Here is a 60,948-nt window from a genome sequence, read left to right as displayed (position 1 = left end):
AAACTATTGGGTATGTTATCTGTGCTGAACAATACATGCTTGTATAAATAGGTCATTTGTTTTATACATGGTGGTTTGTACCTCTTAAACCTCTATCCCTATTTTGCCCCTTTTCTGCTCTGCCTCACTGTTAACCTAGAGTTTTTTCTCTAAATCTGCTTTTTTTTTTTTTTGTGCTATTTTCAGTAGTTTCTTTTATTTCTACATTCTACATTTAAGTGATATTATATAGTATTTGTCTTTCTCTGTTTTCTTTTTCTTGGGGGGAAGTTGTTTTACTTAGTTTTTCTTTGTTCATTCAATGAAAGAGTCTTTCAATTCTATAGTGCTTTACAATTTTCAAAAGTTTCACATATATGATTTCATATAACCCCACAATTGCCCTTTAAAAAATTCCCTTCTCTTATATTCCCCATCATGGATCACAGCCTTGTCATCACAAAGGGTTTTGTGTGACTCAAAAAATTATTAAAGAGATGGAAATACCAGGCTACCTTACTTGTCTCCTGAGAAATCTGAAAGCGGGTCAAGAAGCACAGTTAGAACCAGACATTGAAGAGCAGACTGGTTCCAAACTGGGAAAAGAGGACATCAAAACTGTTCACTGTCACCCTGCTTATTTAACTTATATGCGGAGCCCATCATACGAAATGCCAGGCTAAATAAATCACAAGCTGGAATCAAGATTCATGGGAGAAATGTCAACAACCTCAGCTATGCAGATGATACCACTCTAAAGGCAGAAAGTGAAGAGGAACTAAAGAGCCTCTTGATGAAGGTGAAAGAGGAGAGTGAAAAAGCTGGCTTGAAACTCAACATTCAAAAAGCTAAGATCTTGGCATTTGGTCCCTTCACTTCATGGAAAATAGGAGGGGGAAAAAGTGGAAGCAGTGATGAACTTTATTTTCTTGGGCTCCAAAATCATTGAGGATGATGACTGTAGCCATGAAATTCAAAGATGCTTGCTCTTTGGATAGATAATTACAGCAAACCTAGACAGCCTATTAAAAAACAGAGATGTAACTTTGTTGACAAAGGTCTATATAGTCAAAGCTATGGTTTTTCCAGTAGTCAGGTATGAATGTGAGAACTGTACCTTAAATAAGGCTGAGTGCCAAAGAATTGATGCTTTCAAGTTGTAGTGCTGGAAAAGACTCTTGAGAGTCCTTTGGATAGCAAGGAGATCAAAGCAATCAATCCTAAAGGAAATCAACACTGAATATTCATTGAAAGGACTGCTGAAGCTGAAGCTCCAAAACTTTGGCCACCTGATGCAAAGAGCTGACTCACTGGAAAAGACCCTGATTCTGGGAAAGATTGAAGGCAAAAGGAGAAGGGAGTGACAGAGGATGAGATGGTTAGATAGCCTCACTGACTCAAGAGACATGAATTTGAACAAACTACAGGAAATAATGGAGGCCAGAGAAGTCTGGCGTGCTGCAGTCCATGGGGTCACAAAGAGTTAGACATGACTCAGTGACTGAACAACAACAAAAGGGAGGCGATCACATTTGAATGATTTCTTGATTCTCACTGAAAACACTTGATGGAGTAGAACAATCAGATATGTCCTTAATGTTCCAGAAGTTTTGATACCTAGAATGCTGTATCCTATCAAATTATGATTCAAGTGAAAGAGCCAAAGAATGATGTTTTTCATATTTGCAAGCACCTAAAAAGTTTCTCTTCAGCTGGTGTTTTACAGTCTTTCATCATTGCATTGGTCATTTCATTTATTAATAGATTTCAATTCCATGAGCTATAAATATTTATTTATACGAATTCAGATGAATGTGTATAAAGAAGTGCAATTTCTCTCCCTCTGTGTCCCTCCCTACCCTTACACTTCCATTCTTATTCCAGTGACTATATAGATACATAACATATTATTTTGAAAACTAAAATGAATTCATACTTTCATACTCAGGTCTACCTAATATTTCTATTTAATGACATTTCAAGAAAATAACAGAGATCTGCTTGATATTTTCTGCCTGCTGCATACTGTTATATTTGATAATTAATCACAATTAGTTTCTCTGGTCCTTATTGATAGGATTTTATGTTTTTCCCAAATTTTTATCTTTTATAAAATTGATTGACTAAAATTGTCTGAAATAAATACATACTTATGATATTAATTATATACCTTCAAGTCAGATTCGAGTTGGAGTTTCTAGAATACAGTTTAAATCATGTATTTTAAACATGTAGGTTTAAGGATAGACAGAAGTAAGAAATGTTTCAATATCCATACTATGCAGTGGATAATTTTATGTTATCATTCATGATTCTCATTCTTTCTGGCCATTAGCATTTGGCAGTTGTGTGCTAAAAAGATAAGAAACTGGAAAGATATAAAGCCATAGAAATATAGTAAATCAGGAGAAAGATAAGAGAATAGTAAAAGTGAAAACTTAATGTGTAAGCCAAGAAAAAGTTTTGGAAGAGAAAATTAAGGTGTTATAAAAAATCCTGATATTGAGATAATTAAATAAAATATACTCTGTCTTCTCCTTTTCCTTTTCTCCATTCATTATCTCCTTTTTCAAACATTTTCAAAGACAATCAGCAGCTATAAATTAAGTAATTAGTTTTAGAATTTACTGAAACTTGAAGAATTTTGGAGGATAATTCTTTTTTTTTAATAACTGATAAAAGCAGATAAATTTTCATTTATTATATAATTTTTACATACAGTAGGAATGATAAAAGACAGAAATTAGTCCAGGAAATATCTGTGAGAAAGGGCTTATCTCAAAGCAGTATTTCTAAGATGCAATGTGATGAATATTCATAGAAAAGAGGAGAAATGGTGAGGGGGTGTATCATGATTTAAGCTGAGGCAGAGCCAATTGATGGGTTTTCATCAATGGATGTAACTGACCACAATTCCTATTCTCACATGGATTAAAAATGCTAACCTCCAAGAGCTTGCTTGTTCACCAAAACCCAGGAGAAACCAGATTCAAATGGGGAAGATTTCCTTGTGTGTTCATCAAGGGGGTGCCGCCTGGGGGTTCCTCCTGCCCAGCAGCTTCCTCAGACCCTGATTCAGGTCTTTGTTTCTTAGGCTGTAGATAAAAGGATTGAGCATGGAGGACAAGACTGTGTAGACAATTGTAGCCACATGGTCCCTGACGGTGTAGGTGGACACAGGCTGTAGATAGACATAGAAGATGCTTCCATAAAAGAGTGTTACCACAGTGAGGTGCGAACCACACGTGGAGAAGGCTTTGCGTTTCCCAGAAGTTGAGGGAATTTTGAGAACTGCAATGAGGATTCGTATATAAGAGAAAGTAATGAATAGGAAGGGGGTCACCAAAAGAACAGGTCCTTCTGTCATTATCACAATTTCATTGATTAATGTGGGGGAGCAGGACAATTTCATCAGAGGGCTGATGTCACAGAGAAAATGATGGATAACATTGGAGTCACAGAAGGTGAGCTGATTCAGCAGAAGTGTGTGTAGGAGCGAGTGGAAGTGAGGCAGTGAGCAGGAGAAGGCCACCATCAGGACACAGCGGCGGTGACTCATGGTGGTGACATAGTGGAAGGGGTCACAGATGGCCACATAGCGGTCAAAGGCCATAACTGCCAGAAGGCAGCTGTCAGTGTTGCCCAGAGCATATATAAAGTACATCTGGGTAAGGCACCCAGCATAGGAGATGGTCTTATGTGACAGGAAGTTCACCAGCATCCTGGGGACAATGGTTGTTGTGAAGCAAATGTCAGTGAAAGACAGGACACTCAAGAAGAAATACATGGGGGTGTGCAGATGGGGGTCAGAGTTGATGGCCAGGATGATGAGCAGGTTCCCTGTTACGGTGACCAGGTACATGGTGAGGAAGAGGATGAAGAGTGGCTTCTGGTCCTCAGGCCGGGAGGAGAGTCCCAGGAGGATGAACTCAGAAACACTGCTGGTTTGGTTGAGTCTTTCCATTGGCTTGGGTCTGGATAAATACAAGACAGTCTGTTATTTCACATGCTATCATTCCACAGTCCAAATCATGATAACCTAGCAAGTCTTTGTTACCAGCTAATTAGGCAAAGCTTGCCACTCTCATGGTTCTTGGTGTGGACCTCCCTTCCCAAACCCATGGGCATCATAAGTGCTTTATGTTGAAAGCTGGAGGGACAGAATAAGAGCTTTCCCTTGGAAGTCATCAGAGGTGGCTCTATCTAATTCAAGTTCCTTAGATCCCAATCTGGTGAAAGCACTGTTTCCCTATTGGGAACATAGCAATTCAACTGAGAAATCTTTGCCTTTTGTGCCATTCATATTGTAGTTTGGGTGACCGATCATCAACAAACAGAATATGTAATATAATATTATGAAAAACTCTACATCTGCAGAGTGTTTTAAAAAAGTGTTTTATGTCAACTTCTTAGAGTCAGCATATTCACCCCTGCCTTTTCTATAGACAAATTCCATAAGAATTTCAATCATTTTTAGATATTGGTTATTTATAGATGCTTGGTTACCATAAAAATCTCTACAGTGAACATACTGTATCAATAAAATATTTAAAATCATTTTTTTTAGAGGCACACACTCTTTCACACATTTTGAACATACATCGGTATACTGTGTGTGCTTGCTCAGTCACTTCAGTAGTGTCTGACTCTTTGAGACACTATAGACTATAGCCTGCAAGGCTCCTCCATCCACAGAGTTCTCCAGACAAGAATATTGGAGTGGGTTGCCATTTCCTTCTCTGTTGATATAGTACGTTGATGCATTAATATATTACTTCATTGAACAAATAGATACTTACACTTTAGTTGTAAGCTACTAAACAGTTTTTAAACCTCAGTTACTTCATATGTAATATTGGACACAAATATCTGCATTCTCATGAAGCTTTAGTGAGAGAAGGCAGTTAAAACACTTGGAAGAAAGACAAGCATATTGTAAACATCCACGAGAAGATGTTGATACTCATCAATCCCTGTGTCATCGTTCCTTATGTGCTATTTCCAGATGTTCTCATAATCAGTTAATTCACATGTATAAAATACCACATTCTTCATTGCTGAATTGGGGCTAATTTCAGGATTTTTCAAGATTTTATGGAAGATCACCTTGCTTATACCTTGAGCTTTGAGTGAATTAGTAGAATTAATAATAATATCCAATTATTTATTGAAAAGTTATTACGTGCCACATTTATGCTAAGCACCTCACTACATCCCCCAAAAAGAGCAATTGAGAGGGATGTGTTTTTATAAGGAGACTGAGGCTTATGGAGGTGAAGTGGTTTGCCCAAGGTCATGAAGGAAGTGAGTAGGAATCAGGATTTGAATCCTACTCTGATTTCAGACACACTCTAAGCTCATGCTCCCAAATGTTATGCTACCCTCCTCTAGTTTTGATATACTTACTATCTGTCACAATTTGGCACAGGCACTGTTTTCCTCATTTTGAAAATTTCCTACATGAATTATCCTTCTACCCTTTTAAACTGACAAATCTTTCTTCCTCCATGTTCTTATAATCGCAAGAGAGTTGACCCACCTTTCTGTGTTGAAGAGATGGTGAAATTTGAAAATTGGAATATCCTTGATTAAAGGGCCCAAACGAGGCAGAAATAATTAGCCATGCTTGACTGGGGTGTGCCTGGTGTGTGGATCTGTGACTGTGCCGTGGGCAGTACCCTGAAGACAAGAAATATGGATTTGATTTATCTTGCATCACCTGCTCACAAGCTGATTCCTGATGTTTTATGAATAGTCAGGGAATATCATGTGCATAAAGCAGTTTATCACACACAGATCAGTATTCAAAAATGAGTCACTTGTGAAAGGTCTGCCTGGGGAATGAGGAATATTAAAAATCAGTGGTGATCTGCTGAATTAATGAGATTGGAGCCTCCAGGTTGTACATGTGAGGAACACCCAGGCTGATGACTAGAAAAAGAGGAAGGTTTTGGATCTGAGAATCAGGAAGATTAGCTCTAAAAGGACAGGGTGTATGAATGACCCTGGGAATACAACTCTTTCTTTCCTCTTATTTCTATTGAAGGATTTTGCTTCCACCAAAACATATGGTATAGGTGCCTAGAAGTCCAACTGGATGGATTTAAAACCAAGTGACATATGGAAATCTTACTTGGATCTTATGCCTTCTCAATCCATGAAATATTTGAAAGTATCAGGGATAAAAGAGTAAGGTGCCAAGTTGGGTTGGAGCAGCCAAGTGAGTGGCTAGCTTCTGAAGCTCACCTCCTTGTGCAGATGCTTTTCTTTCCTTCCCAGCCACTCCAGAAGATGATGTGCACCACATCTGCTCCTCAGGTCAAATCTGCTTCTCAGCCAAAGTTTAGCTTCTGCATGTGTCTTCCACATACTTCTGGGCTGATTGACAAAAACAGAAGCAGGGATAGAGGAGGAGCTGACATACTACTCCAAAGAGATAACACATTTCCCTTTCCTGACTCAACCCCCATTTCTTCCCTAATGCCTGGTTCCTAGCATGGTGCTGCTCCTCCCAGTTCCAGATCTCGGAAGGCAGAGATGCTCTGGCTCAAATTGGAGGACTCTCCTGATTGTGGAAGCCCAGCCAGCTTCTCCTGAGTCTGAGATCTGCTCTGCTGGTCTCTGGGGCATTTATTAAGCTGAGGGAGTCATGATGTGAGGACCTCTCAGAGGAGTTTGTCCTTAAATCTCTGTAGGCAGAGAAAGCAAATGGGAATCACAGCCAGCACTGCTGACTCCAAGGGGACAGAGGACCCCTGAGGCTTCCTGATAAGATGTTGGCAATAATCTCAGAGCTTCTGAACCTCAGTACATCATCTCAAGACTATGCTTCAGTTTCCCCAACTATGGGCTTTCATGAGTGGATAAATATTTATGTGGGTGAGTACTTTTATTTCAGGGGATTCAGGTATGGACCAAAGTATAGTCTAGATCTGGCAGATCATAAGTCAATATGGGAACACTGTACTTTTCAGGGGATTCAGTTGAGGGAGATCAATTGTTGTGTATGTGCTTGCCAGAGTCTGGGGAGGCATATGGATTAGATTTTTTCTGTGTAGGATTAGGTTAATATTAATGTATTTTTAATGCACAGGGTCAGGCAAAATTTATTGTCATATTTAACAAAGGAGCTTCAGAAAAAATATATGTATTTCACAGTTCGTGTGGTATGCATACAAAATAGAATATTACTCAGCCAGGAAAAAGGAAATCTTGCCCCTGGCAACAACATGGATAGACCTAGAGCAGTGTTTTGAGGTTAAGTTCTTTATTTAATTTTTTTTAAAATTGAGGTACGGTTGATAAAAAATATTATGTAAATTTGGGTATCCAACATAGTGAGTCACAATTTTTAAAGGTCATACTGCATTTACAGTTATTATAAAATATTGAGTATATTTTCTGTGCTGAACAATATGTCCTTGTAGGTTATTTATTTTCTACATAGTGGTTTGTACCTCTTAGTTCTCTACCCCTTTCTTGTCTCTTCCCTCTCTCTTTGTCTACTGCTAATCTGTAGTTTGGTGTATGTATCTATGAGTCTGTCTTTTTAAACTTTTCAGTAGTTTGTCTTTTAATAGTCTCTATATAAGTGATATCATATAGTATTTGTCTCTGTTGTTTTTTAAGAGAAATTGTTTCATTTAGTGTTTTGTTTTTATTCAATGAAAGATTCTTTAAATTCTATAGTGCTTTACAACTTTTAAAAGTTTCACTTACACAATTTCATATAATCCCACACTAATCCTTTTTAACAAGTTCCCTACCCCTACGTATCCCCTCCCCTTCTCCTTCTTCCCACTGGTAACTACTAGTTCTTTCTGTATAGCTGTGAGTCTGTAACCATTTGTTCTATGCAAAGTTATTATAATAGTATTGACCTTATTTCTTAAGATGTACATTACATCTCCACAACTTATTTATTTATAACTAGAAATTTGTATCTTTCAGTGCCCTTCAACTATACCCTCTCCTCTCCAAAGTCCATCTCCTCTGACTACCACCCGTCTTTTCTCTGTATGTGCGAGACTTTTCATTTTGTTTTGCTTGTTTTGTTTTTGAGATTCTACATTAAAGTGAGATCTTATGATATTTTTCTTTCTCTGTGTGATTATTTCACTAGCATCATACCCTCTAAGTTCATCTGTGTTGTTGCAAATGGCAAGGTATCATTTTTTCTGGCTGAGTAATATTCTATTTTGTATGCATACCACAGTGTTTTTAAATCTATTTATCTACGGATGGATACTTAATTAGCTTTTATATTTCCTCTATGGTAAACGATGCTTCAGTGAACGTTAGGGTGCACTTTTTTTTTTCCAGTTAGTGTGTTTGCTTTCCTCAGAGTAAATGATCAGAAGTGAAATTGCTGGATCATGTGGCAGTCTCTTTTTAACTCCTTGAGTTCCTTCCAGCATAATTTTCCACCCAATTTAAATCTGTTGTAGTTAAAAAACCAATTAGATTCCAACATACAGGGTGGAAGACCGCAACACGTCTCTCCTGTACTCAGGTGCCTGCTTTAACCACGGCGTCATCCTGGTTACAGAAACATAACGCAGCAGTTGCTCGCTGACAGTCACAGTACGGCACTGATGCTCAAAGGCAGGTACCCTCTCTTGGTGCTACAGCAAATGTAACAGCAATATGTGACTAAAGTGATAATCCTAACTTACTATTGTCTAGGCAGGTCTTTAAGAAGCTCATTAATATCTTCTCTCTAAATTGTTTACAAAATGTCTCAGGAATTTATTACAGTTTGGCTTTGGCTCAATACTTCATCTCTTGGAAAAATGAACCCTGGAAACATCCTGTATTGACCCTGACTCATCAGTACACATGCGAGAGGCAGTTAAAAACACTACAATATTGTAAAGTAATTAGCCTCCAACTAATAAAAATAAATGGAGAAAAAACTTAAAAAGAAAACCACTACACTCTTGCTTTGATGTAGTTATGTAAGAAAGGTATATTGAATCCCTTTCCTGCCTTTATTTTTCATTAGGTGATCTCACTTCAGCTGCCTTAGTTCTTCCACTTTTTCCAATTACTACCTGTCCTAAAACTAAGATCATGGCATCCGGTCCCATCACTTCATGGCAAATAAATGGGGAAACAATGGAAACAGTGAGAGACTTTACTTTTTTGGGCTCCAAAATCACTGCAGATGGTGACTGCAGCTATGAAATTAAAAGACACTTGCTCCTTGAAAGAAAAACTGTGACCAACCTAGACAGCATATTAAAAAGCAGAGACATTACTTTGCCGACAAAGGTCCATTTAGTCAAAGCTATGGTTTTCCCAGTAGTCATGAATGGATGTGAGAGTTGGACTACAAAGAAACCTGAGCAGCAAAGAATAGATGATTTTGAACTGTGGTATTGGAGAAGACTCTTGAGAGTCCCTTGGACTGCAAGGAGTTCAAACCAGTCAATCCTAAAGGACTAGGCAGCATATTAAAAAGCAGAGACATTACTTTGCTAGCAAAGGTCCATTTAGTCAAAGTTATGGTTTTCCCAGTAGTCATGTATGGATGTGAGAGTTGGATTATAAAGAAAGCTGAGTGCCAAAGAATTGATGCTTTTGAACTCTGGTATTGGAGAAGACTCTTGAGAGTCCCTTGGACAGCGAGGAGATCCAATCAGTCCATCCTAAAGGAAATCAGTCCTGAATATACACTGGAAGGTCTGATGCTGAAGCTGAAACTGCAATCCTTTGGCCAACTGATGCGAAGAACTGACTTAATGGAAAAGACCCTGATACTGGGAAAGATTGAAGGCAGGAGGAGAAGGGGATAACAGAGGTTGAGATGGTTGGGTGGCATCACTTACTCAATGGGCATGTGTTTGAGCAAGCTCCAGGAGTTGGTGATGGACAGGGAAGCCTGGCTTGCTGCAGTCCATGGGGTTGCAAAAAGTTGGACACGACTGAGTGACTGAACAGAACTGAGCCTGTTCTAACTCAGACTGCACTTCTCTGGATAATCAGCTCTGGTTCAACTCTACTGCCTTCTGTAGGCATGCAGAAAGATGAGGCTCTCCAGAGCTTCTTCTTTTGTCTATTTGTAGAAAGAAGTGCAATACCAGTGGCTCAGATGGTAAAGAATCTTCCTGCAATGCAGGAAACCCAAGCTTGATTCCTGGGTTGAGGAGATCCCCTGGAGAAGGGAATGGCTACCCACTCCAATATTCTTGCCTGGAGAACCCCATGGACAGAAGAACCAGGCAGGCTACAGTCCATGGGATCCCAAAGACTTGGACTTGACTGAGTGATTTCAAACCAGAAGACCAGAAGGAAGTAGAAAGACAAAGAATGATGGGTTGATCTCTAAATAGAGGGACTGAGGCATTACCCATGATAGGTCTTAATTTGGCCCAGCTAGAGGAAGTCATGCTCCAGAACACTTTTCCTTTAGAAGTAGGCACAATCAAAATTTGTTGTTGTTGTTCAGTTGCTAAGTCATGTCTGACTCTTGGAGACCCCATGGACTGTAGCACACCATGCTCCTCTGTTCCTCATTATCTCCTGGAATTTGCTCAAATTCATGTCCATTGAGTCAGTGATGCTAACTAGCTCATCCTCTGCTGACCGCTTCTCCTCTTGCCCTCAATCTTTCCCAGCATCAGGGCCTTTTCCAATGAGTCAGCTCTTCACATTAAGTAGCCAAAGTATTGGAGCTTCAGCTTCAGCACCAGTCCTTCCAATGAATGTTCAGAGTTGATTTCTTTTAGGATCATCAGGTTTGATCTCCTTGCTTTCCAAGGGATTCTCAAGAATCTTCTCCAGCACCACAGTTCAAAAGCATCAATTCTTTGGTGTTCAGCCTTCTTTATGGTCCAACTGTCATGTCCATATGTGACTGCTGGAAAAACCATAACTTTGACTATACAGGCCTTGGCAGGCAAACTGGTTGGAATTTAAACAGAATTCTCAGCAGCACTGTCTCCTTTGGTATGGACATGTAAATCGTACCTCAACTTAAATCAATTGGATTCCCAAGACAAAGAGTAAACTGGTGAAAGTGTTCATTGCTCAGTTGTGTCCAACTCTTTGCGACCCCATGGAACTGTAACCCACCAGGCTCCTCTGTCCACGAAATTCTCCAAACAAGAATACTGGAGTGGGTTGCCATACCCTTCTCCAGGGATCTTCACAGGATCGAACCTGGGTCTCCTGCATTGCAGGTAGATTCTTTACCATCTGAGCCACCACATGAGACAAAGAGAAAGTTAGTGAGTTGAAGGTAAATTTTGTGAGGTGAAGGGTAACACTACCCTTGACCCTCTCATTCCCTTGTAGTCAGATGAAGCACAAATTTGACTGGTATTAATCTTTATTGTGCAACAGCGATGAATCATCCCCAAAGCCTTTGCTTATTATCTCCAGGTTCCTAGCTTTTTTTTTTAGTTGATGCATCATTTTTATTTAGTAAAATGACAAATCTTTTGTGTACAGCTTCTTACTGATGACCTGGTCATCTATTTCTTGTTGATGACCATTTAATTTGTGTTTAGTTTTTCCTAATATAACATACTATGAATATTTTTGAGTTTTTAATAAATATAAAGTACAAGAAATACAGAATTTCCATACTGCTTTCCAAAATGATTGTGTAATTTTATATTACCAATCACTGCCTCTAGGTCATGAGGTTATGGTTATTTTTAAATTTTTACTTCAAAATTTTTTGTATTATGTTTCTATACTAAAAAAAGTGTTGAAGTTTCTAGAAGAAATATTAAGCTACATATTTAAAAAATATAGTTGCAGGAAGAGATGGAGGAAAGAATGGTTTCAACATTCCTATTGTGGAATGGATAATTTCTTGGTTCCTGTTCTTTCTGGTCATTAGCAATTTTTAATTGTTTGGAAAAAATGAGAAAATTGAAAAGAAAGAAAGACATAGCAATATAATAAAGGAGGAATGAAAAAGCAAGAGAAGAGAAAAAGTGAAAAGTTAAGTTTTAAACAAGAAAAAAATTTGAAAGAGAAAAGTGAGGAATTATGAAAATCTTCAAATTGAAAATCAGTGAAAATGTACTTTGTCCTTCTCCTACTCCTCCCTCTCTCCTTTCTTCCTTTCCCTTTTCAAATGTTTACAAAGGCATCCAAGAACTACAAATTAGGAAATTATTTTTAGCGATATACTGAAATGTGATGGATATTGGTGGATAAGTCTTGAAAAGAGAGCAATTTGTTCAGGAAGTATCCATGGGAAAAGGATTAGTTTAAAGCATCTCATTTGGAAGATTCAGTGTGATGACTCTTCATAGGAAAGAGGAAAAATAGAGAGGGAAAGTATCTTGATTAGGTAGAGGCAGAGCCAACCGAAGGATCATCATCACTGGATGTAATTATTCATAATGCCTCTTCTCACATGGGTTAAATAAATCCATGGCTGATTCATGTCAATGTATGACAAAAACCACTACAATACTGTAAAGTAATTAGCCTCAAACTAATAAAAATAAATGGGAAAAAAAAGCTAACCTCCAAGAACTTGCTTGTTTACCAAGAATCATCAGAAACCAGATTCAAGTGGAGCAGAATCCACACGTGTGTTCCACACGTGGGTGCTGCCTATGGTTTCCTTCTAACCACCAGCTTCCTCAGGCCCTGTTTCAAGTCTGTGTTTCTCAGGCTGTAGATAAAGGGATTGAGGGTGGAAGTTAAAACTGTGTAGACAATTGTAGCCATGTGGTCCCTGACAGTGTAGGTGGATACAGGCTGTAAATAGACATAGAAGATGCTTCCGTAAAAGAGTGTTACCACAGTGAGGTGAGACCCACATGTGGAGAAGGCTTTGCGTTTCCCAGCAGCTGAGGGAATTTTGAGAACCGCAAGGAGGATTTGTATATAAGAAAAAGTAATGCATAGAAAAGGAGTCACCAAAAAAACAGATCCTTCTATTATCATGACGATTTCATTGATAAATGTGGAGGAGCAGGATAATTTCACCAGAGGGCTGAAGTCACAGAGGAAGTGGTGGATAATATTAGAGTCACAGAAAGTGACCTGATTCAGCAGAAGTGTATGTAGGAGTGAGTGGAGGTGAGGCAATGAACAGGAGAAGGTCACCAGCAGGACACAGCGGTGGTGGCTCATGATGGTGACGTAGTGGAAGGGGTCACAGATGGCCACATAGCGGTCAAAGGCCATGACTACTAGAAGCCAACTGTAAGTGTTGCCCAAGGCATATATAAAATACATCTGGGTAAGGCACCCAGCATAGGAGATGATTTTATGTGACAGGAAGTTCACCAGCATCCTGGGGACAATGGTTGTTGTGAAGCAAATGTCAATGAAAGATAGGAAACTCAAGAAGAAATACATAGGGGTTTGGAGCTGGGAGTCAGAGTGGATGGCCAGGATGATGAGCAGATTCCCTGTTATGGTGACCAGGTATATGATGAGGAAGAGGATGAAGAGTGGCTTCTGGTCCTCAGGCCGGGAGGAGAGTCCCAGGAGGATAAACTCAGAGACACTGCTGGTTTGGTTGAGTCTTTGCATTGACTTGTGTCTAGTTATACACAAGAAGGTTTGTTATTTGTCCTGTTGCAATTCCACAGCCCAAATCATGAGACCCCAGCAAGTCTTTGTTTCCTCTATTTGGTCACTATTAGCAGCTGTGCTGGGAAAGCTTGTCCAGCTTATGGTCATTTATGTGATCCTCCCTTCCCAAATCCATGGGCATCATAAGGGCCTTATATTGCAAGCTGGAGAAACAGAAGAGGAATTTTCTTTTAGAAATTGCCAGAGGTGGTCTTTTCTGATTCAAGTTCCTTAGTTCCTATTTTGGGAAAAGTCCCATTTCCTTACTGGGAACATAGCAATGAAACTGAGCAATCTTTGCCTTTGTGTAGTTTATGTTGTACTTGGGAGATAGATAATCAGCAAGCAAATACATAATATAATATCAGGTAGGGATAAATTTTGTTAACCAAATAGAGCAACATAAGAGAATAGAGCTGACTGTGGAGTGGAGGTGGAGGTATTTTAGATAGGGAAGTCAGAGGGCCCTCATTTTATATTAAAGCAAATTCTGTCACATAATTCTAAAGTTTTTCTTTGTACTGTTTTGGATAGAATAAGAACATTTGTGAAAATAACCAACAGGGCAAATCTAGGAGGAATGGTGAATGTAGTTCAATGGTATTTTTTCCTCCTCTTGGCAGATAATGAGAGGTTCATCCTTCTTAGCTCATGGGATGTTATCATCACCAGCCTGTGCAAGTTGTACATAATTGTTCCTTACTTTAAATTCCCTGTCCTAAATCTCATGCATACAGGATGGGCATCCTTTGTTGATTATTCATGTTTAAAAAGTTCCTCTTTCACATGTTTATTCAGAAAACATATGAGAAACATATTTATATACATTTTTTTTTCAATCATATCCAGTTGTCCAGCAGTGGATATTGAAAAAGTCTGTTTCTCGGTAATGTAAAAATCTAGGTAATGAGAGATCTTACACCAGCAAAGTGCTTTAAATAAACTTTTTTAGAGTCAGAATGTCCACTCATGCCTTGTGAATAGACATATTCCATTGGGATTTTCAAGCATTTTGAGACATTGCTTGTATATTTTTGGTTACTGTAAAAATCTCTACAATACATACTTACATTATCCCTCACTGTCAAAGTGTCAGGCTAATTTCAGATTTTTACAAGATTTTATGAAAGAAATGTTTGTTTAGGCATTTCGCTTTGAGTGAATCAGTATTTATTACTTAAAGCTCAATGCATAACAAATATTTCTTTCATAAAATCATGTAAAAGCCTGAACTCGTCCTGATGGTTCAGTGGGTAATGAATCCTCTTGCAATGCAGGAGACATAGGAGATGCAAGTTCGATCTGTAGTTTGGAAGATCCCCTGGAGAAGTAAATGGCAATGCACTCCAGCATTCTTGCCTGAAAAGTCCCATGGGCAGAGCAACTTGGGGGGTTACAGTTCAAAGTTTGCAGAGTCAACACGACTACTGAGCGACTAAGTGAGCGAATGGAGTGAATATTGTTATTAACCAATATGGAAAGTTTTTTAGATGTTGTGCTTATGCCAAACATCTCACTAAACCCCACAATAAAGAATTGGGAGACGTGTGTTGTTATCAGGTGTCTGAGTTTTATGGAGATGAAGCAATTTGCCCAAGGTCACTAAGGAAGTGAATAGCCATCAGGATTTGAACCCTACTCTGATTTCAGATTCACTTTAAGTGTATGCTCTCAAGCATTGTACTAAATCTCTTCTAGTTTTGGTATATTAATTTTCTATTGCAACCAGGCAAGGTTCTGTTTTCTCATTTTGATAATTTCCTACATGAATGACCCTCTATTACGCTTAACTGACAATGTTTCTTCTCCCATACTCACTTGCAAGAGAGGTGAGTTATCATTCTGTGTTGTAGAGATGGTGGAACTTGAAAATATGAATATCCATGATTAACTGGCCATAATCAGGCAGAAATAATTGACCATGCATGACTGGGATGTGTCTGTATGTGGAGCTGTGGCCCTATGGTGGATACTGCCCTAGGTTGAAGACAAAAATTAAGGGTTTGTTTTGTCCTGCATCACCTGCTCACAAGTTGGTTCCTGATGTTTTGTGAATAACAAGGGAGACACCTTGTTTTTGTCTGTAAAGCAGTTTATCACACACAAATCAATGTTTTAAAAAATGAGTCATTTGTGAAAGGGCTGCTTGGGGAATGTTCAATGCAACAGTTAGTGGAGATTGTGTGAATGAATGGAGTTGAGTGTCCAGGTTGTAGATCTGAGGAACACTCAGGCTGATGACTAGAAAAAAGGAGGAAGGTTTTGGGTCTGAGAATCAGGAAGAACATTCTAAAAGCACAGGGTGAGTGAATGAGGCTGGGGATACAATAGTTTTTGTCTTTATTCTACTTATGGGCTCTGTTTCCATTGAAACATGTGGTATAGGGGGACTTCTCTGGTGGTCCGGTGACTAAGATTCCATGATGCCAAATGCAGGGGGCTTGGGTTCAATCATTGGTCTGGGAACTAGACCCCACATGACACAATTAAGAATTCATATGCTACAACTAGGAGTCCGCATGCTGCAGCTAAGACCTGGTGCAGCCAACATTTTAAAAAAATGTGGTATAGATAGCTTAGAAGTCCAACTGGATGGATTTAAAACCAAATGGCATATGGAAATTTTACTTGGACCTTATGACTTCTCAATCCATGAGATATTTGATAGGATCTTGGAGGAAAGAGTAAGGTACTAAACTGAATTGGAGTAGCCAAGTGGGTGGCCAGTTTCCTGAAGCTCACCTCCATGTCCAGATGCTTTCCTTTCTTTCCCAGTCTCTCCAGAAGCTGATCTGCACAACTTCTGTGCATCAGGTCAAGTCTGCTTCTCACATGAAGCTCAGTTTCTTCATGAACTTCTGGGCTGATTGACAAAGAGAGAAGCAGGGATGGAGAAGGAGCTGATATACTACTCCAAAGGGGTAACACTCTTCCTTTCCTTGACCTAAACCACCTTTTATTCCCTAACACTTGGTCCCTAGCTCACTGCTGCTTCTCCCAGCTCCAGATCACAGAAGGCAGAGATGCTCTGACTCAAGTGGGAGGACCCTCCTGGTTGTGGAAGCCCAGCCAACTTCTCATGAGCCTGAGGTCTGCTCTAACGGCCTCTGGGGCACTTGTTAGGCTGAGGGAGTTGAGGTGTGATGACCTCTCCAGGGAGTTTGTCCCCAGAGAGGGAATAGAGAGTAGGCAGAGAAAGCAGAATGGGACTCACAGTCAGCTCTGCTGACTCTAAGGGGACAGGGGGACTCCTGAGGCTTCCTGTTTAGATGTTAGGACTAATCTCAGAGCTTTCAAACCTCACTGTGACATCTCAAGGGCATGCTTCAGTTTCCTCTACTATGGATTATCAAGAGTGGACAAATATTTATGTGGGTGAATACTTTTATTTTTGGAGACTCAGATGTGGCCCAAGGTGTATTCTAGGTGTTGGGAAGTCATAAGTCAATGTTAAAGGCTACAGTTTTCAGGAGATTCTGTAGGGGTAGATCAATGGTGTGTGCATGCTTTCCACTGTCTGTCTGCATGTGGATTAAATATTTCACTAGATGGGATTCCTGCTGCTGCTGCTAAGTCGCTTTAGTCATGTTCGACTCTGTGCGACCCCATAGACGGCAGCCCACCAGGCTCCCCCGTCCCTGGGATTCTCCAGGCAAGAATACTGGAGTGGGGTGCCATTGCCTTCTCCATAGGTGGGATTAGGTTAATATTAACATATATTTAAAGGGCAGGCTCCAGCAAAAGTTACTGTCACATTTAGCAAAGGAGCTTTGGAAAAAATGTGTGTATTTCATAGTTTAGACTAAGCAGTATTTTGAGGTTAAGTGTTGGGGAAAGGAGATATTTACTGGAATATTGGCTTTGTCACTTAGTAGTTGCTTTTAACAAGCTTCTTCACTTCTATGAGCTAATCTGAAAAATTAGTGTAACAATTCTGGCACCAAAACAAGAAATGAAACTTTCTTTTGAGTTCTATACTGAGAATATTGTATATTACGGTGAATAATACCTACAACAATATTATAGGAAATAAAACACATTCTGCTACCACCCTCAGAGTACCACTGCCTCACACAGAAAATGTAGTTTTTGAAGAATGATCGCTACAGTAATGTTAGTTAACACATTCATATGCTTACATGGTTACAACTTATTGATTTGTTTTGGTGAGAACTTTTATATCTGCTCACTCAGAAATTAAAAATTTTTTTTTCAAATTGAGGTATAGTTAGTATATAATATTATATAAGTTTGGGTATCCAACACAGTGATTCATAATTTTTAAAGTCATATTCCATTTATAGTTACTATAAAATATTGTGTATATTCCATGTGCCGAACAATATGTCCTTGTAAGTTACTTATTTTCTGCATAGTGGTTGGTAACTCTTAATTCTTTACCGCTATCTTGCCTCTTCCCTCCCCTCTTCCCTACTGCTAACCTATAGTTTGTTCCATGTATCCATGAATCGGTGCCTTTTTTTCAATAGTTTGTTTTTTCAGTAGTCTACATATAAGTATTACCAGACAGTATTTGTCTTTCTCTGTTTTATTTTTTTAAGGGGAAATTTTTTTTTTTCATTTATTTTTATTAGTTGGAGGCTAATTACTTTACAATATTGTAGTGGTTTTTGCCATACATTTACATGAGTCAGCCATGGCTTTACATGTGTTCCCCATCCTGAACCCCCCTCCCACCTCCCTCCCCATCCCATCCCTCTGGGTCTTCCCAGTGCACCAGCCCTGAGCACTTGTCTCATGCATCCAACCTGGGCTGGTGATCTGTTTCACCTTTGACAGTATACTTGTTTCAATGCTATTCTCTCAGAACATCCCACCCTCGCCTCCTGCCACAGAGTCCCAAAGTCTGTTCTGTACATCTGTGTCTCTTTTTCTGTTTTGCATATAGGATTATCATTACCATCTTTTAAAATTCCATATAAATTGTTTTATTTAGATCCTTGTTTTTATTCAATGAAAGATTTTTTAAATTATATAGTGCTTTACAATTTTGAGGTTTCACTTACATGATTTCACGTAATTCCATAATAACCTTAAAAAAATCCCTAACCCTATATTGCCCCTCCCCTCTTCCCTCTCACCAGTGATAGCAACTAGTTTGTTCTCTATATCTGTGAATCAGTAATCCTCTGTCCTCATACAGATTTATTACCTTATTATTGATCATACTTCTTATGATGTATATTGCATCTCTGCAGCTTATTTATGTATAACTGGGAGCTTGTATCTCTTAATCCCCTTCTACTTTCCCCCTCCCCTCCAAATCCCCTCTGGCTATCACCCATTTGTTCTCTGTATTTATGAGTCTGTTTTCATTTTGCTTTGTTTTTTAGATTCCATATTAAAGTGATACTGTATGATATTTTTCTTTCTCTGTGTGACTTATTTCACTTAGCATAATATCCTCAAGCTCATTCATCTTGTTGCAAATGGCAAGATTTCATTTTTTATGGCTAATATTCCATTTTATATGCATGTTACTGAAAGATATGTGGGGTTTGACTGCTCACCTCTGTCAACAGACAGACCAGGTTGGTGGAGAGAAAAGTTTGCTTTATTTCAGGTGCCGGCAACAGCGTGGGAGGGTGACCGACATCTGTCCAAGGCCGACTTCCATCCCGACCCCAACAAGCAGGGTATGAGAGATTTTACAGACAGAGTGGCAGGGGGGTGGGAGGGTGGGAGTGAGGTAGGGTGGGAGTAGGGGTGAGCTACATATAGAAACAGCATAGTCATTTTCAAATTGGTCATCAGTGGTCTGACCAGCATCATCTTCGTTGTTTTAGGTACAGTTAATCTTCAGTTTCAAGGTTCATATGTGCCCTTTTTTTTTTTTCAGCCGGTTCTCAGAATTGTGGCCCCTCATGTCCTGGGTGCAGTCTGATCATCAAGTAGTTAACTTCTCCCCGTGGTACTCTAGTATCTGTAAGACAGCTCACAGGATATGGCTCAGAATATTATCTACAGCCCTTAAGAAAGAGCTAAAGGTCCTTGACTTTAGTTCATGCTTAATGACCACATTATTACTATTTGGTCTCCTTTGACTGTTTTCTTTTGTTTCTGTGTTTCTTCTCTGATTAAACTTATTCTTTGATTAAACTTTTCCATAGACAAAAGGCAGGCAGAGGACATGGTGCTGGTGGGAGTTGGCACCACCCAACAATAGCATCCTGCTCTGTTTCGTGCATAACACATCTTTTAAAAAATCTATTTATCTGCTGATGAGCACTGAGTTAGCTTTCATACCTTCGTTATTGTAAATAATGCCTCAGTGAACATCAGGGTGCATTTTTTTTGGATTAGTGTTTTTGTTTTATTCAGGTAAATACCCAGAAGTGAAATTGCTGGATCATGTAGCAGTTCCATTTTTAACTTTTTAAATTCCTTCCAGTATAGTTTTCCATTCACATTCAAATCTGGTGTAGTTAAAAGACCAAATTTGATTCCAATGTGTCAGGCAGAGGACAGTAATGTGTCTCTCTCATAATCAAGTACTTGCTTTAACCAGGGTGCTATTCTGGTTACAGAAATATAAAGCAGCAGTTACTACCTGACAGTCACAGTGTGTCACAGAGGTTCAAAGGCAGGCATCCTCCTAGCGTGATAGCAAACATAATAATGTGTGACTAAAGTGATAATCCCAAATTACTATAGTTTAGGCAGGTCTTTAAGGAACTCATTGACATCGTCTCTCTAAATTGTACATAAATTTTATATAAAAGGTCTCAATGGGCATGAATTTGAGCAAACTCCAGGAAATAGTGAAGAACAGAGAAGCCTGGCATGCTGCAGACCATGGGGTCTCAAAGAGTCACACACAATTTAGCGACTGAACAACAAAATAAAAGGTCTCAGAAAATTGTTTTAGTGCAAGTTTGGTCCAATTCTTCCTCTGATGGAAAAATGAATCCTGGAACATCTCTTCTATTGGCCATGACTCAGCACTACACATGAGATAAACAGTTAAGAACACTACACTCTTGCTTTGAGGTAGTTTTTAAGAAAGGAATATTGAATCCCTTTCCTGCCCATATTTTTCATTAGGTGATCTCTCTCAACTGCCTAGGTTCTTCCACTTTTTCAGATTACTACCTGTCCTAACCCAAACTGGGCTTCTCTGGATAATCAGCTCTGGTTCAGCTCTACTGCCCTCTAAGTCATGCAGCAAGATGAGGCTCACCAGAGTGCTTCTTTTGTCCATTTCTGCTGAAGAATTGATGCTTTCCAACTGTGATGCTGGAGAAGACTCTTGAGAGTCCCTTGGATAGCAAGGAGATCAAACCAGTCAATCCTAAAGGAAGTCAAACCTGAACATTCATTGGAAAGACTGATACTGATACTGAAGCTGAAGCTCCAATATTTTGGCCAGCTGCTGTAAAGACCTGAATCACTGGAAAAAACTGATGTTGGGAAAGATGGAGGGCAGGAGGAGAATGGGGCAACAGAGGAAGAAAAGGTTGGGTGGCATCACCTACTCAATGGACATGAGTGTGAGCAAACACCAGGAGACAGTGAAGGACAGGGAAGCCTGACATGCTGCAGGTCATGGGGTGGCAGAGTTGAACATGAACAACAACAATTACCAAATAAGTCACTATCTATTTACTACTTGGGGCTTACACTGTTTTTATTATGATGGGTTGGAAAAGTTGTCGGCTTTGAAGATCAGACCTCTGGCTTTTTATGGATGCACATTAGTATTTGAACCACAGATGTCACCCATTCTCCCTTCTATTACAGCCCTTACATATTAAAACAATAATGCAATTAATCATAATTGATTTATTTCCTATTGATAAGATTTTATGTTTTGGCCTATTTCTACATTAAAAACAGACTCACGCAGATAAAATCTCTATACTCAACACACAGTTATGGTAATATTTCTGTAAGTGAGATTCTAAAGACTTGAAATTTCTAGAATAAATATTAAATTATATGTTTTAAAACATACTTTAGTGATAGATAGAGGGAGGAGAGATTTCAACATTCCCCCTGTGGAATGGATAATTTCTTGGCTTTTATGCTTTCTGGTCATTAGCAATTTTTAGTTGTTTGGTTACAAAATGATGAAATTGAAAAGAAATAGAGTCATAGCAATATAATGAGGGAGGAATAGAAAAACTAAGAGAAGAGAAAAAGTGAAAACTTAAGTTTTAAACACGAAAACATTTTTGAATGAGAAAAATGAGGAATTATAAAAATATTCAAAGTGAAAGTTAGCTAAAATGTGCTCTTTCTCCTCCTCATTTCCTTCCATCACCTCTTTCAAATGTTTTCAAAGGCATCTAACAGCTACAAATTAAGTAATTATTTTTAGCAGTATACTGAAATGTGAAGGATTTTTGAGGATAAGTCTTGAAAAGAGAAATTTGTTCAGGAAATATCTGTGGGAAAAAGATTGGTTTAAAGCATCTTATCTGGAAGATGCAATGTGATGAATCTTCATAGGAAAGAGGAGAAACAGTGAAGAACATCGTGATTTAAGCAGAAGCAAAGTCAAATAATGAGTCTTCATCAATGGATGTAATTGACCACAATGCCTATTCTCACATGGGTTAAAAATGTTAACCTCCAAGAGCTTGCTTGTTCACCAAGGGTCAGTAGAAACCAGATTCAAATGGGGAAGATTCCCTTGTGTGTACATCAAGAGGGTGTTGTCTGGAGTTTCCTTCTGCCCACCAGCTTCCTCAGACCTTGATTCAGGTCTTTGTTTCTTAGGCTGTAGATAAAAGGATTGAGCATGGAGGACAGAACTGTGTAGACAATTGTAGCCACGTGGTCCCTGACGGTGTAGGTGGACACAGGCTGTAGATAGACATAGAAGATGCTTCCATAAAAGAGTGTTACCACAGTGAGGTGTGAGCCGCATGTGGAGAAGGCTTTGCGTTTCCCAGAAGTTGAGGGAATTTTGAGAACCGTGATGAGGATCCGTATGTAAGAAAAAGCAATGCATAGAAAAGGAGTCACCAAAAAGGCAGATGCTTCTGTCATTAACACAATTTCATTGACAAATGTGGGGGAGCAGGATAATTTCATCAGGGGACTGAGGTCACAGAGAAAATGATGAATAATATTGGAGTCACAGAAGGTGAGCTGATTCAGTAGAAGTGTATGTAGGAGTGAGTGGAGGTGAGGCAATGAACAGGAGAAGGTCACCAGCAGGACACAGCGGCAGTGACTCATGGTGGTGACATAGTGGAAGGGGTCACAGATGGCCACATAGCGGTCAAAGGCCATGACTACTAGAAGCCAACTGTCAGTGTTGCCCAAGGCATATATAAAATACATCTGGGTAAGGCACCCAGCATAGGAGATGGTCTTATGTGACAGAAAGTTCACCAGCATCCTGGGGACAATGGTTGTTGTGAAGCAAATGTCAGTGAAAGACAGGAAACTCAAGAAGAAATACATGGGGGTGTGCAGTTGGGGGTCAGAGTGGATGGCCAGGATGATGAGCAGGTTCCCTGTTATGGTGACCAGGTATATGATGAGGAAGAGGATGAAGAGTGGCTTCTGGTCCTCAGGCCGGGAGGAGAGTCCCAGGAGGATGAACTCAGAGACACTGCTGGTTTGGTTGAGTCTTTCCATTGACTTGGGTCTAAGTTATATGCAAGCTGTTTTGTTATTTCACATGCTCCAATTCCATTGTTCAAATCAGGAGAGTCCAACAAGCCTTTATTTCCTCTTTTTGGTACAATTAGCAACTGTACTTTCCCAAAGAATCTGTCTGCAATGCAGGGGACCTGGGTTCAATCCCTGGGTTGGGATGAGTCCCTGGAGAAGGGAATGGCTACCCACTCCAGTATTCTTGCCTGATGAATTTCATGGACAGAGGAGCCTGTTAGGCTACAGTCCATGGTTCCACTATCACTTTCACTTTCACAGCAGGTGTGCAGGGAAAGCTTGTCATACTCATGGTCCATGATGTGGTCTTAGCTTCCCAAATCCATGGGCATCATAAGGACTTTATATTGCAAGCTGTAGGTACAGAAGGAGAGTTTTCCTGTAGAATCCATTAGAGTGGTCTTCTTTGATTCAAGTTGCTTAGTTCCTACTCTGGGTAAAACACTGTTTTCCTATTGGGAACATAGCAAAAAAAATAATATTTGCTTTGTGTAGTATTTTGGGAGATAGATAATCGACAAACCGAATATATAATATTATACCAGGTAAGGAGAAGTTTTGTTAACAAAATAGGGTATTATAAAGACAATGGAGATGGCTGGGGGGTGTGGATGGTGAAACACAGAAGTCACAGAACCATCATTCCTTTTAAAGCACATTCAGTTGTTATCCTATTGGATTTAACTTTGCATGTCTGGGAAACTGATAAGGGTTTGTTGAAACAACCAACAGGGCAAGTCTAAGAAGAATGGTGGAGCTACGTCAACATTGTTTTATTTTCCTTGTTTGGGCACAGAATGGGAAACTAATCCTCTTTACCTCATGGCATGATATCATTTTGCAAGATTTTATGGAAGGAATATTTGTTCATGCATCTAGTGATTTGAGTGTATCAGTAGTTAAAGCAAAAAGTAACAACCAGGGTTTACAAATACAAATACATATTCCCTATGAAACTGATGCTAAGCATTTGACTAAATCCCATGATAAGGAATTGTGAAGCATGCATTGTTTAGGAAACTAAGGTTTGCAGAGGTGAAGCAGTTTGTTCATGGTTACTAAGGAGTTGAATAGCAATCAGGTATCGAACGCCAAGCTTATGCTCTGAAGCGTCATGGTACCTCTCCTCTAGTTTTGGTATATTTACTGTCTATCACAGTCAGGCACAGACACTATTTTCCTCATTTTGACAGTTTCCTATGTGAATTACCCTTCCATCTCCCTTAACTGGCAATGTTTCTTCTTCCATGATCAGAATCAGTCCTTGGAGTTTCAAAAGAGGTAGCCTATCTTTCTGTGAAGTAGAGATGGAGGAAGTTGAAATTTTGAATCTCCATGATAAACTGGCCAAAATCAGATGGAAAAATTTGACTATGTGTGACCGCTGTGTGTCTAGTGAGTGGAGTTGGGGTCCTGCAGTGGACAGTGCCCTGGACTGAAATTGAACTGTGGGAGTTTGATTTATCCTCCATCACCTGTTCACAAACACATTCTTGATGTTTAATGACTAGCAACTGAGATACTATGTCTGGAAAGCAGTGTATCACACACTGATCAATATTCAAAGGTGAAGTATTTATGAAAGGACTGACTGGGGAATGTGGAATACAAAAATTAGTGGAGAGTTAGTGAATTAATGGGATTGGGTGCTGCAGGTCACAGATGTGAAGAATATACAGGTTGATGACTAGAAAAAAAGGAGGAAGGTTTTGGATCTGAAAATCAGGAAGAATAGTTCTAAAAACACAGGGTGAGTGGATCAGGCTGTGAATATGATGGGTTTTCTTTTCCTTCCCTTCTACTGGTGGGGTTTTACTTCTAATAAAACAAATGGTATAAATGGGTTGGAGATCAAACCAGTTGAACTAAAGACCAAAAGCCACATGGAAGTTCTGCTTGACTTATGCTGTCTCAATCTGTGAGATATTTGAAAGTATCTGGGAGAAAAAAAGTAAGGTACCAAACTGGGTTGGAGTAGCCAAGTGGGTGGCCAGCTTCTGAAGCTCACCTCTATGCCCAGATGCTTTTCTTTCTTCCTCAGCCTCTCCAGAAGCTGATGTGCACCATGTCCGTTCATCAAGTCGTGTCTGCTTCTCAGTCAAAGCTCAGCTTCCTCATGTGTCTCCCATGAAATTCAGGGCTGATTGATAAGGAGACAAGCAGGGATGGAGGAGGAGCTGATATACTACTCCAAAGGGTAACATGTTTTCCTTCCCTGACCTCAACTCCCGCCCTTCTTTCTTAATGCCTTGTCCCTAGCTCACTGCTGCTCTCCCAGCTCCAGATCTCAGAAGGCAGAGATGCTCTGACTCAAGTGGGAGGACTCTCTTGATTGTGGCAGTACAGCCAGCTTCTCACGAGTCTGAGGTCTGTTCTGTGACCTCTCAGATGCTTTTTAGGCTAAGGATGTTGTGGTGTAATGACCTCTCTAGGGGGTTTGTCTCCAAGGGGACAGAGGACCCCTGAGGGTTCCTGTTTAGATGTTGGGACTGATCTTTGAGTTTCTTAACCTCTCTGTGACATCTCAAGGGCATGCTTCTGTTTTCCCAACTAAGAGTTATGAGGGATGGACAGATATTTATGTAGGTGAATACTTTAATTTGGGGGGATTCGGATGTCGACCAACATGTATTCTAGATCTGGGGAAGACAAGTCAAAATGAGAAGGTTGCAATTTTTAGGATATTCAGTGAGGGGTAGTTCAATGGTGTGAATATGCATTCTAGTGTCTGGGGAGGCACATGGATTAGACATTTTTGTATGTGGGATTAGGCTAATATAAGTTCATATATGTTTAAATCACAGGGTCAGGCAATCATTGTCATATAGCAAAGGGATTTTGGATCAAGTAATGCATGTTTTTCAGAGTTTAGTCTCAGAGCTTTGGGGTTTAGCGATGAGGAAAAGAGATACTTATTAGAATGCTGGTCTTGCCTCTTAGTAGTTGCTTTTGAGAAGTTACTTAGCCTCTATGAACCTCAGGTCCTTCCTCTGCTAAATGAAGATACAACTCTTCTTGGCACTGAAATCAGAGAGCAAATTTCCTTTTGGATTTTTTACAGAGAATACTTGTGTATTTTGGTGAATATCATTCACAGCAAGGATATAGGGGAAAATGTACATTCTGCTACTGCCCTCAGGATAAGCCAGTGCCTCATACAACACACATGTATCTTTTTCCTTACATGTGAGTTTAATTTAAAAATTTTATCTACATATTAAGAATAAATACTATAGAGGCAGAAAGTCCTGGGTTTGGGTCCTGCATCTTCTAATTACTCTTCAGGTGGCTGTCTTTCTTTCTATTCATTTAATCTCTTGACAAATACTACCTATTTCCAGTTTATTGAGAAATAATGGACATAGAACATTGTTTAATGTGTACAACACAGTGATTTGACAAATGTATTTATTGCAAAATGATGACCACAATAATGTTAGTTAACATATCCATAGTTTTGATTTCTGTGTGACAACTATTAAAATCTACTGTCATAACAATTTTCAAATTTACGGCACAGTCTTGTTAAACCTAGTCACCTTGTTATATCTTTAGTTGAACTATACAGATGATAGCAAATTGTTTCCCAAGTGACTGTACCAATTTATATTGCTACTAACAGCATAATTTTATATTGCTTCATATTTTCTTAAACTTTTCATATTTATCCTCAGAATTCTAATTTTTGTTATCTGTTGGTGTGCAATGGCTTCCCATTGTGATTTAATTTGAATTTGTCTGATTATTAACATAACACATCATATTTTCATAAGATTATTGGTCATTTTGATTTTATTCTCTTTTGTGAAATGTTTATTTAATTTTTTTCCTAGTCCCTCATCTCCCTCAGCCCCCAGCTTTGCCTGTTTTTCTTACTGATTTCTAGGGATCTTTATGTACTCTTAATCTGGATGTTTTAATTGGTTTTATGAATTTCAAATACCTTTTACTATTTTGTTATTTGTCTTTTTCTGCTATGATGTCTTGGATATTAACAGAGTCTAATTTGCAATTTTCTTTTATGATTAGTGCTTACTTTCTGTTTCTCATTAAAGAAATGGTTTTCTATCTTAAGGAGAAAAAGATATTCTCCTATATTACTTTCTAAAGATTTTTAGTTTTTGGTTTTCATATGTAAGTTTGTAATTCATCAGGAGTAAATTTTTGCATATGGTATGTGGTAAGAATCCAGTTTCATTTTTCCATGTGATTTGCCAGCTGTCTTAAGCTGCACTCAAGAAAAGATGCGCCTCATTCATGTCAAGTGTATACCAACAGGGGATGGGGTGTGTGTGTTTCTGGGCTCTCTATTTTATACCAGCTGTCGTGTATGTCTAGTCTTTCACCAACATCCACATAGCCTTCACTACAATAGGTCTGTAGTGGATCTTGATATCTAGTAGACTAGTGATTCTCAAAGTATTTTTCTTAATCAGTAGGTGGCATAACCTGAGGACTTGTTAGAAATGAAAATTCTTGGACTTCACTCAGATTGACTCAAGGGACATGGCCACTGCTTCATGGCCATGCCCAGTCTTGCAGAAAAGTGTGAAGATCAGGATTTTCTCTTCCAAACCCAAAGTGTTGATAGCAAAAACCCTATGTTGTGTAGAAGTGCGATTGTTTCATGCATGGAGTGTTTCCTCCTTATCTAGTTCATCGAAAGGACAATCAGGACATTCAATGGAGGGTCCCATTGGTGATCTGACCTCTTTTATATCAGCTCTTTCCTATCATGACGTGATATTATTGCTACTTAAACAAAACTCAATGATGATGAAAAATAGAGCAATAGATTTTACACTACTCTTAAAAACTGGTGTTTATTTATAAAAAAAAAAATATGTTCCCGTCTAAAAGTTCTGATGTGAGTGAAGTAAGCCAGAAAGATAAAGAACATTACAGTATACTAACACATATATACGGAATTTAGATAGATGGTGGCGATAACCCTATATGCAAAACAGAAAAAGTGACACAGAAGTACAGAACAGACTTTTGAACTCTGGGGGAGAACGTGAGGGTGGGATGTTTTGAAAGAACAGCATGTATATTATCTATGGTGAAACGGACCACCAGCCCAGGTGGGATACATGAGTCAGGTGCTCGGGCCTGGTGCACTGGGAGGACCCTGAGGAGTCGGGTGGAGAGGGAGGTGGGAGGGGGGATCGGGATGGGGAATACGTGTAACTGTATGGCTGATTCATGTCAATGTATGACAAAACCCACTGAAATGTTGTAAAGTGATTGGCCTCCAACTAATAAAATAATATTTAAAAAAAAAAAATAAAAAATAAATAAATAAATTAAAAAAAAAAATAATAAAAGTTCTGATGTTAAAAATATGTGCAGACTTGAAAGTACACATTATTTCCTTCTAGTCTTTTGTATAGTGGTGTGTGTGTATATATATATATACACACGTGTGTGTGTGTTTGTGTGTAAGGGTGTATGTTCTCTTACTGGGTATATAATCTCAGCAGATACACAAAAATATAACCCCCCCACACACATATATACTTTTTTTTTTTTCACCCTAACAGGTTTACTCATAGACATTTTGGTATATATTGATAATGGCTTTTCAGGTCAGTTCTAGAAATATACCTCCTTATATATACCTATTACAGATTATTTCTCTCTATGGAAAAATTGAACCACTATTTATCTATTTCTCTATTGACGGGCATTTAGATTATTTTTAATTTTTCTAATTTTTTCTATTATGAAAAATGTTGCAATCATTGAGTGTCTGTATACATGTAGATTATACGCTTGATATAGCATTACTGAAGGCATGAGTCCAGAAATACAAATAATGGGACATAGGGAGTGGTAGGGAATTTTCAATCATGCAACTTCCCACATAAAGACTAGGTTAGTCTTTTCAATGGGGTGCTCCTTAAAATGCAGATTCACAGGCCCACATGAGACCTATTGAATAATAGCTCCAGGAAGAACATAGCAGAATAATAAATGATAAAATATTTAGATATAAAATAAAGTATAAAATCACCGAGTAATAATAGAGAATAAAGGAAAAAACAGAAGTGAACAGAATAAAGTCCTTGCCTAGATGACTCTACTTCCCAGAGCACTCAGTATGTCTCTGAATGGTTTTGGAAGTTCCTAGTTATATCTGCCTTTAATGTTCACATGTGGGTTTTAATACTCTCCTTAGAATCATTAATTCTAAGTACATAGAATTAATGTATGTATTTTCTCTGGGAAGCAGACAGATCTGGATGGTTATGATGGTGGCTATGGGTAGGGGAAGCTCTAAGGGGAACTAAAGCTGAGAGAGGGAACAAAACCAGTGCCCTGAGGCATATTTGAGGCACCAGATGACCAGGGTAGAGACCCAGAGGCAACACAGCCTCATGCACACTGACCTGATAATCAGGGCAGTTGTGTGCTGAACTACTAGGTCACCTAGCTAAGAGGGGCTAAGAGTTGGGCTTTTGTTCACTACAGAGCCCAGAACATTGTGTTGTCAAAAATATGGAAGACGGAAGAGGCACAATCCCTGGATAGCTGTTGCACTAGATACAGTTCTTGTTTGGTGGAAGTTTCCATTTCTTAAGAGTCTCAATCCTGTCACTCTCTCTCTGCTTCTCCTTTTCTGAATCACTGCAACGACTTTCAAAAAGCTAGTTTATTACAGAAATTACATCGAGAGCCAAATTTGATTAAGGGAATCAAAAGTTACTGAACAGATATATGTTAAGTTCTAGGAAATTTTGTGGGAAACAAGGGTTTCAACAGCATTTGGAGCAATGAAAAAGATGTGGTTTCCTGGTGCAGAGGAAGACAGGAAGAGAGATGCCGATATATGAAAACTGGAAGTCAAGATTTTGGTAGACCTGGAGCCTATTACTGAATCATCATAAAGTCTCCATGGTTACTGGTTGTATGTGTAAAGAAGTGGACACAACCCAACATCCGTGACACATGTGAGTCGTACCTGCTGACCTACAGGAGTTTATTATGTATATCGAGAACCAGCAGAAACAGGATCTAGAGCCTCAGAGAAACCCATGAATATAGCCCCAAAAGGCTAGGATTTCCTCCTTCTGGCTAGGATTTCCTCCTGCCCATCAGCTTCCTCAGGCCCCTCTTCATGTCTTTGTTTCTCAGACTGTAAATGAAAGGGTTGAGCATGGAGGACAGAACCGTGTAGACAAGTGTCGCCACTCGGTCCCGAACAGTGTAGCTGGACAAGGGCTGTAAATAGACATAGAAGATGCTTCCATAAAACAGGATCACCACAGTAAAGTGGGAGCCACAGGTGGAGAAGGCTTTGCGTTTCCCTGCAGCTGAGGGGATCCTGAGAACTGCTATGAGGATTCGCACATATGAGAAAACAATGCATAGGAAGGGGGTCACCCAAAACACCAGTCCTTCTGTCTTTATTGTGAGATCATTGACAAATATGGAGGAGCAGGACAATTTCAGCAGAGGGTTGATGTCACAGAGGAAGTGGTGGACAACATTGGAGTTGCAGAAGGTGAGCTGATTCAGCAAAAGTATGTGTAGGAGTGAGTGAAAGTGAGGCAATGAACAGGACATGGCCACCAGCAGGACACAGGTGCGGCGGCTCATGATGGTGACATAGTGGAAGGGATCACAGATGGCCACATAGCGATCATAGGCCATGGCTGCCAGAAGACAATTATCAGTGTTGCCCAAAGCACAGAAAAAATACATCTGGGTCAGACATCCAGCATAGGAGATGGTCTTCTTCTCCGACAAGAAGTTCACCAGCATCTTGGGGACAATGGTTGTTGTATACCAAATGTCAATGAAAGACAGGACACTCAAGAAGACATACATGGGGGTGTGCAGTTGGGGGTCAGAGCGGATGGCCAGGATGATGAGCACATTCCCTGTTATAGTAATCAGGTACATGATGAAGAAGAGGATGAAGAGTGGCTTCTGGTCCTCCGGCCGGGAGGAGAGTCCCAGGAGGATGAACTCAGAGACACTGCTGGTTTGGTTGAGTCTTTCCATTGACTTGGGTCTAGTTAGATACAAGAAGGTTTGTTATTTATCATGCTCCAATTCCACAGCCCAAATCACAAGAACCCAGCGAGTCTTTGTTTCCTCTGTCTGGTCACTATTTGCAGCTGTACTGGGAATGCTTGTAACCCTCGTGGTCTTTGATGTGGTCCTCCGTTCCCAAATCCATGTTATCATAAGGGTCCTCTGTTGAAACCAGGAGGTACAGATGGAGAGTTTTCCTTTAGAAACCTCTAATTCAAGTTCCTTAGTTCCTAGTCTGGGAAATCTAGGAAATCTCTATTGCTGGGAATACAGAAATAAAACAGAAATCTTTGCCTTTGTGTAATTCATGTAGCTTGGCTGATTATAGGTCAGATTATTACAAACAGTATATGTAATATAATATCAAATAGCAATACATGTGTTAAAAAAATAGGATATTAATAGTGTAAGAGGATAGAGATCATTGGGGGTGGGAAGTATTTTAGATACTGAAGTCACAGGACTCCCATTCTTTATCAAAGCAAATTCAATCATTATAAAATTAAACTTTATCTTTGCATGTCTTCAATAGAAATAAGCATTTGCCAAAATAATCAACAGGGACTATCCAAGAGGAACGTTGAATCCGGTTCAACAGTGTTTCTTTCCTTGTCTGGACACAGAATGAGAGGTTCACCCTCCTCAGCTCACGGCATGCTAACAGCAGTCTATGCAAGTCTCCCCTCTTTCATAAACCATTTTTCCTTTCACTAATCCCCTGTCCTAAACCATATTTGTACAGAAGAGCACCCATTGTTAACTGTTCAATTCATGTTTTAAAATTTCTTCTCTCATGTATTTATTCAAAGACATCTATGAGAAACATGTAAGCATGTGTTTTCCAGTCATACCCAGTCACCTAATAATGGACATCAAAATTGCCTCTCTTTCTTGCTACTACAAAATACTCTATAATGATAGATCTTACATCAGCAAACATTCTTTAAAGAAATTTTTAGAGCCAGCATATTCATCCATACTTTGTGAATTACACATTACATCGGAAATTTCAAACATTTTGAGACATTGGTTATTTATATATTCTTGCTTACCATAAAAATCCCTACAATGAATACACTTATATCATTAAAGTGTTTAAACTAATTTTCAGAGGCAGTGTATTCTTTAATACATTTTAAATGGACATATTGCACTGGAACTTTAAGGCATTTTAAAGCCTTGTTTGTGTGTGTGTGTGTGTGTGTGTGTGTGTGTGCTCAGTCACTCAGTCGTGTTCAATTCATTGAGGCCCCATGGACTATAGCCTGTCAGGATCTTTGCCCATGGAATTTTCCAGGCAAGAATACTGGAGTGCGGTGCCATTCCCTTCTCTGGGAGAACTTCCCAGGGATTGAATCCATGTCTCTTACATCTCTTGCACTGGCAGGCAGATCCTTTACCACTAGCAAAACCTGGGAAGCCCTTAAAGTCTTATATTATATATTAATTTATTTATTGATATATTAATTTATTTAACATTGTTAAATTAATATGTTGCTTCATTTACAATTAAATGCTCATATTCTAAGTTATCAAATATCTTTAAACTTCAAATACTTCATGTGTAATGTTGGACACAAATATTCACATTCTTATGAAAATTTAGTGAAATAATGCATGAAAACACTTAGAAGAGAGACAGCATATTGTCAGCATGCAGGAGAAGTTGTTGATCCTCATCAGTCCCTGTGTCACCTTCCTTTATCTCTTTCTTGATGTTCTCAAAATCAATTAATTTATGTACGTAACATATCACATCCCTCATTGCCAAATTGTCTGGCTAATTTCAGGATTTTGCAAGTTTTTATGGAAGGAATATTTGTTTATGCATTGAATAATTGGATGAATTGGTAATTAAAGTTAATAATAATGACCAATATTTGTGAGTAAGTATTATCTATCAAGTTTATACTAAGCATCCTACTAAATCCTAAGGAATTATGAAGCATTTCAAGAGACTAAGGCTTACAGAGTTGAAGTGGTTTGTTGAAGTTCACTAAGGACATTAAGCCTTCCCTGATAGCTCAGTTGGTAAAGAATCCACCTGCAATGTGGGAGACCTGGGTTCAATCTCTGGGTTGGGAAGATCCCCTGGAGAAGGGAAAGGCTACCCACTCCAGTATTCTGGCCTGGAGAATTCTGTGGACTGTATAGTCCATGGTGTTGCAAAGAGTTGGACACGACTGAGCAACTTTCATTTTCCCTTTCAAGGATGTGAAGAGCAATCAGAATTTGAACTCCAAGCTGGCTCACTGTAAGTTTATGCTCTCTAGTATTATGCTACTGCTCCTCTAGGTTTGGTATGCTAATTGTCTATCACAATCAACATAGGCACTATTTTAATTGTTTTGATAATTTCCTACACAGTTTGCCCTTCTATCCTCCTTATCTGACATGCTTTCTTCTTCCATATTCAGAATTTATCCTTGTATTTGCTAGAGAGGTGGCCTATCTTTCTGTGTTGTAGAGATGGTGGAATTTGAAAATCTGAATATCTATGATTACCTGATCAAATTGGGTGGAAAAATTGGCCATGTATGACCAGGACATGTCTGGTGTTGGTGTTGGAGTCGTGCAGGGGACAGTACCCTGGGCTGAAGACAAACAGTGAGGGATTTGATCTCCCTCATTGATTTATCTTGCATCACCTGCTCACAAGCTGGTTCCTGATGTTTTCTGAATAACAAGGGAGACATTATGTCTGTAAAGCAGTACATCACACATAGAACAATATTTAAATGTGAGTCATTGTGAAAGAGCTGCCTGTGGAATGTGCAATACAAAAATTAGTGGAGATTTGGTGAATTAATGGGATTGATTGCTCTAGGTCAGAGAAAGGAGGAATACCCAGGTTGAAGACTAGAAAAGAGGAGGAAGGTTTTTGACTAGAGAATCAGAAAGAATATTCTAAAAGCAGAGGGTGAGTGGATCAGGTGAAGATTGCAATCTTTTTTTTTTTTTTCCCTCTCTCTCTCTTTTCTTTCTATTGTTGGGCTTTTGTCTCCAAAAAAAACAAATGGTATATATGGCCTAGAAGTCCAACTGGATGGACTTAAAACCAAATTCCAAAAGGAAGTTTTACCACGATGGACCTATGACTTCTCAATCCATGAAATATTTGAAAGTATCAGGGAGAAAAGAGTAAGGTACCAAACTGGGCTGGAGTAGCCAAGTGAGTGGCCAGCTTCTGAAGCTCACCTCCACTCCAGATGCTTTTCTTTCCTTCCCAACCACTCCAGAAGATGATGTGCACCAGTTCTGTTTATCAGGTAAAGTCTGCTTCTCAGCCAAAGTTCAGCTTCCTCATATGTCTCCTATGTACTTCCGGGCTGATTGACAGAGACAAGCAGGGATGGAGGAGGAGCTGATACACTACTTCAAAGGGATAACACGTTTCCCTTCCCTGACCTCAACCCCCACCTCTTTCCTAACACCTGGTCCCTAGTTCTCTACTGCTTCTGCCAGCTCCAGATCGCAGAAGGCAGAGATGCTCTGACTCAAGTGGGAGGACTCTCCTGATTGAGGAAGCTCAGCCAACTTCTCATGAGTCTGAAGTCTGCTCTGCTGGCCTTTGGGGTGCTTATTAGGCTGAGGGAGTTGAGGTGTGATGACCTCTCTAGAGAGGTTGTCCTGGGATCTCTGTAGACAGAGAAAGCAGAATGGAAATCACAGCTAGCATAACTGACTCCAGGGGGACAGGGGACCCTTGAGATTTCCTGTTTAGATGTTGGGACTAATCTCAGAGTTTCTGAACCTCAGTGCACTATCTTATGGGCATGTTTCAGTTTCCCCAATTGATATGTTTTATCAAGAATGGACAAATACTCATTGGGGTGAATATTTTTATTTTAGGACATTCAAATGTGTATTCTATATCCTGGCAGGTCATAGGTTAACATATTGGAAGGTTAAAGCTTTCAGGGAATGCAGTGGTAGATCTATGTGCTCTCAGTGTCTATGCTTTCCAGTATCTGGGTTGGCATGTGGACTAGGCATTTTTCCATGTGGTATGCAGCTAATGTTTATGTATGTTTAATGCCCAGAGCCATGCAAAGGATATTGTCATATGTAGCAAATAGATGTTGGATAAAAATGCATGTTTTTTCAGGATTTATTCTCAGAGCAGTGTTTGAAGTTTAGTGTTGAGGAAAAGAGATATTTATTAGAATACTGCCCTTTTCTGTTAGTAATTATGTTTAAGAAGTTTCTTAGCCTTTAGAAGCCCCAGGTTCTTCCTTTACTAAATGAGGATAAAACTGATTCTTGGCATGAAAATTGGAGAGGAAATTTCCTTTTGAATTTTATACAGAAAATATTGTGTATTTTGGTGAACAGTATCCATAGTAAAGTTCTAGGAAAGAAAGTACAATCGACTATTGCCCTCAGAATAAACCACTGCCTCATGCAATACCCATGAGTCCTTTTCCTTTGTGGTGATTTTATGTATTAAACTTTCATCTACATATCAAGAATAAATAATGTAGAGACAGAAAGTCTTGGCTTTGGGTTTTGTCTCCTCCACTTACTATTCATGTGTCTGTCTTTCTATTCATTCTCTTGACATCCTCTTGACAAGTATTATTTATTTATTTCAGCTTTATTGAGATATAATGGACACATAACACTGTTTAAAGTGTTCAACACAGTGATTTGATAGATGCTTTTATTACAGAATGATTACCACAATAATGATAGTTAATATACATAGTTATGATGTCTGTAGTGACAACTTTTAAAATCTATTGTCATAACAACTTCAAATATATAACACAGTCTTGTTACACTGAGTCACCATGCTATATCTTTACCTGTACTTTATAGATGATAACAAATTGTTTCCCAACATGACTCTATCAATTTATAGTTCTACTTCCCTGGTGAATCAGATGGTAAAGAATCTGCCTGCAGTGCAGGAGACCAAAGTTCAATCCATTGGTCAGGAAGATCCCCTGGAGAAGGGAATGGCTACCCACTCCAGTATTCTTGCCTGGAGAATTCCATGGACAGAGGAGCTACAATCTACAGGATCGTGAAGAGTTGGACACAACCGAGTGACTAACACACACATATTCCACACTTATTTCTCTAGAGCACAATTCTATATTTGTAAATTTTTTTTAAACCCTTAATAGTTATCCTCAGAATTCTAATTTTTGTTATCTATTGGTGTGCAATGACTTCCCATTGTGATTCAATTTGAATTTCTCTTGATTATTAATGAAATGCAGCATCTTTTCATGATTATTGGTCATTTAGATTTCCTTCTCTTTTGTGAAATGTTTATTCAATTCTTTTTTCATGGATACCCATCCCCCTCAACTCCTGGCTCTGCATGCTTTTCTTACTGATTTCTTGGGATATTTACGTACTCTTAATCTGAGTGTTTTGTTGGTTTTGTGAATTTCAAATATCATCTACCATTCTGTCATTTGTCTTTTTCTTCTATAATGTCCTTTGATTTGAACATAGTCCAGTTTACTCGTTTCTTTTATGGTTAGTGCTTTCTGTTTCTTATTGAAGAAATGTATTTCTATCTTAAGAAGACAAAGATAATCTCCTATATTATTTTCTCAAAACTAATAGCAATCAAAACCACAATGAGGTACCATTACATGCCAGTCAGAATGGCTGCTATCCAAAAGTCTACAAGCAATAAATGCTGGAGAGGGTGTGGAGAAAAGGGAACCCTCTTACACTGTTGGTGGGAATGCAAACTAATACATCCAGTATGGAGAACAGTATGGAGATTCCTTAAAAAACTTGAAATAGAACTGCTATATGACCCAGCAATCCCACTCCTTGGCATACACACTGAGGAAACTAGAACTGAAAGAGACATGTGTACCCCAATGTTCATCACAGCACTGTTTATAATAGCCAGGACATGGAAGCAACCTAGATGCCCATCAGCAGATAAATGGATAAGAAAGCTATGGTACGTATACACAATGGAGTATTACTCAGCCATTAAAAAGAATACATTTGAATCAGTTCTAATGAAATGGATGAAACTGGAGCCCATTATACAGAGTGAAGTAAGCCAGAAAGATAAAGACCAATACAGTATACTAACACATATATATGGAATTTAGAAATATGGTAATGATAACCCTATACGCAAGACAGAAAAAGAGACACAGATGTATAGAACAGACTTTTGGACTCTATGGGAGAAAGCGAGGGTGGGATCATCTGAGAGGATAAAATTGAAACATGTATATTATCAAGTGTGAAACAGATCGCCAATCCAGGTTGGATGCATGAGACAAGTGCTGGGGGCTGGTGCACTGGGAAGACCCAGAGGGATGGGATGGAGAGGGAGGTGGGAGAGGGGTTCAGGATGGCGAACACATGTAAATCCATGGCTGATTCATGTCAATGTATGGCAAAACCCACTATAATACTGTAAAGTAATTAGCCTCCAACTAATAAAAATAAAGGAAAAAAACCTAATAGCTTTTGGTTTTCATATGTAAGTTTGTAATTCATCAGGAGCTCAGTCTGGCACACAGTGTGTGGTAGAAATCCAGTTTTATTTTTCCATGTGAATGTCCAACACTCTTAGCTCCATTCATGAAAAGATGCTCTTCAGTGCCTCCTTCATAAGTCAAGTGTATACCAACGTGTGGGTGTATTTCTGGGTTCTTGATCATATGCTAGCTGTCTTGTCTTGCCCTTCACCAGTATCCACAGAGCCTTAATGACCATAGGTATATAGCGAGCCTTGATGTCTGGCAGACTAGTGATTCTCATAGTATTGTTTCTTAGTACGTCGCATCACCTGAGTACTTGTTAGAAATGAAATTTCTTGGACCTCACTCAAACTGACTCAAGGGAGATAGTCAAAGGTCCATGGTCATGCTTAGTCTTGGAGGAAACTGTTAAGATCAATATTTTCTCTTTCAAATCCAAAGTGTTGATGTTGATAACTCTACGTTGTGTAGAGCTGTGATTGTTGCACGCATTGAGTGTTTCATCTTTATTTAGTTCCTCCCAGTATGAGAATCAGGACACTGAATGGAGGGTCCCTTTACTGATCTGATCTCCTTAATATATTCTCTTTCCTGTGCTGGCATGACATTATTGCTGTTTAAACAAAATAAAAGTGATGTAAATCCATGGCTGATTCATGTCAATGTATGGCAAAAATCACTACAATATTGTAAAGTAATTAGCCTCCAACTAATAAAAATAAATGGAAAAAAAATGATGAAGATGAACAACAGAGTGTCAGATTTTATTACACTTGTCTTAGTGATTAATGTTTTAATTAGACAAAAAAATCTATGTCCCCTCAATAAATTTCAATGTTAAAAATATGCATGAACTAAAAAGCAAACATTATTTCCTCCTTCCTTTGTCCATTGTTCTGTCATTGGATTAAATATTTTATTAAAAAATTTAATACAGGCTACTAATTTACTTTTTATCCACATATAGGGAAACAATATATTCAAACATTAAGTCCAACAACATACTATGTATATAATTTTATGGGCCTGAATTAATTATTTTTAATGGGAGGATTTTCCCCTGGACATATATTAATAGTCTCACCAGTAACACAAACATATCTACTTAAATATACTCATCAAGTATATATACACATTCACATACACACACACACACACACACACATATATATGTATATATATATATATTTATCTTAGCAGGTTTTCTCTTAAACATTTTGCTTTGTATTCATAAGAGTTTTTCAGGTCAGTGATAGATATGCATCTCATTATTTGTAACTATTACATATTCTTTCTTTCTATGGAAAAAAGGCACCATTATTTATCTAATTCCCTATTGATGGACATCTGGTTGTTTCTAATTCTTCTAATGTTTTACTTTCATAAACAATGCTGGAAGCAGCGAGTGTCTCTTTACATGTAGCTTTATACAGTTCATAGAGTATTACTAGAGGCATGGGTTTAAGAAATTCAAACAATGGGACATAAGGAGTGATCAGAAATTTTCAGTCATGTTTATGTGAGAAAGTTTTCTCACATAAAAACCAGTTTAGGGTTTTCCTTGGTGGTTCTACTGGTTAAAAATCCATCTGCCAAGGCAGGGAACAGAAGTTTGAGTCCTGGTCTGAGAAGATTCCACATGCTGCGGAGCAACTGAGACCGTGCTCTATGATTACTGAACCCATGTGCTCTAGAGCCTGTGTTCTGCAACAAGAGAAGCCACTGCAATGAGAAGCCTGTGCACAGAGGAAGAGTAGTCCTATTCACAGCAACTGGAGAAAGCCCATGCAGCAACGAAGACCCAGCACAACCAAAAATAAACAAATAAAATAAACACATATTTTTTTAAAGTCCTGGTTAGTTTTCTCTAGGAATTGCTTATTAAAGTACAGATTCACAAGCCCCACATGTGACCTACTGAATAGTAACCCTGGGAAGAATGTAGGAGAATAGTATTAATAAATGATAAAATATTGTTATAAAATAAAGCCTAAAATCACATACTAAATAATGGAAAATAAAGGATGAAACAAAAATGAACAGAATAAAGTCCTTGTCTAGATGACTCTCTACTTCCCAGAGCAGCTTAATATATCTCTGCATGGTACCGGGAGATCTTAGTTATATCTGCTTTCAGTGCTCACATATCAGTTATAAGACTCTGCTCAAAAGCTACTGAGAATAATTCTAAGTACATACAACTCTTTCCCTGGGAAGCAGACAGATCTGGATGGTTATGATGGTGGCAATAAGGGAATCTTTAAGGGAACTGAAGCTAAAAGAGGGGGCAAGAGAGCCAGTGTGCCTTGAGACACAAATATCAGATGACCAGGGTAGAGACCCAGAGGCAACTCAGCCTCATGCACCCTGGCCTGATTATCAGGGCAGTTGTGTGCTGATTTAATAGGTCAATTGACTAAGCAGGGCTAAGAGTTGAACTCTTGTTCACTACAGAGCCCAGAACTTCCTGTGGTCAAAAACATAGGAGAAGGAAGAGGCACAATCCCTGTATAACTGTTGGACCAGACATATTCCTCACTTGGTAGAAGTTCAGTTTTGTAAGTGTCTCAATCTTTTCACTCTCTGTCTAGCTGCTTCTCTTTTCTAAATCGCTGCAACGATTTTCAAAAAACTAGTTCATGATAGACATTTCTCTAGAAGCAGAAGGATATTAAGGGAATCAAAAGTCACTGAACTGATGTAAATCAGTTACAGGAAATTTGGGGGGAAGACATAGGTTTCAACAGCACTTAAAACAAATGAATAAAGATGCAGTTTCCTGGAGAAGAGGAAGGCAGGAAGAGAGATGTAGATATATGAAAACTGGAAATCAGGATTTTGGTAGACCTGGATCCTATTAATCATCATAAAGTCTCCGTGGTTGATAGCTGCATGTGTAAAGAAGTGGACACAATCCAACATCTATGACATATGTGAGTCATACTTGCTGACTTACAAGAGTTTATGTGTATCAGAAACGAGCAGCAAAACCTATGAACATGTCCAGAAAGCTTCTGGCTAGGATTTCCTACTTCCCATCAGCTTCCCCAGGTTCCCTCCTCATGTATTTGTTTCTCAGAATGTAAATGAAAGGGTTGAGCATGGAGGACAGAACCGTGTAGACAATTGTAGCCACTCAGTCCCTAACAGTGTAGCTGGACAAGGGCTGTAAATAGACATAGAAGATGCTTCCATAAAACAGGACCACCAAGGTAAAGTGGGAGTCTCAGGTTTAGAAGGCTTTGTGTTTCCCAGCAGCTGAGGGGATCCTGAGAACTGCAAGAAGGATTCACACAGAAGAGAAAACATGCATAGGAAGGGGGTCACCAAAACAACTAGTCCTTCTGTCTTTATTGTAAGATCATTGACAAATATGGAGAAGCAGGACAATTTCAGCAGAGGGTTGATGTCACAGAGGAAGTGATGGTTAACATCGGAGTCACAGAAGGTGAGCTGATTCAGCAAAAGTATGTGTAGGAGCGAGTGGAGGTGAGGCAATGAGCAGGAGAAGGCCACTAGCAGGACACAGTGGTGGCGACTCATGATGGTGTCAAGTGGAAGGGATCACAAATGGCCACATACCGGTCAAAGGCCATGCCTGCCAGAAGGCAGTTGTCAGTGTTACCAGAGGCATGTATAAAATACATCTGGGTCAGACATCCAGCATAGGAGATGGTCTTCTTCTCTGACAGGAAGTCAACTAGGGGGACAATGGTTGTTGTGAAGCAAATGTCAGTGAAAAACAGGACACTCAAGAAAAAATACATGGGGGTGTGAAGTTGGGGATCACTTCACAGTGATGGCCAGGAGATGAACCATCGCTGTTGGCCAGGATGGCCAGGATGATGAGCACATTCCCTGTTATGGTGACCAGGTATATGATGAGGAAGAGGATGAAGAGTGGCTTCTGGTCCTCAGGCCGGGAGGAGAGTCCCAGGAGGATGAACTCAGAGACACTGCTGGTTTGGTTGAGTCTTTCCATGATCATGGAGCCAACTAAAACAGAGAAGATTGCTACAGTGTAACACACATCTCTATGACTAAAACCACAAACAAGCCAATAAGTCTGTGCTTCTTCCCGCCTTCACTTCACTTCTTCCTGCCTCCACATATAGGGTTGTGACTAGATGCCACACAGGCGACTTGTCACCTTTGTGGTCCTTGAACTTGCCCTTCCTTCGGATTCTAAGATATCACATGCTTCTTGTGTTGATAGCAAGAGCTTTTGAGGAAGAGCAGCGTTGAACCTTCACTAGTTTACTTCTAAATCTAGAAACAATTGTTTACTGAGAACCTATTCTGCAAAAAATATTCTGAGTGTGGGGAAACAATTGTGAGCAAGGCACAGTTAGGCCTGTTTGTGGGTCTGGCATTCTAATGGAGGATCTATCTATCTGTATATTCATTTATTTATCTATCTATGGATCTATCTATCTATCATCAGCTAGTTTTGCATTTTATAAAGAGACATAAAGCCATATAAAGGTATAGAGATCAACAGAAATAAGGTGGGGGGGGTTACTTATTTCAGATATGGTAGTTTGATTTTTCTCTATATATAAAAAAAAAACTTTCAGTACTGGCATGTTAAACTTTATCTTTGAATTTCCTTTCCAAAAAGGGGGCTTGATAAAATAATCAGCAGGGAAAATAAGGAATAAGAGACCTAAGCCAACAATATTTTACTGTTGTGCTTGTTTTACCTTCAAAGACACTTATTTAGAAGTTAATACTTCTTCAGTTAGTTCAGCCTCAGTTGTGTCCGACTCTTAATTATACTACCAGTCCATACACATCTTTATTTTTAAATTTACTTTGCTACTTAATTTTCCCTCTAGCTTCTTAAAGTTAATCATGTCCCCACATCTTGGGCTCCCAACTGTTAAGGAAGCATGTCCCTCAATGTCAACATCCATTTGTTTACTGAACTCTGTGGCAAGCCACTCCAGTATTCTTGCCTGGAGAATTCCATGGACAGAGGAGCTTGATGGTCTAAGTTTATGGGACCACAAAGATTGGACATGACTGAGTGACTAACACTATATCCTTGAAAGGGCTTCCCTAGTGGCTCAGATGTTAGAGAATCTGCCTGCAATGCTGGAGATGCGGAGGCTTGGATTCAATCCCTGGGTTGGAGAGAGCCCCTGGTAGAAGAAATAACAACCCATTCTAGAACTCTTGTCTGGGAAATCCTACAGACAGAGGAGCCAGGCGGGCTACAGTCCATGGGGTTGCAAAGAATCATACACAACTGAAGTAACTGAACACACACAGAGGCATCTCCTTGTAAAACATACACTATTGCTTTATGTGTGTGCTTTCATTCCATTTACTTTAATAATGCTGTGGCATGTACCTCATTCTGTTTTTCTCTCTTTAAACACATTTTTTTTGTGTGTGTGTGTGGGGGGAGAACTATCTTTGTTCTGGTTCCTTACTTAAGACTCTTTCCATTGTAGGTACACAGCACACTTGATTTAATGTTTCCCTAGATGTCCTGTAGGTCTTTGCCACCATGAACAACATTGATTCAAATACCCTCATGCTCACAAAGTGTTTTAAATTTTTCATCCAGAAAGTGAGAAAGGGCTCGTTGGATAGGTATTTTTTAATAGTAGTTCCAGGAATCATCCATCCATGCATTCATTCAGGCAACAATTAAACACTTACTTTCCAGATGGTTATTATCAGGCAAGTTATTAAATATCTTGAAACATCAGTGTTCTCATCTGAAATAGAGCATACTAATATTTACCCTGTGGATCTCAGGCGGCGTTAGTAAAGAAACTGCCTGACAATCCAGGAAGTGCAGGATACGTGGTTTTGATCCCTGTGTTGGGAAGATTATCTGGAGAAGGAAATGGCAATCCACTCAAGTGTTTTTGCCAGGAGAATCCCATGAACAGAGGAGCCTGGAAGGCTACAGCCCATGGGGTTGCAAAGAGTTGGATATGACTGAGCATCCGAGGACACAGAACAATAGATACTCTATAAGATTTTTATGAGGTTTTCACAATAGCTTGTGCTTAAAGCACTTAGAATAGTGTCAGGGACACACTAAACATTTGATACCACTGTCTTCTCCCCATTAACATCATTGCCAGTGACTTTGTCCCCAACTAAATATTTGTACTAGTTCTCAAAATTAATGAATCTGATAATTAAATGACCCTAGCTCTCACACTCTAATGCTCGAATGGTCAAATGAACTTGGTTATGAGTTTACGACACCTTTTTAGATGGTACTTTTGTTCATGCTTTGAATAATCTGAGAGTGAACTGTAATTAAGCACTTCCCTCATATCAGATGTACTTAATTCTCATGACAACCTTGTCAGGCTAAATCATTTTTCTTCTCATTTTTTTTTTCCCAGTGAGGAAACAGATATGGAGGCAAAGTAATAGGCCATATATCAAGTATCTAGAAGACATAGGAATCAAACTCTCAATTAATTCTAAATCTCAAAATTTAAGAACTATGCCCTTTTTTTCATATTTTCATAAAACTATTTTGACATGGCCTACATGGGGGCTCATTGTTAATATGCCTTATTATGTTGACCTCAGAAACAAAGAATAAAATCACAGTGATCCTTGAGACTGACCAAATTACCCAAATGACATGCTGTTTTCCCTCTGGTGCCTCCCTTCTCAAGGCTACGAGGAGAAAACCAGATTTCAGACCTCTGGCTACATGACTGCAGGACTCAGCTAAGGCTAAAAATTAACCATCTCTTCAGAGAATTTTTCATTGGTGGAGTATAAGAAAGACCTCATCAGAAAGGAAGGACGCTGGTTCTCCTTAAGGGCCAGTCACTCTCTTGTTGCCCTCTAATCAATTTCCCTTCTCTTGCCTGACTTCCCGGCTTGCTCTCTGTTTCTCCACACTCAGCTTACATACACAAGTATACATATGAAACTACCATGCTGAAGATCTATTTTTTTCCCAGTTCAGTTATTTTCTATTTTGTAAGTGTAAGTGTTAGTTGCTCAGTCATGCCCGACTCTTTGCAACCCCATGGACTGCAGCCCACCAGACTCCATCTGTCCATTAGATTTTCCAGGCAAGAATACTGGAGTGGGTGGCCATTTCCTTCTCAAGAGGATCTTCCCAACCCAGGGATTGAACCTGGGTCTCCTGCACTACAGGCAGATTCCTTACTGACTGAGCTGCAAGGGAAGCCCCTTTCTATTTTGACATATGCACAAATATTTTGTTTTGTTTTAATGTTTTTCACCCCACATTAAGAACATATTTGTGCTGTTACAATGGGAAATCTATGTTTTCTGTGCTGAACAGATTTTAGAATTTTAAAATTCTAATAGGCAGGATTCATACATAAGCAAAAATAAGGGACAATTTGGTCTTTGATGGCTGGAACATTAAATGTGTATGTGATTGAGGGTTTGGTAGAAAGTGCACTGAACTTAGAAGCAGAAGGTGGGAGTTTGTCCCTGAATTTTGTTACTTGCTCACTGATCATTCTTAGGTATTCTAAAAAGATAATAAAATAGCATGTGTAAGTGCAGTTTATAAAACATACTGTTGTTTATAAATGTTGTTTGCAAAGGGAATGCCTCAAAAAATGTTGTTTGTGAAGGGAATGCCTGGGGAGTGTGAGATGAAGATTCAAAATGGTGAAGTAATGTTGGATTTCCTGTGCTCATCTATGCTGAGTACTTTAAAAAATGGAAGGAATTTTTGAAAGTGAGAAGGTGAGGAAATTATTCTAAAAGCCTGGGATGTGTCTGTCAGGGGAAGTGTTTTTCTTTTCTACTGCGTTCCCCCTATCCACTTTTTGGGGGACCTGCTTCCTCAAGAACCATGGGATAATAGCATACACTGGCCCAGTGGTCAAAATAAGATGGTCATAACACAAAAAGTGAGTTTTATGTGTTAGGCTGACCTCTGTTATATACAGTGTTCATGTGATTTTTTTGGAGCTGGATCAAATTCAAAAACTGAATCTTGAGACTGAAATAAGTACCGGATTGAGGTGGATGGTTAGGTGGATAGTCAATCCACTAATGCTCACTGTCCATATCCAGATATCTTCTCATCTTTCACAGTTTTTTTTTTTAATCTTTCTTCTTTCTGTACCAAATTGGGTTAAGTTCACTTATCAAAAAGATGATCTTTTTGATCTTCTAGCCAGCGATAAGCAAGAAAAGTTGAGAGAATGGACAAAGAGCAGATTGCTCTAAGTTCTAAAGGAGTCAAGCATTTTCTTGATACTGCCTCACATCCCTGCCTCTTTCTTAACCTCTGTCTCAGCGGATGTCTATTTTTTCTCTGTTTCTCATCGAAGAAGGCAGAACAGCCCAGACTCACTGTGGCAGGAATTCTCTTGGTTGGGAAACCTGCCTGCTAGCTTCTCAGGGATTTGAGCTCAGCTCTCCTGGCCTTCTCTGGGTCCCTGTTGGTGAGGGAGCTGTGATGTGCTTATTACCACATGCCCCCTTAGAAGAGTTTGCTCTGTGACTTCTCTAGGTACAGAAATCACAGGGGGCAAAAAAATGAGTGCAACTGGCCTAAAGGAGTCATGGGACTCCTGAGGAGTCCTTCTGAAGAGAGGCTATTTTCAGAGCCTTTTAAGCTTAGCATGAAATCTCCAGGACATATTTTAAGTGAAGTGATTCTACCATCTGATTCTTTACTCTCTGAGCCTCCAGGGAAGCCCATATTTTCCTCAATTGTGGGTAACTAGAGGTCATATAATATTGTGTGTGTGTGTGTGTCTTTGATAAATAGGAAATAGGTTATATAGGAAACAGACTCTGAGATGGAGATTAGCATTAAGAATGTTTATTAGGGAGTGCTCTTGGGTAGGGCTTTCCAGGAAGCACAGTAGTAAAGAATCCAACTGCCAATGCAGGAGATGTGAGTTCAATTCCTGTGTTGGGAAGATCCCTTGGAGTAGGAAATGGCAACCCACTCCAGTACTCTTGCCTGAAAAAAATCTAATGGACAGAGAAGCTGGTGGGTTACAGACCTTGGAATGGCAAAGCATTGGACACAACTGAGCGACTGGGCAGGCACTCTTGCATTAGCTTTTTTATCTTTTCTTTTGGCCACACACCACAAGGCATGCAGAATCCTAGTTTCCTGACCAGTGATGGAATTGGCATCCCTGCAATGGAAGCATAGAATCATCCGCTGGACTGCCAGGGAAGTCCTTTGTGCTCTTGGGATCGACATCTGTGGTTGGCTAGAGGTTGAAGTTGTGTTGTGATGAAGTCCCACTGAAGATCCCAGCTGACCCTACTGGGAACTCTGGAGCTCGGATGTCAAGGAGTATGGTTCTTTAGCTGACAGGATGTAGACTGTCCTGGACGGAAGCATTTCCTTTGGTGAAGCAATTTCTTTCAGCCAAGATCATCTCTAGAGAAAATTTAAAGCTGAGGACTTTCTTACAAAGCAACCATTGATGAGCTACAGTGTAGTCATTGTTCATTTTTGACCTGCCCTTACAAGGCGAGCTGACCCACTTGCAAACCATATCCAGGCTTTCTCCTCCTCTGTCAGCTGGTTATAGGGAATACTCTCTGCAGCCATAGATTTCTGATTCCTCTCTTAAATCACGGGCCCTCAAAATGACATTGGTGTGAAGGGTTCCCCTTATTTTTGTAGTGTTTTTCTCCAACCATCAGGATTGTATGTCTTGGTAAAGCTCCCACTTGTTAGGAACTTTGCGGTTTTTGTGGGCCAATTACCATGGTGTCACTGATGTAGTGGAGCAGTGTTATGTTCTGCATAATATCCAGATTGTCTATGTCTTTTCAAACTAGATAGTTGTCAGGGAATGTTGATGGGAGGATTCCTACGTGCTGTCTCTCATGAGTCCTTTGTCCCTCTTCAAACAGAACAGCACGCTGCTCCCAGGGACTGAGGTCATTGTGTGAGGCAGACTTGGGTCTCCTTTGGTAAACATTCTCTTTATGACACACCTGCTTAGTCTTGCTCCCCTTTCTTGAGATATGGATTGTCTCCTAACCTTGTGACTAACATTACTCCTTGTTCCCTTGGTAATGGTTGCTGTACCTTTGGTTTTCTGATCTCTATCATTTCCGAAAGAAGTTTCTTGTACCACAGCCTATATATACTCATAGGAAAATCATTAAAGCACCTTTGCTCCATCAGCGCTTAGGTCCTCGTGTCTCTCTCTCTCTTTCTCTTTCTGGCTGATTCTCTGGAGCATGGAGACCCGTCGTGCTCACTTTCCTTCCTGGGCTTCTAAGACCCTCTCAAGAAGGCACTTTTTGCCTTCACCCCCTCGAGGGGGCACCTGGTGCCTTCGTGAGCGATGCAAGTCCTGTGTCAAGGGCTTTATTGGTCCTCTGCGTAAACCAGGGAATATCAGCCTCTTTCTCCCTTTTACTTTCTTATTGTCGACTCCTTACTACCAGGTTCCAGTCCATTAAAGGACCCCAACATATAATATATATAATATATGTGTTGTTGTTGTTCAGTCACTAAGTCATGTGTGACTCTTTGCAACCCCATGGACTGCAACATGCCAGGCCTCCCTGTTCTTCACCATCTCCCAGAATTGCTCTAATTCATGTCCACTGAGTTGATGATCTGGCCATCTCATCCTCTGTCACCCACTTTTCTTCCTGCCCTCAATCTTTCTAAACATCAGGGTCTTTTCCAAAGAATCAACTCTTCACGTCAGATGGCCAAAGTGTTGGAGTTCAGCTTCAGCACAACTCCTTCCAATGAATATTCAGGGTCAACCCTTTAGGATTGACTGGTTTGATCTCCTTGCTGTCCAAAGGACTCTCAAGAGTCTTCTCCAAACCACAGTTCAAAGGCACAAGTTCTTTGGCCCTCAGCCTTCTTACCAACTCTCACGTACATATATGACTACTGGAAAAACCATAGTGTTGACTATTTGGGCTTATGTAGGCAAAGTGATATCTCTGCTTTTTAATATACTCTCTAAGTTTGTCACAGCTTCTCTTCCAAGGAGCAAGCGTCTGTTAATTTCGTGGCTGCACTCACCATCCTTATTGATTTTGGAGCCCAAGAAAATGAAATCTGACACTATTTCCACATTTTCCTCATCTGTTTGCCATGAAGTAATGGGACTGGTTGCCATGATCTTTGTTTTTTGAAAGTTGAGTTTTAAGTCAGCTTTTTCACTCTCCTCTTACACCTTCATCAAGAGGCTCTTTTTCTTTACTTTCTGCATTAAAGTGGTATCATCTGCATATCTTAAGTTGTTGATATTTCTCCAGGCAATCTTGATTCCAGCTTGTGATTCATCCAGCCCGGCACTTCACAGGATATACTCTGCATATAAGTTAAATGAGTAAGTTGACAATATACAGCCCTTATTACTCCTTTCCCAAATTTGAACCAGTTCGTTGTTCCATGTCCACTTCCAACTGTTGCATCTTGTCCTGCATACAGCTTCCTCAGTAGACAGGTAAGGTGATCTCGTATTCCCATCTTCTGAAGAATTTTCCATAGTTTTTTTTGTGATCCACACAGTCAAAGGCTTTAGCATAGTCAATGAAGCAGAAGTAGGTTTTGTTTTGAATTCCCTTGGTTTTTCTATGATCCAGCTTATGTTGACAATTTGATTTCTGATTCCTCTGCATTTTCTATTCCAGGTTGTACACCTGGAAGTTCTTGCTTCATGTACTGCTGAAGACTAGCTTGAAGGATTTTGAGCATAATCTTGCTGGCATGTGAAATGAGTGCAGTTGTACAGTTTTTTTTTGACATTTTTTGTCTTGCCTTTCTGTGAGATTGAAATGTAAAATGATCTTTTCCAGTCATGCAGCCACTGCTGACTTTTCCAAAATTGCTGGCATAATGAGTGCAGCATTTTAACATCATTATCTTTTGGGATTTGAAATAGCTCAGCTGGAATCCCATCACTTCCACTAGCTTTGTTCATTAGAATGTTTCCTAAGGCCCACTTGACTTCACAGTCCAGAAAGCTTGGTTTTAAGTGAGTGACCACACCATCGTGGTTATCTTGGTCATTAAGAGCTTTTTTGTACATTTCTTCTATATTCTTGCCACCTTTTCTTAATCTCTTCTGCTTCTGTTAGGCCCGTGATATTTTTCCCTTTTAGTGTGCCTGTCTTTGCATGAAATGCTCCCTCAGTATCTCCAATTTTCTTGAAGATATCTCTAGTATTTCCCATTCTACTGTTTCCTCTATTTGTGTTGTTCTTTTAAGGCTTTCTTTTTTTAGAAATTTTTTATTTTTTTAAAAAAATTATTTTATTTGGAGGCTAATTACTTTGCAAATTTGTGGTGGTTTTTGCCATATATTCACAAGAATCAGCCATGGGTGTACATGTGTCCCCCATCCTGACCCTCCCTCCCACCTCCCTCCCCATCCCATCCCTCAGGGTCATCCCAGTGCATCAGCCTTCAGCACCCCATCTCATGAATCGAACTTGGACTGGCGACCTATTTCACATATGGTAATATACATGTTTCAGTGCTATTCTCTCAAGTCACCCCATCCTTGCCTTCTCCCACAGAGTCCAAAAGTCTGTTCCTTACATCTGTGTCTCTTTTGCTGTCTTGCTAAGGGTCATTGCTATCATCTTTCTAAATTCCATATATATGCGTTAATATACTGTATTGGTATTTTTCTTTCTGACTTACTTCACTCTGTATAACTCTTAACCAGTTTAATTCACCTCATTAGAACTGATTCAAATGCATTCTTTTTAATAGCTGAGTAATATTCCATTGTGCATATGTACCACAGCTTTCTTATCCATTCGTCTGCTGATGGACGTCTAGGTGGCTTCCATGTCCTGGCTTGTAAACAGTGCTGTGATGAACATTGGGATACACGTGTCTCTTTCAATTCTGGTTTCCTCGGGGTGTATGCCCAGCAATGGAATTGCTGGGTTGTATGGCATTTCTATTTCTAGTTTTTCAAGGAATCCCCACACGGTCCTCCATAGTGGCTGTACTAATTTGCATTCCCACCAACAGTGTAAGAGGGTTCCTTTTTCTCTGCACCGTCTCCAGCACTTATTGTTTGTAGACTTTTTGATAGCAGCCATTCTGACCAGCATGAGATGGTACCTCATTGCGGTTTTGATTTGCATTTCTCTGATAATGAATGATATTGACCATCTTTTAATGTGTTTGTTAGCCATCTGTATGTCTTCTTCGGAGAAGTGTCTGTTTAGTTCTTTGGCCCAATTTTTGATCGGGTCATTTATTTTTCTGGAATTGAGCTGCAGGTGTTGCTTGTATATTTTTGAGATTAATTCTTTGTCAATTGCTTCATTTGCTATTATTTTCTCCCAATCTGAGGGCTGTCTTTTCACCTTGCTTATAGTTTCCTTTGTTGTGCAAAAGCTTTTAAGTTTCATTAGGTGCCATTTGTTTATTTTTGCTTTTATTTCCAATATTCCGGGAAGTGGGTCATAGAGGATCCTGCTGTGATTTATGTTAGAGAGTGTTTTACCTATTTCTCCTCTAGGAGTTTTATAGTTTCTGGTCTTACATTTAGATCTTTAATCCATTTTGAGTTTATTTTTGTGTATGGTGTTAGAACGTGTTCTAGTTTCATTCTTTTACAAGTGGTTGACCAGTTTTCCCAGCACCACTTGTTAAAGAGGTTGTCTTTTATCCATTTTATATTCTTGCCTCCTTTGTCAAAGATAAGGTGTCCATAGGTGTGTGGATTTATTTCTGGGTTTTCTATTTTGTTCCATTGATCTATGTTTTTGTCTTTGTGCCAGTACCATACTGTTGCTTTGTAGTATAGCCTGAAATCTGGCAGGTTGATTCCTCCAGTTCCATTATTTTTTCTCAAGATTGTTTTGGCTATTCAGGTTTTTTTTTTTGTATTTCCATATAAATTGTGAAATTATTTGTTCTAGTTCTGTGAAAACTACCGTTGGTAGTTTGATAGGGATGGCATTGAATCTATAGATTGCTTTGGGTAGTATACTCATTTTCACCATATTGATTCTTCCAATCTTTGAACATGGTATATTTCTCTATCTATTTGTGTCCTCTTTGATTTCTTTCACCAGTATTTTATAGTTTTCTATATACAGGTCTTTTGTTTCTTTAGGTAGATTTATTCCTAAGTATTTTATTCTTTTTGTGGCAATGGTGAATGGAATTGTTTCCTTAATTTTTCTTTCTGTTTTCTCATTGATAGTGTATAGGAATGCAAGGGATTTCTGTGTGTCAATTTTATATCCTGCAACTGTACTGTATTCATTGATTAACTCCTGTAATTTACTGTTGGAGTCTTTAGGGTTTTCTATGTAGAGCATCATGTCATCTGCAAACAGTGAGAGTTTTACTTCTTTTCCAATCTGGTTTCCTTTTATTTCTTTTTTTGCTCTGATTGCTGTGGCTAAAAATTCCAAAACTATGTTCAATAGGAGTGGTGAGAGTGGGCATCTTTGTCTTGTTCCTGACTTTAGGGGAAATGCTTTCAATTTTTCACCATTGAAGATAATGTTTGCTGTGGGTTTATCATACATGGCTTTTATTATGTTGAGCTATGTTCCTTCTATGCCTACTTTCTGGAGAGGTTTTTTTTTTTTTTATCGTAAATGGATGTTGAATTTTGTCAAAGGCTTTCTCTTCATCTATTGAAATAATCATATGGCTTTTATCTTTCAATTTGTTAATATGGTGTATTACATTGATTGATTTGCAAATACTGAAGAATCCTTGCATCTCTGGGATAAAACCCACTTGGTCATGATGTATGATCTTTTTAATATGTTATTGGATTCTGTTTGCTAGAATTTTGTTAAGGATTTTTGCATCTGTATTCATCAGTGATATTGGCTTGTAGTTTTCTTTTTTGTGTTATATCTTTGTCTGGTTTTGGTATTGGGGCAATGGTGGTCTCATAGAATGAATTTGGAAGTTAACCTTCCTCAGCAATTTTCTGGAAGAGTTTGAGTAGGATAGGTGTTAGCTCTTCTCTAAATTTTTGGTAGAATTCAGCTGTCAAGCCATCTGGTTCTGGGCTTTTGTTTGTTGGAAGGTTTATGATTACAGTTTCGATTTCTGTGCTTGTGATGGGTCTGTTAAGATTTTCTATTTCTTCCTGGTTCAGTTTTGGAAAGTTATACTTTTCTAAGAATTTGTTCATTTCTTCCAAGTTGTCCATTTTTTTTGTCATACAGTTGCTGATAGTAGTCTCTCATGATCCTTTGTATTTCTGTGTTGTCTGTTGTGATTCTCCATTTTCATTTCTAATTTTGTTAATTTGATTCTTCTCCCTTTTTTCCTATCTCTCCATGCTATTCTCCAGAACTCTGCAGTCAGCTGGGTGTATCTTTCCCTTAGTCCTTTGCCTTTCACTTCCCTTCATTCTAAGATATTTTTAATGCCTCCTCAGACAACCAGTTTGCCTTCTTGCATTTCTTTTTTATGGGGGGATGTTTTTGGCCTCAACCTCCTGTACAATGTTACCAACCTCCATCCATAGTTCTTCAGGCACTCTGTGTATCAGATCTAGGGCCTTGAATCTATACATCATCTGCTGTATAATCATAAGGGATTTGATTTAGGTCTTACCTGAATGGCCTAGTGGTTTCCCCTACTTCCTTCAATTTGAACCTGAATTTTCCAATAAGGAGTTGATGATCAGAGTCACAGTCAGCTCCAGGTCTTGTTTTTGCTGACTGTATAGAGCTTCTCCACCTTTGGGTGTAGAATGTAATCAATCTAATTTCGGTATTGACCATCTCTTGATGGCCGCGTGTAGAGTTGTCTCTTGTGTTGTTGAAAGAGTGTGTTTGCTATGACCAGTGTGTCTTCTTGGCAAAACTCTGTTAGCCTTTGTGGTGCTTTGTTGCATATTATATGGTGATAGCAAATTGTTTCCCAAATTGACTGTCCCAATTTATATTTCTACTAGCAGTATAATTTTATAATGTTTCATATTTTTTAAACCCCTAATATTTAACCCCAGGACTCTAGTTTTTGTTATCTATTGGTGTGTGGAGGGCTCCCATTGTGATTTAATTTGAGTTTCTCTGATTATTAACATAACACAGCATATTTTCATATGATTATTGGTCATTTAGATTTCTTTCCCTTTTGTGAAATGTTTATTCAATTTTTTTTCATAGACCCTCATCTCCTTCAACTGCCAGCTTTACCTGTTTCTCTTACTGATTTCTAGGGATCTTTATGTACTCTTAATCTGAGTATTTTGTTGGTTTTATGAATTTCAAATATCTTTTATTATTCTGTTATTTGTCTTTTTCTTCTATGATGTCTTTTGATAGTAACATAGTCTAACTTACAATTTTCTTTTATAATGCTTTCTTTCTGTTTTTTATTAAAGAACTACCTTTCTATCTTAAGGAGAAAAAGATATTCTTCTATATTACTTCATAAAAACTATTAGTTTTTTATTTTCATATGTAAGTTTGTAATTTAGCAGGGGTAAATTTTTGCATATGATGTGTGTTAAGAATCCAGTTTCATTTTTCCATGTGAATTTCCAACTGTCTTAGTTGTATTCAAGAAAATATATGCTTCATTCATAAGTGTAGTGTATAACAATGGGGGTGGTGTGTGTATGCTTCTGGACTCTCTATTTTATGTCAGCTGTCTTGTTTGTCTAGTCTCTCACCAATATCCACATAGCCTTCATTACAATAGATCTATAGTGGGTTTTGATATCTAGTAGACTAGTGATTATGAAAATATTGTTTCTTAATCAGTATGTGGCATCCCCGAGGACTTGTTAGAAATGAAAATTCTTGGGCCTCACTCAGATTGACTGAAGGGACATGGACACAGCTCCATGACCATGCCCAGTCTTAGAGAAAAGTGTAAAAACCAGGATTTTCTCTTCCAAACCCAAAGTGTTACTGGCAAAAACCCTAAGTCATGTAGAAATGGTGTTGCTTCATGCACAGACTGTTTCCTCTATACCTAGTTCTTCTCTGAAATCAGAATCAAGGCATTCAGTGGAGGGTCTCACTGGTGATCTGATCTCCTTTGTATCCCCTGTTTCCTATCATAACATGATATTATTGCTGCTTAAACAAAAGAAAACTCAATGTTGATCAGCAGAGCAAAATATTTTACACTTTTCTTAGCGATTGGCATTTTATTTATATAAAAACAAACAAACAAACAAACAAAAGACCATGTCCCCGTTTAACAAATTCTGATGTTACAAATATGCACAAACTTCTAGTCTGTTGTATGAGTATATATGTGTGTGTGTGTGTGTGTGTGTGTGTGTCGGAGGGTATGTTTTCTTTCTGCATATATAATCTCACCAGAAGCGCAAAAATACACACACACTCTCTCTCTCTCTCACACACACTTTATTTTTTTACCTTAACAGGTTTACTTATAAATATTTTGGTCTATATTCATAAAGGTTTTTAGGTAAGTGCTAGAGATTTGTCTATTACAGTTTTTTTCTCTCTATGGAATAATTAAACCCTATTTATCTATTTCTCTATTGATAGGCTTTTAGATTATTTTTAATTTTTCTAATTTTTTCTATTATGAAAAATACTGCAATCAGTGAGTGTCTGTATACATGTAAATTATATACTCGATATAGCATTACTGAAGGCATGAGTCTAGAATACAAACAATGGGACATAGGAAGTGGTCAGAAATTTTCAATCATGAAGTTTCCCACATAAATACCTGATTAGTTATTCTAGGAGGTTCTCCTTAAAATGCAGATTCACAGGCCCACATGAGCCCTATGGAATCATAGCTCCATGAAGAATGTAGAAGAATAATAATGCTAAATTATTCAAATATAAAATGAAGCTTAAAATCACTTTATTTTTAAATTTAAAAATTTTAAATTTTAAATTATTTTTAAAATCCTTATTTTAAATTACTTGATTATTAGAGTAATAATAGAGAATATATCAAGAAACAAAAGTGAACAGAATAAAGTCCTTGCCTAGATGATTCTACTTCCCAGAGCACACCAGTATGTCTCTGTCTGCTTCTAGAAGCTCCTAATTTTATCTGCATTTAATATCCACATGTAGGTTTTAATACTCTCATTAGAATAGTTAATTATAAGTACATATAACAACTCATTCCCTGGGAAGCAGACAGATATGGTTGGTTATGATGGTGGCAATAGGGGATTCTCTAAGGAGAGCTGAAGATAAGAGGGGACAAGACCAGTACCTTGAGGCACAAATACCAGATGACCAGGGTTGAGAGCCAGAGGCAACACAGCTTCATGTACCCTGGCCTGATTATCAGGGCAGGTGTGTGCTGAACTACTAGGTACTTGGCTAAGCAGGGCTAAGAGTTGGCTTTTTGTTCACTACAGAGCACAGAACATTCTGCTGTCAAAATATGGAAGAAGGAAGAGGCACAATCTCTGTATAACTGTTGCACTAGACACACTCCTTGCTTGGTGGAGTTTCAGTTTTTTAAGAGTCTCTGTCTTGTCACTGTCTCTGTCTAGCTGCTTCTTTTATCTAATTTACTGCAACGAACATCAAAAAGCTAGTTTATTACAGAAAGTACATTTAAACCCAAATTGCATTAAGAGAATCAAAAGTTATTGAACAGATGTATGTTCTAGGAAATTCTGTGGGAAACAAAGTTTTCAACAGCATTTGGAGCAATGAAAAAGATGTGGCTTCCTGGAGAAGAGGAAGACAGGAAGAGAGTTGCAGATATATGAAAACTGGAAGCCAAGATTTTGGTAGACCTGGAGCCTATTACTGAATCATCATAAAGTCTCCGTGGTTAGGAGTTGCATGTGTAAAGAAGTGGGTGCAACCCAACATCCATGACACTTGTGAGTGTCTACTGACCTACAAGAATTAATCATGTGCAGCAGGAACCAGCAGAAACAGGATCTAGAGCCTCAGAGAAACCCATGAACATATCCCCAAAAGGCTAGGATTTCCTCCTTCTGGCTAGGATTTCCTCCTGCCCATCAGCTTCCTCAGGCCCCTCTTCATGTCTTTGTTTCTCAAACTGTAAATGAAAGGGTTGAGCATGGAGGACAGAACCGTGTAGACAAGTGTAGCCACTCGGTCCCGAACAGTGTAGCTGGACAAGGGCTGTAAATAGACATAGAAGATGCTTCCATAAAACAGGATCACCACAGTAAAGTGGGAGCCACAGGTGGAGAAGGCTTTGCGTTTCCCTGCAGCTGAGGGGATCTTGAGAACTGCTATGAGGATTCGCACATATGAGAAAACAATGCATAGGAAGGGGGTCACCCAAAACACCAGTCCTTCTGTCTTTATTATGAGATCATTGACAAATATGGAAGAGCAGGACAATTTCAGCAGAGGGTTGATGTCACAGAAGAAGTGGTGGACAACATTGGAGTTGCAGAAGGTGAGCTGATTCAGCAAAAGTATGTGTAGGAGTGAGTGAAAGTGAGGCAATGAGCAGGAGAAGGCCACCAGCAGGACACAGGTGTGGTAGCTCATGATAGTGACATAGTGAAAGGGATCACAAATGGCCACGTAGCGGTCATAGGCCATGGCTGCCAAAAGATAACTATCAGTGTTTCCCAAAGCATATGTAAAATACATCTGGGTCAGACATCCAGCATAGGAGATGGTCTTCTTCTCCGACAAGAAGTTCACCAGCATCCTGGGGACAATGGTTGTTGTATACCAAATGTCAATGAAAGATAGGAAACTCAAGAAGAAATACATGGGGGTGTGCAGTTGGGGATCAGCGTGGATGGCCAGGATGATGAGCACATTCCCTGTTATGGTCACCAGGTATACGATGAGGAAGAGGATAAAGAGTGGTTTCTGGTCCTCCGGCCGTGAGGAAAGTCCCAGGAGGATGAACTCAGAGACACTGCTGGTTTGGTTGAGTCTTTCCATTGCCTTGTGTCTAGTTATGTACAAGAAGGTTTGTTATTTATCATGCTCAATTTCATAGCCCAAATAACAAGAACCCAGCAAGTCTTTGTTGGCCTCTATTTGGGCACTATAAGCAGCTGTGCTGGGAAAGCTTGTTACCCTCATGGTCCCTTGATGTGGCCCTCCCTTCCCAAATCCATGTCATCATAAGGGCCTCATGCTGAAATCTGAAGGAACAGAAGAAGAGTTTTCCTTTAGAAACCGTCACAACTGGACCCCCTGATTCAAGTTTCTTAGTTCCTAGTCGGCAAAATCTGTGTCCCTGCTGGGAATACAGCAATAGAACAAAAATTCTTGCCTTTGTGTAATTCATGTAGCCCTTGGGTGATAAGTCAGAAGATCAGTATATGTAGTATAATATCAGGTAGTGATACATACACATAGCTGTACAGAATACTTCAAGGATATATATTGTCACCCTGATTATTTAACTTATATTAAGATTACACCATGCAAAATGCCGGGCTGGATGAAGCATTAACTGGAATCAGACTGCTGGGAGAAATACCAATAACTTCAGATGCAAAGATGATGCAACCTTTATGGCAGAAAGTGAAGAGAAACTAATGGCCTCTTGATGAAATTTAAACAGGAGAGTGAAAATGCTGACTTAAAACTCAACATTCAAGCAATTAAGATCATGGTATCCAGTCCCATTACTTCATGGAAAATAGATGGGGAAACAATGGAAACAGTGGCAGACTTAATTTTCTTGGCTTCCAAAATCACTGCACATGGTGATTGCAGCCATGAAATGAAAAGATGCTTGCTCCTTGGAGGAAAAGCTATGACAAATCTAGACAGCATAATAAAAAGCAAAGACATTACTTTACGAGGTTCATCTAGTCAAAGGTATCATTTTTCTAGTAATCATGTATGGATGTGAGAGTTGGACTATAAAGAAAGCTGAGCACCAAAGAATTGATGTGTTTGAACTGTCGTGTTGGAGAAGACTCTTGAGAGTCCCTTGGTCTGCAAGAAGATCAAACCAGTCCATCCTAAAGGAAGTCAGTTCTGAATATTTATTGGAGGACTGATGCTGAAGATGAAACTCCAATAATTTGGCCACCTGATGTGAAGAACTGACTCATTGGAAAAGACTCTGTTGCTGGGAAAGACTGAAGGCAGGAGGAGAAGGGGACAACAGAGGATTAGATGGTTGGATATTGTTACCGACTGGATGGAGATGAGTTTGAGCAAGCTCTGGGTATTGGAGATGGATAGGGAAGCCTGGCATGCTGCTGTCCGTAGGGTTGTAAAGAGTTGGACATGACTGAGTCACTGAACTGAACTGAACTGAGCGATACATTTGTTAAAAAATAGAGTATTATTAGTATAAGCAGACAGACATCATTGGAGGTGGGGAGAATTTCAGATATTGAAGTCACAGGACCCCCATTCTTTACCCAGGCAAATTCAGTTGTTATAAAACTAGACTTTGCATGTCTTCAATAGAAATAAGCATTTGCCAAAATAATCAACAGTGAATATCTGAGAGGAATATTGAATCCAATTCAACAGTGTTTTTTCCTTGTTTGGACACAGAATGAAAGGTTCTTAACCTTTGAAAGGTTAAGCCCTCCTTAACTCATGGCATGCTGCTAACATCAGTCTGTGCAAGTGTCCCCTCTTTCGTAAATCGTTCATCCCTTCATTAATCCTCTGTCCTAAACCACTTTTGTACAGAAGGGTATCCATTGTTAACTATACAATTCATGTTTTGAAATTTCTTCTCTCATATATTTATTCAAAGAAACCTATGAGAAACATGTAAATATGTGTCTTCCAGTCATACCCAGGTCATCAAGCCTTTTGTGTGTGTGTGTGTGGGCTCAGTCGTTCAGTCATGTCCAACTCATTGAGGTCCCAAGGACTATAGCCTGCCAGACTCCTTTGCCCATGGAATTTTCCAGGCAAGAATACTGGAGTGAGGTGCCATTCCCTTTTCTGGGAGATCATCCCAGGGATTGAATCCTTGTTTCTTACAACTCCTACACTGGCAGGCAGAACTCACTAGTGCAACCTAGGAAGGCCTTGAAGTCATATATGATATATTAATTTATTGATTGATATATTAATTTATGTAATGTTGTTAAATTAATATATTACTTAATTTACAATTAATTCTCATATTTTTATTTAAGTTATTAAACATCTTTAAACCTCAAGTACTTCACGTGTAATATAGGACAAAAATATACACATTCTCAAGAAGATTTGGAGAGATAATGCATGAAAACACTTAGAAGAGAGAAAAGCATATTGTCAGCATGGAGGAGAAGCTGTTGATCCTCATCAGTCCCTGTGTCACCTCCCTTTATCTTCTATTTCCTGATGTTCTCAAAATCAATTAATTTATGTACGGAAATTATCACAACACTCACTGCCAAATTGTCTGGTTAATTTCAGGATTTGGCAGATTTTTATGGAAGGAATATTTGTTTATGCCTCGAGTAATTGGATGAATCATAATTAAAGTTAATAACAATAACCAATACTTATGAGTAAGTATTATGTACCAAGCTTCTGCTAAACATGCCACTAAATTCCAAAGAAATATGAAGCATTTCAGGAGACTAAGGCTTACAGAGGTGAAGTGGTTTGCTGAAGTTCACTAAGGACGTGGGAAGCAGTCAGGATTGGAACTCCAAGCTGGCTCACTCTGAGTTTATGCTCTCCGGTGTTAAGCTTCCCCTCCTCTAGTTATGGTATGTTAATCGTCTATCACCATCAACAAAGGCACTGGTTTTATCATTCTAAAAATTTCCTACTAGAATTGCCCTTGTACTCTCTGACACACTTTCTTCTCCCATATTCAGAATTTATCTTTGTATTTGCTGGAGAGGTGGCCTACCTTTCTGTGTTGTAGAGATGGTGGAATTTGAAAATTTGAATATCCATGATTAACAGGCCAAATTGGGTGGAAATATTGGCCATGTATGACTGTGGCATGTCTGGTGTGGGGAGCTGGTGTCGTGCAGTGACACCACTCTCTGGTGAAGACAAAAAGTGAGGGGTTTGATTATCCTGCATCACCTGCTCACAAGCTGGTTCCTGACGTTTTATGAATAACAAGGGAGACACCATATCTGTAAAGCAGTACATCACATGCAGATCAATATTCAAAAGTGAGTCATTTGTGAAAGGGCTGCCTGGGAAACGTGTGATATAAAAATTAGCGCAGATTTGGTGAATTAATGGAATTGATTCTCTAGCTCAGAGAAGTGAGGAACACCCAGGTTGATGACTAGAAACAAGTAGGAGGATTTCTGATGGGAGAATCAGGAAGAATATTCTAAAAGCAGAGGGTGAGTGGATCAGTCCAAGACTGCAATCTTTTTTTCTCTCTCCCCCCCTTTTTTTTCTACTTGTGTGGTTTTGTTTC

At 39.1% G+C, this 60,948-nt stretch overlaps 5 protein-coding genes and 1 pseudogene across 5 annotated transcripts; all 6 read right to left on the bottom strand.

Annotated features, from left to right (window-relative positions):
- Positions 1 to 2,998: 2,998 nt before the first annotated feature.
- On the bottom strand, positions 2,999 to 3,943 carry LOC136163929 (olfactory receptor 1L8-like). Its single transcript, XM_065928754.1, has one exon. The coding sequence runs from the start codon at positions 3,941 to 3,943 to the stop codon at positions 2,999 to 3,001; it is 945 nt and encodes a 314-aa protein (XP_065784826.1).
- An 8,615-nt stretch (positions 3,944 to 12,558) lies between these two features.
- LOC136163928 (olfactory receptor 1L8-like) lies at positions 12,559 to 13,488 on the bottom strand. The gene has a single exon (XM_065928753.1). It carries the CDS (start codon positions 13,486 to 13,488, stop codon positions 12,559 to 12,561), a length of 930 nt encoding a protein of 309 aa, XP_065784825.1.
- Positions 13,489 to 22,197: 8,709 nt separating this feature from the next.
- LOC136163927 (olfactory receptor 1L8-like) lies at positions 22,198 to 23,142 on the bottom strand. Its single transcript, XM_065928752.1, has one exon. The coding sequence runs from the start codon at positions 23,140 to 23,142 to the stop codon at positions 22,198 to 22,200; it is 945 nt and encodes a 314-aa protein (XP_065784824.1).
- Positions 23,143 to 30,255: 7,113 nt separating this feature from the next.
- LOC136162705 (olfactory receptor 1L8-like) lies at positions 30,256 to 31,188 on the bottom strand. Its single transcript, XM_065927172.1, has one exon. It carries the CDS (start codon positions 31,186 to 31,188, stop codon positions 30,256 to 30,258), a length of 933 nt encoding a protein of 310 aa, XP_065783244.1.
- A 3,474-nt stretch (positions 31,189 to 34,662) lies between these two features.
- LOC136163926 (olfactory receptor 1L8-like) lies at positions 34,663 to 41,676 on the bottom strand (annotated as a pseudogene).
- Positions 41,677 to 56,591: 14,915 nt separating this feature from the next.
- LOC136162704 (olfactory receptor 1L8-like) lies at positions 56,592 to 57,524 on the bottom strand. The gene has a single exon (XM_065927171.1). It carries the CDS (start codon positions 57,522 to 57,524, stop codon positions 56,592 to 56,594), a length of 933 nt encoding a protein of 310 aa, XP_065783243.1.
- Between the last annotated feature and the right edge of the window lie 3,424 nt (positions 57,525 to 60,948).

Source organism: Muntiacus reevesi, chromosome 3, assembly GCF_963930625.1.
Source record: "Muntiacus reevesi chromosome 3, mMunRee1.1, whole genome shotgun sequence".
In the NCBI taxonomy this organism is placed as follows: domain Eukaryota; kingdom Metazoa; phylum Chordata; class Mammalia; order Artiodactyla; family Cervidae; genus Muntiacus; species Muntiacus reevesi.
The sequence above is the reverse complement of the archived record's forward strand: the minus strand, read 5'-3'. Positions and strand labels throughout refer to the sequence as shown.

What these genes read in the sequence shown, in the direction of transcription:
- LOC136163929 (XM_065928754.1), bottom strand. Translation starts at nt 3,943, where the DNA reads ATGGAAAGACTCAACCAAACCAGCAGTGTTTCTGAGTTCATCCTCCTG.
- LOC136163928 (XM_065928753.1), bottom strand. Translation starts at nt 13,488, where the DNA reads ATGCAAAGACTCAACCAAACCAGCAGTGTCTCTGAGTTTATCCTCCTG.
- LOC136163927 (XM_065928752.1), bottom strand. Translation starts at nt 23,142, where the DNA reads ATGGAAAGACTCAACCAAACCAGCAGTGTCTCTGAGTTCATCCTCCTG.
- LOC136162705 (XM_065927172.1), bottom strand. Translation starts at nt 31,188, where the DNA reads ATGGAAAGACTCAACCAAACCAGCAGTGTCTCTGAGTTCATCCTCCTG.
- LOC136162704 (XM_065927171.1), bottom strand. Translation starts at nt 57,524, where the DNA reads ATGGAAAGACTCAACCAAACCAGCAGTGTCTCTGAGTTCATCCTCCTG.